Source organism: Antechinus flavipes, chromosome 2, assembly GCF_016432865.1.
Source record: "Antechinus flavipes isolate AdamAnt ecotype Samford, QLD, Australia chromosome 2, AdamAnt_v2, whole genome shotgun sequence".
NCBI lineage: Eukaryota > Metazoa > Chordata > Mammalia > Dasyuromorphia > Dasyuridae > Antechinus > Antechinus flavipes.
The window spans coordinates 147,295,524-147,367,329 of NC_067399.1; the positions used below are offsets into that span (position 1 = coordinate 147,295,524).

General features: G+C 40.4%; 3 protein-coding genes across 3 annotated transcripts; all 3 read left to right on the top strand.

Moving 5' to 3' along the window:
- The first annotated feature begins 28,391 nt into the window (after positions 1–28,391).
- On the top strand, positions 28,392–35,488 carry ASTL (astacin like metalloendopeptidase). Its single transcript, XM_051982944.1, has 5 exons — positions 28,392–28,676; positions 30,969–31,086; positions 32,089–32,270; positions 34,716–34,797; positions 35,007–35,488. Exons 1-5 carry the CDS (start codon positions 28,523–28,525, stop codon positions 35,170–35,172), a joined length of 702 nt encoding a protein of 233 aa, XP_051838904.1. The 5' UTR covers positions 28,392–28,522; the 3' UTR covers positions 35,173–35,488.
- A 6,471-nt stretch (positions 35,489–41,959) lies between these two features.
- LOC127552408 (apical endosomal glycoprotein-like) lies at positions 41,960–46,365 on the top strand. Its single transcript, XM_051982945.1, has 4 exons — positions 41,960–42,846; positions 43,813–43,938; positions 45,081–45,208; positions 45,717–46,365. Exons 1-4 carry the CDS (start codon positions 42,546–42,548, stop codon positions 45,837–45,839), a joined length of 678 nt encoding a protein of 225 aa, XP_051838905.1. The 5' UTR covers positions 41,960–42,545; the 3' UTR covers positions 45,840–46,365.
- Positions 46,366–49,074: 2,709 nt separating this feature from the next.
- ADRA2B (adrenoceptor alpha 2B) lies at positions 49,075–53,623 on the top strand. The gene has a single exon (XM_051975766.1). It carries the CDS (start codon positions 50,167–50,169, stop codon positions 51,478–51,480), a length of 1,314 nt encoding a protein of 437 aa, XP_051831726.1. The 5' UTR covers positions 49,075–50,166; the 3' UTR covers positions 51,481–53,623.
- Positions 53,624–71,806: the final 18,183 nt, after the last annotated feature.

Below are 71,806 nucleotides of genomic sequence, written 5' to 3' on the forward strand. Positions count from 1 at the left end.
TTGAGGAAGAAATGGTGGTATGGTATTGATGGAGTGCAGCTAGGGAAGATGTAACAATAACCCTAAGGCCTTAACCATAAGGCCACCTGGCCTTGGGAGTGCTGCTGTTCCACAAACAATGCTGGCTGTCCGGTAACAATCTGTTGGTCAGTAATAGCAAAGTTTGAGACAATCTAAGTCATAGAATTCAACAATAGGATGCAATTCCACCCCTACACGCAATACTCCTCAACTCCACCTCCAAGACCATTGTACATCTCAGCCATAAAACGAATATCTCAGTGACACGAAGCACCCAGTCTTCCTATCTTTTTCCTATAAATTTATCTTCTTGCTCCTGGTTCTTTGCTAAATTCTTTTGGAATTGAGCCTCCTTTAATTGGCCTTACAATAGAATAAACTTTGTCCCTTAACTTGAGCTTTCCCCCCAACCAGATTGATTTATTTTGATTAGGTAAAATGCCATCTTTTGCCTCATTTCTTTCTTACCTAACCTTAACCACTGAATGGGTGGCTGCCTCAGTAGAACAGACTGTTAAAGATCTTAGCTTCAAAAGGCCAAGGTCTCCACTGCATCCAGGGCCATGTCCAGTTGTCCTGACCTACACCTGACCACTAGACCCAAATGGTTCAGGAGGAGAAAGTGAGGCTGGTGACCTCACATAGCTCTCCCTCACTTAAATCCAATTCATTTGCATGCCATGGCATCGCCTAGTGAAAATATATATAAAAATAAAATACTATTGAGAAAAATTGTGTGAAATAAACAAAGCACTTTTTTTCTCCTGGTGTTATTTTATACTCTAATTTAATTTTTCTATCTACAAAACATGACCCTGAGGTTTCATGGCTGGGAGCTCACTGGATTTTTTTTGTATGAAGCCTGTGCCAGGGTACTATGAACTCTTACAGGAAGATTTCAAATATGGTTCCAGCAAAAGACTGGACCAGAGACACTTAGTGCCAGAATCTTGACCACAAGGCAGCAAATTCTTCAATAAACTTTGAAATGAAGAAAATTGTAAAATGGACCAAATTCCTAGGAATTCCTCTACAATAACCAGGTATTAAAAATTATATAGATCAAGACCAGCTATGAATATGGTGGTGCTCCAAGTATGAGCTCCTTGTCCAAAGGCAACTTGAGCAAATGAACTATATCAAGATTTATTCTTGCTATAAGTGAAACCAGGAAACACAAAGAAATCAGGTTTAGGGTTAGGTGGATTTTCAGGTACTTTAAATCCTGGAATCCTATCCATATTTTAATGTCTTGAATCCTTTTGAGTAGATTGTCTTAGTATGCTATAGAAGACTGAATTTGGAATTAAATGGAGCTAAATTCTAATACTGGCTACTCAGGTGAGGGAAGTTGCTTACCTTCTCTGGGCCTCAGTTTCTTAGCTATGAAATGAGGGATTTGGGCTAAAGGACCTCTACAATAACTTCTAGTTCTAAATTATTGATTTTATGATCTTTTCTTTTTTAAATTTTGATAATAACTTTTTATTTTCAAAATACATGCAAAGATAGTTTTCAACATTCACCTTTGCAAAACCTTGTGTTCCAAAATTTTTTCCCCTTCCTCCCTCCCATCCCTCTCTTTGATAGCAGGTAATTCAATATAGGTTAAACATGTACATTTCTCCTATACATATTTCCACATTTATCATGCTACACAAGAAAAATCAGATCAAAAAGGGGAAAAATGAGAAAGAGGAAAAAAAAGAAAGCAATCACAAAGATGCTATCTTATGTTTCCCATTCAGTCCCCATATGGATGCATATGGCTCTCCATCACAAGCCTATTGGAATTGGCTTGAATCACCTCATTGTTGAAAAGAGACAAGTCCAACCCAGTTGATCATTACATAATCTTATTGTTGCTTTGTATAATGTTCTTTTGGTTCTATTCACTTCACTTAGCATCAATTGATGTAAGTCTCTCCAGGCCTTTCTGATTGTTTCTTACAGAACAATAATATTCCATAACATTCATATACCACAACTTATTCAGCCATTCTCCCACTGATGAGCATCCACTCAGTTTCCAGTTTTTTGCCACTACCAAAAAGGCTGCCACAAATATTTTTGCACATGTGGGTCCTTTTCCCTTTTTTATAATCTTTTCTTTTTAATTAAAAATATTTCATTAAATATTTCCGATTTACATATAAACTTTTTTTAAGATTCATTTTTTTAAAAATGTGAGTTCCAAATTCTCTCTCTCCTGCCTGTCCCTCTCCCACCCATTGAGAAGACAAGCAATATGATACTGCAATCTTTTCTTAATCTTCTTCTTGTTCTGGATTCCTTGAAATTTGATGCCTTCCTTACATCCCTGACATTGTAGGTGAGTCTTTGTTTTCTGAGCTCCTGGACAAGGACATTTACTCCCTCAGATGAATCGGATAGATGTCTGCAGCACTTAGTCATCACCCACTTCCCACTCAGCTGTAACCTTTCACACTTGGTACAGATACTCCCCCTCCCCAAGCAGGAAGCCTCAAATCCACTTCCTCACCCTTCAGCCCTAAATATCTCCACCTCCACACTCACTCCCAGACTGCTTGCCTCAAGGGATTCACCAAACCCAGCCCAAGACGTCTTAACTGATACTCCTAGGCTCTCTGGACAACCCCTCTCGTCTGACCTTTGTTCTTCCTTCCCCTGATGCCCTTGATATAGTTATAGTCTTTCCTCCCTCTCTTTTGGGGCTTCCAGTCTTCAGTCTTTCACTTACTAATTGTGTGACTTAAGACAAGAAAAGGAAAGGGACAGTTGTTTAAAGAGACTGATATGGAAAACTTACCTTCCAATTAAGATTTTTTAAAAATTTAAAATTACAGAAGACATAAGCAAGATCAGGGAATAGAGGCTAATAAGAAAGCATAGCAAAATCCTGTAAGATTATTGACAAAAATGTTAACTCTCAGGACAGGCTGACTAATTCTAGTATAGAAAAGACAAGAAATAAGTTTTGTGGGAGGTTTTTCCTTCCCTAAAGCAATACTGGCAAATGGAGGCAGATCACAGAGATGATTGGAGGCATTCTCCTATCACTGAGCCATAAATGAAAATTCTAGCACCTGGGGAAGGGGGTAAGGAAGAGGATATAAGATAAAGACCTCAGGAAGATCTCTGAAGAAGACAATTGTTGTTGTAACTGCTAATACCCAGTATAATTTTTATGAGCTACAATTTCTTTTAATGATTTTTAAAATATTTTTAAAAAATTAACAAAATTTATTTTCTCTCCTTTCCACCTTTTACCCTCACATGGAAAAAAATCAAAACTCTTGTAATAAATATGTGAAGTCAAGTAAAACAATCCTGATAATATTTGAGAAGTGTTTAGTACAGCGTTGGTACATAGTAGAAGTTTAAATACTCATTTCCCTTTCTCTTTCTGTAGGGGCCAACTCTAAAAATTTTTGTCTTCTGCTCTGAGTCCATCATCTTTCTGTCAAAAGATAGGTAGTATTTTTTCATTATCAGTCTTCTGGAATTATAGTTAGTTGTTCCATTGATCAGAGTTCTTAAGTCTTTCACCATAATTCCAGATGTCCTTCATAACTTGAGTTCCTAAATTAGATGGCCTTTGGGCAATCTGCCCTAGTGTGACCCTGGATACTCATATGTAGTGAAGTAGGGATAGCATCCTTACTCTCTGTGGTGGTTTTCTACCACTTATGGTTTAACTGCTTTAGGGAGGAAGTACATTTTCCTCCTACCTCTCCTCCTCACTCTCACCTTTTCCCTTCCTTGTGCTGGTTTTCTGTTGTCAGTGCCCCAATGGCCCTTGGCTAACTAAGGCTAAAGACAAATGGGAAGATGATATAAAGTAGCACTTATGATGGAGAGAGGGTAAAACTATTCCAGACCGAAAAAGATGGGATTAAAAATGATATAAATGCAAGATAAGTAGGGAGAAAGAAGAAAGAATCTAGCTATCCTCCACAATCCAGGTTATCTGGCTCAGATGAGTAATGTCCCTAAGTTCTGAAGAAAACTGACTATTATGATAGTCAGTGATCACTGAAAGACTACTGAGAACAGGAAACTGGATGCCTATAATAGTTGTATTTATTTGCTCATATTTGCATTTATTTCTTTGATAGGATTACTAAATTGGTAGGTCACAAAAAGGTAAATGATTCAATGACTAGAGTACAGGTTCTGGAGTCGGGAGAACCTGAGTTCAAATGTGGCCTCAGATACTTACTAGTTGTGTAAACCTGGCTAAATTATTTTACCCTATGTGCCTCAGTTTTCTCATCTGTAAAATGAGCTCAAGAAGGAAATGACAAACCACTTCAGTATCTTTGTCAAGAAAACCCCAAATGGGCTCACAGAGTCTCACATTTCAGATATGACTGAAATCACTGGACAATAAAAAGGTCAGGGGAATGATGAAGCCCTTGACAGTCTCCCATGGCATTCAAGCATGAGATGGAGAAATGTGGCTAGATCATGGTACAATTAGGTGGCTTTATAACTGGTCAAATGATCAAGTTAAAAGAATAGTCATGCACAGTTGGAGGTCAGCTTGGAAGGAAGTCTGTAATTGAGTGCCCAAAGGACTGATGCTTAGCTCAGAGCTATTTAATATTTTTATCAGTGACTTGAATGAAAGCATGGATGACCTACTTTTCACATCTGCATAGGACACAAAGCTAGGAGCACAACTTATCTGGATGATAGGATCTAAACAACTCTTGACAAGTGAAGGCACTGGCTCGAATCAAAAAAGAGGGAATTTAATAGGAATAAATCTAGATTCTCACACTTGGTTCCCAAATATCACTTCTTAAGGACAAAATAGGGAAGACAGATCCAGACAGCAATGTTTCTGATGGGAAATTTTACTGAATTGACTCAATAAGACTCCATAGTATGCTATTGCACCCAAAAAGAACCAGTGCAATTTTTTTTTCTGCATTGAAAGGAATAGCATGCGGGATATGGAAGTGATCTTCTCATTGTTCTTTGAAATGTTGGGGTCAGTTCTGGATACCACATTTAAGAAGGACATTGATGGGGGCATTGATGGGGGTACAGTAGATAGAACATTACCATGGACTCAGGAGGACCTGAGTTCAACTATGGCTTTATGGGCAAACCAAAAACAAAACAAAAACTAAAACCCCAACAATAATAAGGACATTGATAAGGTAGAAAGCATCCAGAGGAGAGAGAGACATTGAGACAATGTCATATGAAGATTATATAAAGGAAATGGAAAAAAATAAACTTTAAGTTAGGACATGAAAGGTATTTTAAAGTATTTGAAGAGCTATCTCATAGAAGTGGGATCAGATTTGTCCAGCCTGGCCAAAGAGAGCAAAATGAAAAACAAAGTACAGAGGCAGATTTAACCTTTATTTAAAGAAAAAAAAACACTTTGGACTCCACGAGCACTTTGTACAGTGGAATGGCCTGTCTCAGCAGGCAGTGTTTCCTCCCTTACTAGCGGTCTTCAAGCAAAGATTGATGATGGCTTCTTGGGCGAGTTGCTGAGAGTATTCCTATTCAGATATGGGTTGGAGTAAGTGGCCTCTAAGGCATCATCAACGCCGAGATGCTGTGATATTTCTGTGATATCTCCCCTGGCCCTGCTTTCCTCACTTTTAAAATGAGAGTTTGATGAAATGACCTCCCAGGTTTCCTCCGGCTCTAAATGTATATTCCCTATGATTTTATGATCACAGCTCCTCCAAAGGTTCTTGGGCAGGCGAGAGGCTTTGGCAACCAGCCTGTCTCTGGAGGGTTCCCTTGAAATTCAAAAATGACTCAGCCAGACTGTCCCCCCTCAGCCCAACCACTTGCCAGGCATTGGGGGTTAGTGGTTGCTGTGCTTTCTTTCTGAGGTTAGGTCTTGCTTTTATACTTGGTCTGATTCCACTCTTTAATCAAAAGAGCTATGTGAGTCTAGCTACTTCACCTCCTACTCAGTTTTCTCTTCTGTAAAATGAAACAGATGGACAAGATGGCCTCTTAGAGCCCTCTCAGTCTTAATGGTCTACTCCTCTAAGTCTTTATTGAAGGTCCCTGTTCTCAGGGCTGAGCTAAGAGAACTATGACAGTACAGTGGTGTCAAGAGTGCCCCTGGATTTTAAACTTAGCTCTGATACTCATTATATTATCATGATTATCATTGAGCAAATTCGTCAGCTCTCTCTGAACCTCGGTTTTCCTTATTTGAAAAATGGACATGATATTTTTCTTCTATCAGTGTTGTTAGGAGAAAAGTATTTTGTAAACTTTAAGGTTTTAGAAAATTTGGGTCATAAGTCTCTGGGTTATATAGAAGTACTCTGAAGATCATTTTGAGGACATAAACATAACACACTGAGCAGAACAAACAAAAATAGTGGCAAACAAAAGGCACAGTGTAATCAAGGCCTGACTTTAGCCTCTACAAAAGGGGAATCGTGGAAAAATAAGACGGAGATAGACTATGGAGGAGTCTCAAAAGCCAAGCAGAAGAGTTTGGGTGAATGGGAGTGGGTAAAGCTAAAAAGAATTTTTCATTATATTAAGAGTTTATACTTTCATAACCCATTATGGAATCATTTTTCTCACAGCCCTCCTGTAAAATAGATAATCTCGATATTATTATTTCCATTTTACAGATGAAGGAACTGAGAAGTATTGAATGTCAGACAATGTTAGAAATGAAAAAGGACCTGGAGGGGAGTGGGAGGGAAAGGGGGAATCATGCCTACTTTCTCCACTTTAAAGATAGAAAACAGACTCAGAAGGGAGGCAAACCTTTGGGTTAGGATTGAATCCAGATGTTCTGACTAACACTCTTTTCACTACAGAGCACTGCCTTTCTTTTAGGTAGAGGAGGGATGTCAGATAGATTGAATGGGAAATGGTGAGGAGGTAAAGTAAAGTTAGAGAGAGAAGGACAAGTTGGATTGCTAATTTTGTCACCATTATAGAAATCCCTATCAAAAGTATTGGTTCCTTATTTATTTGGTCTCTGGTTTGGGAAGACAGGAAAGAATTCCCTGCTTATTGGGAAGGAAAGAAAGACCAGGTATTTATTAAATATTTACTAAGTGCCTGACATTGTGCTAGGCAATTTACAAATATTATCTCATTTGATTTTACAAAAACCCAGCAAGTATCATTTTTACAATTGAGGAAACTAAGGCAGACAGAGGCCCATGGTAAGTGTCCACATCTGGATTTGCACTCAGATTTTCCTTACTCCAGGTCCAGTGCTCTAACTCTTCACCACCACCTAGTTGCTTTTAGAAGCAAGGAGGATGAGGGGTTTGGAGCTAGCATACTATGGTGGGAAAAATACTGGATTTGGACTGAAAAGATTTGGATTCACTCTATTTCTTCAGTGAAGAGGTTGGACCAAATGCTTTAACAGGTTCCTTCTAGCTTTAAAGCTGTCTTTCAATAGAATGAAAGAGGTACCTTTCCCATAGCTTTTGGGCATCTTTCCTCCCAGACAAGCTTAAATTGCCTCGTGATCAAGCCTCCTTTCTTGTGATGTTTCCCTGCCCCCTGGTGGCTTGATGGGAATTTCTTTGCTGCTTTTGGGGTACCAAGAAGGGGAGAGAATATTTCCAGAGAACTCTATTGTGCCTCTGTTGCCCTTCTCACTCTCATGTCCATAGAAGGAAACTGAGGCACATGGCAAGGCATATGATGATATCTTCCAAGTTGCCTGGCAAATAGAAATAGTTATATTAGTTATAATAGGTATAAATAGTTATACTAGAAATAACTATAGAAAACAGAGTGGGATCTCTGGGTTCCTCTGTGCTAAAAACATCAATACAGAATCTGGTATGGAAAGGGTACTGTGGGGTTAAGGGACCCACTGGGAATGGATTTTAGGATTTCTTAGGAGGAGGAATGTTAGGGTTTCTTCGATCCAGAAGTTCTTAATCCTTCTTGTATCATGAACTCCTTGAACAATAAGTATGGTGAAATCTATGTCCTTTAACAAGATAATATTTTTAAATGCATTAAATAAAATAAAAATAATTAAAAAGGGAACCAATTATACTGGAATATAGTTACCAAAATATTTTAAAAATATATTTACAATATAGTAATGTGTCTAGCAGCAAGTATTTTAACTAGAGAAATTTCAAAGTAGTGATGAACATAAATGATATTTCTATATCTTCAACAATTGTAATGTGATGTAAAAATATCCGTAATATCTTTTAGTAATAAAATCATATGTGCTGCTAATGTTACTGTGCATTGTTGCCTATATTTATATTGAACACAATGCTAAATTTCAGTTAGAGGTTAGTGAAATGAAGGATGTGATTTTCCCCCTAATTAGAGGTTAAGAACCTTGCTCTAGCAAGGTTTAACCTATATTGGATTACTTGCTGTTTAGGGGAGGGGAGTGAGGGGAAGGTAAAGAGAAAAATTTGGGACACAAGGGGATATATATTTTGTATATATTTTGAAAATAAAAAGCTATTATTAAAAATAAATAAATAAAATATAAAAAGTCAGCATAAAAGGTAAAAAAAATAAAAAAAAAAGAACTCTCTCTAGTTCAACCAATTGCCTCATTTGATGAGGAATTGGGACCCAGAGAGGGGAAGCTTTGTCATTATATAGTCATTTCAGTTTTGTTTGACTCCTTGTGACCCCTTTTGGGGTTTTCTTGGGAAAGATAATAGAGTGGTTTGCCATTTCCTTCAGCTTATTTTCAGGAAACAGTTAAATGACTTATCCAGGGACACAGAGCTAGTGACTGTCTGAGGTTGATTAGAATTCAGGTTTTCCTGATTTTAGGCCTAGCCCTCTGTCTGCTCTTGAGAAGAAGCTTACAAGAGTGAGTTTAAAAGCTGGGGGGTGGCAGAGGGTAGATTCAAATCCAGGTTTTCTGATTTAAAGACTTGAAATAGAATGTGTTTCTGTGAAGGGTTCTGTGGTCTGTACTCTCAATATGCTCCCTTAGGCATAGACAGAATAGGTCCCAGAGAGCTAATTCAAAAGTACAGCTAATCTTAGTGGCCAGAGAGGCTTCCAAGGGGCTAACCAGCTAAATTGGAGAGGGGATTCAGGTGAGGAGCCCCAAGCATTCTGGGATTTAAGGTAGAGTAACTGGTTGGTTGGTGTTTAAATTGGGTGGGTCTTTCTGGTCTTGGGCCTGTGGGCTGCTGAAAGAGGGAGCCAACAACCCCTGACACAGTCAGTGGCCCCAGGGGTCTGGCCATGAAGAGAGCCTTGGACTTCTGGCCCTTGGTGCTGGGTCTACTCACGCTTGTAGGAGGTAAAAGGGCTGAGCAACCGGGAAGCTGACTGATTCCTTCCAGGCTTCACTTCTTATTTTCTGGTTCCTGGAACTGGGACTGTGGGTGTTGGGAAGGGGACTGGGAGGAATCATAATTGATGTTAATGGTATCTGGAGTAAGTTCTTCCCCAGCTGGGGGCCATTCCGGGAAATCTGGGCTTAGCTCCTCAAGCCCCAAGAGAAAGGAGGGAGAGAGAGACAGAGGGGGGGAATTCATGGGGTTATAGGATACAGATCTACAGGATTTTAGAAACATCTAATTGCACTTCCCACCCCCAACCCATTTTACAGGAGGAAGCTGAGGTCAGGAGAAGTTATGATACTTATTAGGTTATACAGATAGCTAATGATTTCAGATCTTTTAACGTGGGGCAGTGGAAAGCATACTGGATTTAGATTCAGAGAACCCGAGTTCAAATTCTGCCTCTGACACTAATAACCTGGGTAACTTTGGGCAAGTCACAGTCTCTCTGGGCCTCATTTTCCTCCTCTGTAATACAGCAAGGGTTTGATTAGATGACCTGTAATTCCTTTCCACTGCTCAACTGTGACCCCAAATGCAGTAGTCTTTGTCCTTAATATTGGTTAGTCACTTTTCAGCATGTTTGACTTTTCATGATCCTACTTGAGATTTTCTTGGCAAAGGTACTGGAAGAATTTGCTATTCCTTTCTCCATTTTATAGATGAGGAAACTTAGGCAAATAGGGATAAGTGACTTGTCCAGGGTCACACAGCTAGGAAGTGTCTGAAGCTGGATTTGAATTCAGAAAGAGGAGTCTTTCTTACTTCAGTTCCAGTGCTCTACACTCTATGGCACTACCTTGCTATTCTCCATAGAGATATGTTTGAGTAGCATATATCCAGAAGGCTTCTTTCCTTCTTCTCTTCTTCCTATCAAATGAGCCCAGTCTGAAGAGACATTTTATCTTTTCTATTCACAATTATTCATATATCTTTTTCCTTACCCTGACTTTACCTTGTGCCAGTTACTGTGTACCCGTGTGGCTTCTTCCTTGGAATACCTTGAAAGGAATGGTGATAAAATCTGAGAATGAATCCTGGCACTGGTTTTGAGAGGAACAGTGGGGTTTGACAGCCTTATTTGTTCTTCATGTATTGGCTTAATGTTTTTAAGAGAAATCTTTGACCTTTTCCAGTGTTTGTTTCTAAACAACAGTGAGGAGCCATGCCATCTTATGAGGCAATAGTGAGTGAGTGGCTTTTGAGAGAGAAGACTGGGATTTGATTTGCTTCTTAGTGCTCCTCTTGTCAATTAGTGCCAGTGTGACCTTGGAGAATCAACCTCTTTGAGCCTCTGGGTATCAATCAATACATATTTATTAAGTGTGTACTAAGGATAAGGCACTATGTTAGATTCTAGAGGTACAAAGTTAAGCAAATCCCCTACTCCTAAAACCAAAATCATTCCTGCCTTCAGAGGTCTGTATCCATCTTTTCCAGCTCTAAATATAGATATATAATAACACCATTCTGTGATCATCTATTGTGCCTTAAGATTTAGAGGATCATCTTGGCCATCTCAACCTTCTTAGTTTATAGATGAGGAAACTGAGACAGAGAGTTGAAGGAACTTGTCCTAGAAGCTAAGTGATTAGATCAAAGTCATATAATAGTAAGAAGTAGTCAGGAGTCAAATCTATATTCTTTGACTACAAATGTCCTCTTTCCATTACACCATGCTATCTTGATGTCTTGATTTAGTGTTTATATAGCACCATGTATTAGGCTATGTGGGTAATGATGTTGAGTTTGGTAATATTACCTTATTTTCCCCTACTGCCTATGAGGGGAAACAGAGCTGCTTATGGCACTGGTAGACCAAGCCACAAAGTGAAATGAACTAAGGTTTGCTAGTTTTTTTGGAGGCATCTTCTTGTACTTTGATCTGGGCTCTTGTCCTGTTTTCCCTGTCTGGATTTAGGGGAAGCCTCTATTGGATTAGAGTCATGGCTAAGGGGCTGTTTGGTCTGACAGGTTGAACAACCTTCCTGGAAGCTTTGCAGTTGAGGTGTGAGACAGCATCTGAAAAAAAGAATTTCTCCTAGGAAAAGTGACTTTGCAGAGTGTGATTTATGGAAAAAGGGAAAAAAAAAGGTCAGACATGCTAGAATTTGATGTCCCTCTGGTCTGCCATACTGAGGGAAGTACCTGGATGAACTAGAATGAATATGCTGAGGTCAAATTGGGGAAAACAATGCTGCGTTTGCTGCCTGAAGGCCTGAAATCCAGCTTTTCTATTTATTGGCTGTGTGAACAAGGGCAAATCATGTAACTGCCTTGTGCCTCAGTGTACTCATCTATAAATTTGAGATGAAACTTATAATTTACTTTACAAAGTGATAGTGAGAAAAGAACTTAAAGAGTTATTGAAATATTAACTGTCATTGTTACATCTCTTTCACCTAGCTTTGGGTCCTACAAAGCCCCCAGATGATAATGCTACCAGTTTCATGACCCATGTCACCCCTGAAGAGACCCAGTCTACTTGGGATGGGGATATTCCTGCTATTAATCAAGGTGAGGACACTTTACCTTATTGTGTTTGACCTGCAGAAAATATTTATAATCTTTGAGATGCCTCAAATGGATGATTTAGCAACTGATGGAATACCTGTTATCGTCTATGTGAGAATGGGCAGAAGGGAGAGAGAAGGGAAGCAGTGGTAATAACAGCTTATACATATACACAGAGGCTAATACATATATGTATATATATGTATATATGTATATACATATATATTATGTCATACAACTGTTATATGTTATAAATAGCTCTTGTAGATATATCATATATTATACATAGCTGTTACATATTTTGTATGTGATTGCTATATTACTTTTTAAAGAAATATACAAAAATGATCTCATCTGATTAATCTTTACTAATGGTGAAGTGTGTAGTATAAGTGGGTAACATTATTTCCCCCATTTTATAAATGAAGAAACTTAGGTCCAGAGAGGTGGAATAGCTTTCCCAAGGTTGAACAATTACTATTAGAGTTTGTACTTGAGGCTCCTGAATTCAAGAAACCACACTACATTTAGATTTATAAGATGGGGGCCTGAATCTCAAGGAGGAAAGTCCCTTCTTGTTAAGGAAATAAGACACTGATATGTGGTAAGATAATGAATAACATGGCAGTATGTGATTAGTGCCAAATGAGTGGCAGAAACTTTATACTGGGAGAGTTTCTCTGCATACCCACAAACGACCTCAGGAACCTCAAGTGGAGGTATTGAAGGCAGAATTTATGGTCACCAGGAGGCAGTCTGGGTAAATGTGCTCAGGCCCCTCTCTGAGACCAGCCTAGACTCATGATTAGGAGTCACAACTCTTAAGGCAAAATGTGGTCTCTTCTCTCTCTGCCTGCAGCCCACTCTTTTCCAACCTCCCCCTTAGGAATCTTTTAAAAAAATTTGTTTTCAGATGCAGGAAATCATCTAATTTCTATATTTCTGAATTGATTTCTTAGATCTAAGGCAAATAGTTGACTTCTCAATTAGGTGTCTATCACAGCAACCCAAGTATTAGGTGTTGAGGATTGAACCAGGGCATTAGTGCACGTACAAAGAAGTATTCACTCTCCCCTGCTACCCTCCCCTTCCTCTAGCCAAGAGAAATAAAGGTAAGTCCCAGAACCTCCTCTCCAAGAGAAATCCTTATTCTCTACCAGACTCCTCTGAGCTGGTAGCTCTCTGACTTCCCTGACCTCTGGCATACCTAGGCTCCCTTAGGAGTTAGCCTAAGTAAGCAGAGAAAGTCTGTACTTCTTTAAATCACACTAATTGCTGACATTTACACCATATTTTTATGGTTGTCAAAGTTTTATAGATTTTATCTCATTAAGGACTTGTGACATGATACAAATAAAACTCTTAGAAAACTTTATTGCCTGAACACTCTGTCCTTACATGGACAGTTGGTGATGCAGGGGACAGAGTGCTGGAAATGGAGAGTTCAAATCTGACCTTAGACTTTTTTGGTAAGGTGCTTGAAATACTATGTAAATATAATATGGCCTCATGTTTATTAGCTATGAGACCCGGTTACTTCTGTGAGGTCGGTTGTATAAATGTTATTATCTCCGTTTTATGGAGGAGGAAACCACAGCTTGGAAAGCCTAAGTAATTTGTGATCCTAAGTTACTAAGTATAAGATTTAACCCATCTCACAGAAGCGTTTCTAGCTCTCTATTATGCCTACGGCCTATTTTCCAGTTATTTATACCAGTCCAGGGGATCACTTTCTTGCCTCTCTTTTACATTGTGGTGCGTATACATTGTGTATGGAAATACATTGTATACATTGTGTATGAAACTGACAGGTAGGTACTTTTGGAGAAAAGCACAAGAGAAACAGGAGGAAGCCTCTGGCAATGGGAGAGGGAGAACAGGGGAGGAAAGATACTTCTAGCCTAAGCAGAGCAAGGTAGACTGATTCTCACCCCTCTCTCCCCCCAATATCTTAGGAGGGCAGGGCTGCCGGAATGGCTTCTGGATCTGGTAGCTGCTCATCCTATCTGTTGTGGAAAGGATTGAAGAGATAGTGTATTATAGAACTTTTCTGCCCCTTGGTACTTCGTGTTGTGGCAGGAAGAATATGAATCAGGAGGAAGGTGATCATAGTTTGAATTGGAACCTTAGAGCTCAGTGTCAATACTGTGCTGGAACCAGATAAAAAGGAATAGTCGAGAAAAGCTCTTGCCTTGGGGCTCTGGAGAGAATCCAAGGTACACAGACCTTGGTTGGGATCTAATTCAGGGAAAGGGCGAAGAGGGGATACTAGGGCAGATGTCTGAGGCCCCTAGATGACACAAATCTGTACCTGAGTCAGGTCTCTGTGAGGACTTCCAGAAGCATTGAAGGATGACTAAAAACAAATAGCCTAGTTTAATTTCTTCCCAGGTTCCTGTAGAGCAGTACTCCTTAAACTTTTTCCACTCAAGACTCCTTTTCACCCAAGAAATTTTTACGTGACTCTGAATGTATATGTATACAAATCAAACATTTACTGATGTCATAATTTCACAACCCCCATATTTAGTTACAAGACCCAATACAGGGTCACGAACCATAGTTTAAGATGAATCCTGTAAGTCTGCATCAAACCTTTTCCTTTCTTTCTCAATTTAGTTGTGGAAATAGTAGGAAAAATTCTACTCTCCCCATCTGCTCCTAGTGTATGGGAAGAAGGTTAGGTGTTTATTTTAAATTATTCTGGCACATGAAACTAAGACCTGAAACTCTTTTTGGTCCTGTTCTTATTCAGGGGAGCAGCAGGACTTCTTGAATGGGTAATTTTTATCTCAAATCTCTTTCTTTATAGGACTCATCCCTGAAGAATCCCCAGAGAGTAGCTTCCTTGTCGAAGGTGACATTATTAAGGTAGTAAGCAAAAGAGAAATAACTGATTCTTTTTCTTTTTAAAAAATCTATCTCATTTAATCATTGTACACACACACTTCTGTAAATATTAAAATACATATATAAAGATTTGAGTCCCAAATTAGAAATTCTAAATTTTAATTAATTATGTAATATGATTACTGGCAACCATTGCATGCATTTAAAAACATACTTACCAAATTAGCACTCTGTAATACTAATGATTCTCATTTCTATAGCACTTTGACATACCAAGTGTTTTCCCCATTAAAATCTGGGGAGGTAGTTCAAACAAGAAGAAATACCCCCATTTTACAGATGAGGTAACTGAGTCTCACAGATTATGACTTGCTCTAGTGCTAAATAAATGTCACAGGTGACACAGCTATACTGAGGACCAGAGACAGAAGGTGATGCTGCCTTAGAGTTGAAGGAAGGACATTTTTTGCTAATAGAACCAGGGTCTCTGAGTGAGAGATTGTTCTTTCTTTGGAGAGAAGAATTCTAAAGGTAAACATATTTTCTGATCCCTCCTATGTATTTTAAAAGTTTTCTACTGAAAAGTAAGAATATAAGAAATACTATAGGGGCCTTCTCTGTGTAGAGATGATTAGCTTCCTTAAGGCTTCTATCCAAGATTAGATGTTTCTAAACACCCCAAATTTCATTTAAATTTTTTTATTGATAGTCATTATATAAGTCAAATATGCTTATTATTTTCTTGGTTCTAATTACTTCACTCTTCATTGCTTCATGCAGATCTTTCTATGCTTTTCTCTATTCATCACATGCATCATTTCTTTCTTTTTTTTTTTTTAGCGTTTAAAGTTATTTTTATTTCATTAAATATTTCCTGATTACATATGAAAAATTAACAATCATTTAAACAGATTTTGAGCTCCAAATTATCTTCCTTCCTTCCACTCCTTAACATTTTCTCACAACTAACTTCATAAACTTTAAGGTAGTTGCGGCAAATATTATTCTCATTTTGCCAGTAAAGAAATTGTGGCTCAGAGAGGTGGTTTGTCTAGGTGATATTTACAAAGTTTGTATATGCCAGTTTGGTATTTGGACCCAGGTTTTCTGCATCCATTTTCCATTGTACTAACCCTCTCAGGCTGATTCACCAATTCTAATTGTGTCATTTTAAGATTCTTCTTTCATATTTTGGTGACAGTGAGAGACTTGAGGTGTTGTCTCTAAAGCCAAACTAGATTCCAAACTCTGACCTTATCTCTGGTTTATAAAGTTTTCCAAGCTCTTGATCTCACCATAATCCTCTCTAATCTAATCTTTGATTTGTATCAAGCAACAACAAGCATCATTTCTTAAAAAAAAAATTTACATTCATGTACCACAATTTATTTAGCCATTCCTCGGATTGATGGGCATTTATTTTGCTTCCAATTCTTGACTATTACAAAAAGTGCTGCTATAAATATTTTGGTGGATATAGAAACTTTCTTCTTATTAATGATTTTCTTGGGATGTAAGTCCAGTAATAGAGTCTCTAGTTCAAAGGGTATAGATATTTTAGTCACTTTTTTGCATAATTCCAAATTTCTTTCCAAAGCAATTGTACCATAAATATATTAGTGCTTTTTATTCTACAAGTCTTCCAACATTGACTATTGTCATTTTTTTATATTTTTGTCAACTTTCAGAATATGAAGTAAAACTTGAGGAGTCATTTGATGTGCATTTCTCTTATTAGTGATTTGGAATATTCTTTCCTGTGGTTTTGAATATTTGACAATTCTTCTTTTGAGAACTATTTGTTCATATCCTTTGACTACATATATTGGTCATGACTTGTTGTTATTTAGTCATTTTCCAGGCATGTCTAACTCTTTGTGACCTTATAAGGGGTTTTCTTGGCAAAGATTTTGAAGTGGTTTGCCATTTCCTTCTCCAGCTCATTTTACTGATGAAATAACTGAGCAAACAGTTAAGTGACTTGCCCAGAGTCACATAGCTAATAAGTATCTGAAGTCAAAGTTGGACTCAAGAAGTTAAGTCTTCTTGATTCTAGGCATATCATTCTATCCACTATTCCATCTAGCTGCCCCAATGGTTAAAGACAAATTTATTTTGTATAAATTTTTTCTTTATATATCTCAAATACTAAATCCTCATTAGAGAAATTTGATGTGAAGACACTTTTTTCCTATTCATCTACTTTCTTTCTTATCCTAAGTGCATTAATTTTGACTGTGCAGAAGTTTTTTAGTTTCAAATATCAAAATTATCTATTTTGTCTTTTATAATTGCCTTTATTTCATGTTTGGTCTCTCTCTCTATATATGTACATACATACATATGTATGTGTGTGTGTGTGTGTGTGTATGTATATATATATATATATATATGCATCTTCTATTCATAGTTGTGAGAGGCATATATTTCTCTTCTAACTTTTAAAATATAATATAGCCTTTATTAATGTCACATAATCACTTAAAATTTATTGTGGAATGTGGAATAAACTTTTGGTATAAACTTAATTTCTCTGACTGATTTATAGTTTTTCCAGCAGTTTTTTTATCAAATAAGGAATTTTCATTTAGGTTGTGGTATTTTCTTCTTTTGTATAATATAATGGTTCTCTGTGAGCAGGTTTTTTGGGGAGGTTTCCTGGAGGCAGCTTTAGTTTCTTTTTTTTTTTTTTTTGTTAATTTAAATTTTATTTTATTTAATAATAACTTTGTATTGACAGAATCCATGCCAGGGTAATTTTTTACAACATTATCCCTTGCACTCGCTTATATTTCGTTTTTTCCCCTCCCTCCCTCCACCCCCCCCCCCAAGATGGCAAGCAGTCCTATATGTTAAGTATGTTGTAGTATATCCTAGATATAATACATATTTGCAGAACCGAACAGTTCTCCTGTTGCACAGGGAGAATTGGATTCAGAAGGTAAAAATAACTCGGGAAGAAAATCAAAAATGCAAATAGTTCACATTCGTTTCCCAGTGTTCTTTCTCTGGGTGTAGCTGTCTCTGTCAATCATTTATCCATTGAAACTCAGTTAGGTCTCTTTGTCAAAGAAATCCACTTCCATCAGAATACATCCTCATACAATATTGTTGTCAAAGTGTATAATGATCTCCTGGTTCTGCTCATCTCACTTAGCATCAGTCCATGTAGGTCTCTCCAAGCCTCTCTGTATTCATCCTGCTGGTCATTCCTTACAGAGCAATAATATTCCATAACATTCATATACCACAATTTACCCAGCCATTCTCCAATTGATGGGCATCCATTCATTTTCCAGTTTCTAGCCACTACAAACAGGGGCAGCCTTAGTTTCAGTTCAAAGTAATAATCACTTCAAATGTAGCCAGCTGATAAAATTCAAACATTTATTTTCTTCTTCCAAGTCTTATCTCTTTCCTTGGGCCCAGTTAGCTTTCTTAGAGGCCTCTCTCCCTGCTTGGTTCCAAGAACTCTTGCAGCTTGTCTTTTTGCTCTTTCATCTTCGCCTGTAGCTCAACTCCGACTCCTGGCAATCTTCTATAATGACTAACTTCACTAACTCAGCTCCTTTTTATGCTCTTTTAGAGGTATGAACTCAAAGGTTGACTCCTCCAAGAGTGGGATTATGGGAGATGTGAATTCACAAAGTTACAAAGTTAACTGTGTATCTCCCATACTTGTGAACTCCAATGTGTGAGCCAATGTGTGAATTCTCAAAGGTGTAAACTCAAGCATTGTTTCTACCATTCCAGTGAGTTATCACTAGGATTCTAACATTAGGTCATTTATATTTTCCACTTTATTAAATAGTGGATTATTAAGTTCATTTGTTTTTGATTCTCTTTTATTAAGTATGTTCCATTGAACTATTTTCAATAATATTTTTCCAATTACATGTAAAAATAGTTTTCAATGTTCATTTTTATAAGATTATGAGTTCAAATTTTTTTCTCCCTCTCTCACCTATCCTTTCCCCAATACAGCAAGCAATCTGATATAGATTATCCAAGTACAGTCCTTTTAAATATATTTCCATATTTATCATATACAAGAAAAATCAAACCATGAGGAGGCAAAAAAACAACAACAAAAAGTACAAATAGTATGCTTTGATCCTCATTAAGTTTCTGTAATTTTTTCCCCAGAAAAAACTAAAGGGGATGCTCTGTTCCCCTTTAACTCAAGTAAGGCAGACATTTCTTGAAAATGCTACACAGATGGCATTTTCCACTTCTTGTCTATTAGAATTATCTTGGATCACTGCATTGCTGAGAAGAGCCAAGCCTATCATAGTTGGTTATGATGTAATGTTGCTGTTACTATGTACACTTCACTCAGCATCAGTTTACTTAATTCTTTCTAGGCTTTTCTGAAATCAGACTGGTCATCATTTCTTATAGAATAATAATATTCCATTACATTCATATATCACAACTTATTTAGCCAATTCCCAATTGATGAGCATCTGCTCAATTTCCAATTCCTTGCTACTATCAAAAGAGCTACTACAAATATATATATATATATATATATTATATATATATATATATATTATATATATATATATATATATATATTATATATATATATATATATTTTTGCCATGTGGGTTCTTTCCCCTCTTTTATGCTCTCTTTGGGATATAGTATCTGTCTATTTATTAACCAGTGGTTTTGATGATTGCTGTTTTATGGTATAGTTTGAGGTCTGGAAGTGCTATTCCCCCTTCTTTTCATCATTTCCCATGATGTTCTATTTTTTTTTTCCTCTAATTTCTCTTAAATGCTATCAGAGTACCTAACTCAGTGCCCTCCTACTTTGAGAAGTGGATTGCTTAATAGAGGCTTAACTAGGGCAGAGCGACTTGGGCTTTGCTCCAGGGCACAATATAGAGGTAATTGACAGAAGTTATTTAATTGCCCAGTTATCTACTTAGTATAATAATTAATTAATATAAGAAGTTACTAGATGGGGACTTCCATAAACTCCTCTCCTCATACCTTCAGCTGAAGCCTGTTTTATGCCACTTGCCCCAAGTGCAAAAATTCCTAGCTTTGTTTCTAGTGCCTAATAAACTTTCGGAAAAATATATATCTAAGTTATTTTGAATCTATGAATAATTTAAAATTTTTAGACCCTCATCTGATTGGTCATCAAATAAATTTTTTTGGAGATGGATGAGGCAAATTGTAACAACTCACAAAGCTAGTTATTGTGTGGAGGGTTTGTAATATGTTGTTCTCCCACACTCATGAAAATTCTTTTATCTGGGGAATAATTCAAATTATCTCTATTGGATCTAATTTCTATGTCAACTATTCTTCAAAAAAGATATTTTAAATTTTCTTCTATTTTTTTTCTTTCTTTTGGTTTTGTTTAGTTAATTCTTGATATTTCAGAGTTATTAGCTTCCACTTGCCTGATACTAATTTTAAGGAATTATTTTCTTCAATTACTTTTTGTACCTCTTTTTTGATTTGGTTAATTCTACTTTTTTTAAAAGTGCTATTTTCTTGTCAGTTTTTGTGCTTCCTTTTCAAATATGTTGACTCTTTTTTCATAATTCTTTTGTATAACATTTCTTTTCCAATTTTTCTTCGATTTGATTTTTAAAAATTCTTTTGAGCTCTTTAAGAGGACTTTGTAGGCTTGAGACTAATTTATATTCTTCTTTGAGGTTTCACATATAGGCATTTTGACATTGTTGTCCCCTTATGAGTTTGTGTTTTGGTCTTCATTGTTATCATGGTAGCTTTCTATGATCAGGGCTCTTTTTTTGTTTTTTTGCTCATTTTCACAAGTTGAGCTCTGCTTCTAGGATAAAGGGAATACTTTTCCAAGCTTTTTGCTCTGGAGGTCAGGAGTCTAGTCACTGGCTTTCTGTGTTGGGACCTCTGGAGCTGGCAGCTTGCCCATTGTTCTAGGGGTGACCCAGCATAGTTGTATGTGTCATACCTTGGGTTTTGTGGCTGGCTGTTTGCCTATAATGGTGAGGCTTAAGGCCTTACAGCTGGCTTGTTGTATCACTGGTGTGTTAATACAGGATTGTGGGGTTTTGGGTGCTGATCTGTGCTGTGACTAAGAGCCTTCCACTGGCTTTTCTGGAGACTGCTTGTGCTGGGCTCTGTTCCCCTTTAACTCAAGGGGATTTAACTCAAGTGAGACAGACATTTCTTGAAATCCTTCTAAATTATCCATCTTTTCATGGATTGTGTCATCCCAGAATTCTTTTACAGGCTTGATTTAACTTTGTTTTCAAGAGAAACTAAGGACAGCTTGGGCAACTTCCTGACTTATCTCTTCCATCTCAGCTCTACCTTTCTGGGCAATAATTCAACATTTTCAAAATGTAAAATAATATTTATACTTGGACCTTCATTTGTCCTCACAGAATCTGTGTTGAAAGAAACATCAGAGACTATGTAATCTCACTCATACTTGAACAGGAATCTTCTTTATGACATAGGTGACAAGTCATCTATTATCTGTTATCCAGACTCAAGTCACTTGTGAAGATGAATCCACTCTTACTGAGAAAGTACATTTCACATTTGTGGATTTCTAATTATTAGGAAGTTTTTTTTTCTTCCTGATATCAAGTTAAATTTTTCTCTTTACAACTTCTCTTTTCTTCTAGTTTTGTCTTCTGGGACTATATGGAAAAATCTTGATCCCTTCTTCCATATGGCAACCTTTCATTTACTTGAAGGTCATTGTCATGTCCCTTCAATTATAAAGTCCTTAATGCTGTTCTTGGTCAATAGCAAAGGCTATATAAATGTTACTATATGTGCGTGTATACATATACATATATGTGTGTATATGTATATATGTAAATATATACAGGTATTACCATTTGCTAAGATATGCTAACAGATTATATGTATGTATACACTATATTAACAAATGTTAGCATATACCCATATTTGTATATGTCTACCTTTACATTTATCCCTATTATTATTAGATTAAGTTTAGCAGTCCAAGTTGCTGTTCTTTTTGGGTACTGACTCTGTCATTCAAAGTCTTTAGTATCATTTCAGCTAAAAATATGCTTAGAATATCTTCTTTGTCACTGATAAATGTTGAGTGGCAGTAAAGCCAAGGAGAGATCCTTGGAGAACTCTAGCAATTTCCTTCTAGGTTGTCATTGGACTGTTGATTACTACTATTAGGATCTGGGCATTTAGACATTTTTGAATCTCTAAAACTTTATAAGAATCTAGCCTATCACATCTTTGCTTTGTCTACAAGGATAGCATGAATGATTTTGTCAAATGTTTTTCTGATAAATCTAGGAAAATGCTATCTATAGTTTTTTTTCCAGACCTATTAGTCTTATAATTTTGTTTAAAAAGAAATTGAGAATAGTTTGGCATGATTTTAATAAAGTCATGCTACCTGTTAGTGGTCAGGGTTTTCTTTTCTAAATAAAAGCTTCTTAAACTGTAGATTGTGACTCCATAGGAGGTCAAGTAATATGTGAGTTGCAAAAAAAAATTAGCAACAATAAAATATCATATATTCTGCCAAGATTTAATTCCTTATATAAAAATAAGCACATCAATATTATTAGTATGCAAATCTGCTTTTGTCTTTAATAAATGGTAAATTTCTTTATGATTTATCATAGGAACATATTTTATTTATATATTTATTTTATATACTTATAAATCTGAGGTTGTGTAAAATTTTCTCAAGCAAAAAGGAGTTGTAACTGGAAAAAGTTTAAGAAGCTCCGTTCTAAATGCTTATAAAGCTATTCATTTTTTTTTCTTTGTCCTAGTATTTTGCTAGGAGTAGAAGTTAAGTGCATTAGTCTATAGATTTTCAACTTCTTGTGGTAACAAAAGATAAAATGGTTAATTTTTTAATCTGTTCTTTCTCTTTTGGTTATTAAGTCTCTCCCCCACCCCAGCCATAAGAAGAAAGATGCTTGATTTGATTCTTTTCTAATTTTTTTAATGGTATGAGTTTTAATTTCTATATCATGCATCCAAGTTCAGCTTATTATGGTTGGTCTAAACTTAACATCTATCAAACTGCTTTTCACTTTTGCCAACAGTACTTGTATAGTAGAGAGTAATTATTTATGTTCTTGGGTTTGTTTAACACTGAATTAATTAGTTCAATTATTTCTGATTTTTCTTTGTTTGATCCATTAACCTGCTTTTTTTTTTCTCTCTTTTTAAAATCTAGAACCAAATAGTTTTGATCATTACTGCTTTATACTATAATTTAGATCTGGAAGTGCTATTTTCCCTTTATTCCTTCCATTTACATTTTTTTTTCTCTTGACATTATAGACCTTTTGTTCCTCCAAATGAATTTTTATTATTATTTTGTCTAGCTCCATAAAATATCCCCATGGCAGCTTAATTGGCATTTAGCTTGGGTTTTTAACTTCCTCTTAATTATTGTCTTTTATTCTTCTCATTCAAAGATCATTCCCTTGTCAGAGAAGCCAGAAGCAAAATGAGTCTGGTAGTTCTGTACTCTGTCATTTGTTGTCCTTCCATCTACCCTGAGGAAGGGTCTTGTCTCTTTTTTATTTTTCCTCTTATCTTCAACATTGCGTGTGTGTGTGTGTGTGTGTGTGTGTGTGTGTGTGTGTGTATGTGTTTTAAAAGCTTTTTCTTCTCCCATGTCTTTAGTATTCTTTGCCAGTCTTAGCTGAGTCTGAGCTTTAGAATTCCTGACAGGAGTCCTCCAGGGCCATTTTTTTTTTTTTTTGTGTTCATCCTCTAATACCTGCCCTTGCTTCTGTCTTCTATGCAGGCCTTAAAATAAAATCTAAGGTGGCTGAGGTTGGTTCCTATCCAAATTGATTCCCTTTTCATTTTCATTGAAATTGTTTGCCTCTTCAAAATTTCATTTTTGAGACTGACTTCTCATTCCTCTTGGGTGTGTTTTGCTTGTGTTCTTGCCTACTTTTATGCTTTCAAAGCCTTTTTTGTTTTGTTTTCATATCAATCATTTTATCTTAATCTCTTGTATGTCCTCTCCCCCCACTACTGTTACCTTCCTGTAACAGTGCACAACATTTAAGTAAAGTTAATCGACACAGCGACCCTGCCTTACAGTGTATAATGTATTCCACAATTGTAGTTTCCCTAAATTCCCTAAAGAAACTAAGGCCCATATACAAGTTCGTTCTTTGACACTCTGGACATCTGTTCTCTCCAATTTGATGTTAGATTTACACAGTTTCTTCTCTTTTTCTGTCACGTTTTAAAGTAGATGGTTGCTTCCCTTTAAAACTCTTATACTTCTGGTTCAGCAAACTCCTGGGTGGAGAGGTAAATTTAAGCCTGCTAGAAAGAAAACACTTTTCACTTTTAGCAGAGGTATAAAGGTTAAGGTGCTGCCTCGGGAGGTGGAATGTTCTTCCTTATTGGAAGACCAGAGGTCTTCGAGAGGTCTTGTTGATTATTTTGTAGTAGAGGTTCTTTCAGGTTAATGTTGGACTAGTTGTTTTGGGGGCTACCTTCTAATTCTGTGATCTTGAGAAGTTAGGATGACGTTCTGGGTCTCATTTAGTTAAGGACAATGGATCCCATTTGCTTGCATCTCCTTAATGGATCTTAAATGTGGTAACTAGACAAGGGATTTCACTCGGCCACCCAGCGGATAAGAATCTGTTTTTCAAGAACAAATCTCTTCTGGGATATAAGGAATAGTGTTGTAGAGAAAGAAAATCGGCTTTGTGGGCTTTGTAGAATGTTTCATCCAATGCACTGAATGCCTATTATGTATAAGGTACTGAGCTTGATCCTAAGAACCTACTGGTTCCTAATGAGTTCCTAATGAAATGATCCTTGACGTGATCAATCTAAGCAAAAATGGGAAGTTTGAGGAGGTTTTTTTTTTTTTTTTTGGTCACCTTTGTTTTTCTTTTCTGCATTTCTTTATCCTCTACCCCCACCTCCCTCCTTCTCCAAAGGATCTCATATTTATTGCTTAAAACACTTAAACTTTAAATTGAGGACTTACCTCTCAGATCCTTTGCATTTTAAACCCTTTCTAATTGTAAAACACATTATTAGCATACATATGTGCACGAACATACATGTATATACATATATGTATGCAGATTTAGAAGCACACATAGTTACACACACATATACATATGTGTGTGTGGATATATATATATATATATATAGATAGATAGATAGAGAGAGAGAGATAGTACCTGCAGCACTTCCTTATATATAAAGGTTCCTTTAGATCTATGTTACTTTGTAGATTCCCATCTATTCAAAAATTAATAAGTCCCTACCTTACTTTTACTAGTAAGTCAGAGACATAAGTTCAAAACAAAGACATTTAATGAAATAGCATTGTAAGAAAAATAGCAGTAGAACATTTTTCCTTGTATATCTAGGACATACTTTCCCACACACATAATGTTGATGGAAGAATGGGACATGCTCCTAAGGAACATGAAGCCAACTTATGTCTCTGCCAGTACAGAATCCTCAATATCTTCTGGAGATATTATCAAATTTCTGTTTCTGAACTTGCTTCTTGCTGGGCTTTCTTCCTGCTGATCTCCCTTTCCCAGCTTTAGTGCTGCATCTGTGAAACTTTTGACATTAATTCAAGAAGGTGTACAAGGGCCTAATATTTTTAAGAGAAAGATTTTGTTTCTTGATGTCTCCTGGGTTTTTCTGTTGCTGCTGGAGGTGTCATCCTGCTGTTTCCTTTGGCTTTTCTGGGTAATTTACCTTTCTATCAGCTTCAAAGTTTTATCTCTTCAGAGTTCCTTACCTGCCAACTAGTTACCCAACACGAGCAGACTAGAACTGAGAAGGCTCTCCCTGACCAAGGAACTCTTTAGTCACAGCCCAATCACTCCCAGCTTACAAAAAGTAGACACAGAATGCCCCCAGAAATGATACTTGATGATTTCTTGTTCACTTTATATTTGGAGCAGTCCTTAGTCGCTGACAACTCTGACTTTGAAATTCCCAAGAGCCTCTTGGCTTAATGTACAAATGAATAAATTTGAGTCAGCACAGGAGGTAAACAAAGATAGCAAGAGCACTGTTAGCTACTCACTTCAGCTGAATCCCAGTCTTTATTGTATATATTATTATTATGTATGTCAGCAGCAAAACTGTCTAGCCTTAGGTCTGTGGGGGTGGGGCAAGTAGGGGAAAAACTTATTGCCTCCTTCTACATACATGCAAGCAAACTTTAAGCCTCAGTTGGCAGGTGAGGGAGGCCCATGCAAAGGAAAGCTTCTACTTATTAGGAGCTACTGCAATTTCCCCTGAAAGTTATCAGTCGTATAAAGCAAGATAGGATTGGATTTTGTTTATATTATATTGTCACAAATTAGCTTTTATCCTCTATCCAAAATTTCCGGATGTGTGAGTAGTGAATATCCAAGTACAGAAGTGCCCAGAGCTATTACAATGGCTCCACTAATCCACATGTGTACCAATGTCTCCATTGTTTGGAAATGTTGAGGGATGAAATGCCTTGCCTAAGATCACATGGTCGAAAGAGATCAGCAGAATTTGAACCCAGGACTTCTTGACTCGGGCTAGCTTCATATCAACTATGCTACACTACCTTTCTGTCAAGCATTTTTTTCCTCTATCAGCAGATATTAATTGTCTACTTTCAAGTAAGAATTTGAAATATTTATTTTTAATTTATTATTACTATTAAAAGGGTCTCCATAACAAAAAAGTTTGGAAACCATTGATTTACTTGTTTTGTTACTTATTTCCCCAACCAATTTTTGTTCTAATTGCTCTATATAGCCCTTACATGCGACTAATTACCCAGTTATATAGGTGTTCCATCCCACACCTCCAACAAGCCCCCTACATTGGTAACCCTCTCCTTAGTCTCCTGGTAAGACTAATTATGCTCTTCCTTCAAGAGCAGTGAGAGGATGTTTAAATATGGGGTAAGATGGATGGCTATAGGGGAGATAAAAGCTGTAAAACTGGCTACTGACCATTCAGGACACAAGCTCATTAAATAGATAATATTTGTTGGGTATCTATTATGTACCTGACTCTGTATAAGGTGCTATGGGAACTATAAATGAATCACTTCCATAAAGGAATTTATGATCTGATTGATGAAGACAAAGTAGTACAACCATGCCATAAACATAGATTCAAGAAAGAACCATCTCATCTCTACAATGGATTTTTAAAAAATTGCACAGAAATTCTAATATTTAGTGTGCTAAGAGTTCTCAAGACAATTTTATTGATGTCTTTTGTTTTGTCAGCCATTTTCAGATATTCCTCCTCCCTTATCCCCCACTGAATTACCCCTTCTAATAAAGAAAAATGATCAAACCAAACCAACTAAAACCCCATGTCAAGCAACAAATGAAGCATTCTTCATCATAGTCTTTCATTTCTAACAAGTGCTGAGATGTGCACTTCATTATCTGTTTCCTGGGACCCAGATTGGTCATGATAATGAATTTGGATCTAGCTATCATTTTTTTTTGTTGTTGTTTATATTCTTATAGTTATAGAGTATACCATTCCAGTTCTACTTTCTTTGTTCTACATCAATTCATATAAGTCTTCTTGTTTTTCTCCCAGTTTCTTATATTCATTGGTTGAGGGGGTTCAATAAAATCAACATTTTAAAAATATAAATGACTATATCCTAATTTTCTAAGATTGAAATTTCATAAAATGGAGTATAAATGTGCAAAAGGAATTCCAGGTCAGAGTACTATCGTACTCTGGAAATGAAGGACTGATGGAAGTTCCCATTTATATCACATCTTATAGTTCAATAAAGGACTTTCTTTCACAACTGTTTTATGATGTGCTACTTTTCTCCTGGACAATTGAATATATTCTTAAATAGATTCCCTACCTCAAACTTCTTTTTTCTTTATTCCATCCTTCATGCAACTACCAAAGTGATTTTCCCTAAGTGCGGGTCTTCTCATATACTCCATTGGTTCTAGATTTCCTCTTTGAGAAAATATAAACTGATATGTTTGATAAATTCCTTCATAACTTGGCTCTAGCCTATATTTCCAGAGTCATTATACTTTATACTTTTTTTTTTACTTTCTTACTTTCTGTGACACCACATCTCCCATCTCCCTTATTTCCCCCATTTCTACTAGCCATATCCTATATACCTGCAATACATTCTCTTTTTACTTCCACTTCAAAAGATTCCTTGTTTCTTTCAAGACAGTGCAAACAAAAATATAACTTTCCTTTATTTCTTTCTCCATGAATCCTCAATAATTAGTGCTGTCCTAAACTTCCTAAACTTTATTCAGTCATTTCACTCATGTCTGATTCTTTGTGACCCCATTTGGGATTTTTGTTTGTTTTGGGTTTTTTTTTTTGACAAAAAGAATGGTTTGCCATTTCCTTTTCCAGCTCATTTTACATATGAGGAAACTGAAGCAAACAGGTAACTAGTTGGCATAGTGGACAGAATGCCAGGTTTGGAGTCAGAAAGACTTCTTCCTGAGTTGAAATCTGGCCTCAGACACCTACCAACTGTATGACCTGGGAAAGTCACATCTGCCTCAGTAAATGCCCCAAACAGAGTTATAAAGAGTAGAGTATGACTGAAAAATGACTAAATTAAAAAAAAAACCACAACAAATTAGAAGGAAAGACTCTAATGGAAGTGATAATGACCAACTCTTCCTTCTCTTTGTCATATACACTCAAAGGCAGTTTGGTGGGAGTATATTATCCTTGAATACCTGGATTTTCTTCAAAAACTGGTCCTGTGTGTGACTATATACCTTCCTAGACTTTTTGGGTTATTAGGGATAAAGTGCATTTGGCTTGCTATTGGTAGACTAGAACAGGAGGTAAAAGACATGAACATTTTGAGGCTTGGGTGGGTCCTTATCTTTTTTTTTTTTTTTTTTTTAAATCCTCAGCGTCCCTTCCAGCTGTTTTCTGCTGCCAGTTTCAAATGGCCCAAGAAGGATGGAATAGTAAAGATCCCATATCTTTTCTCCAGCAAATATGGTGAGCAGAGACCTTGGGAGAAAATTATCAGGCTTCTTTCTAGATGTTGGGAGCCTGGAAGAGTGGTGTGGGCAGCAAGCTGGGTAGATAATTAAAAAATTGTGGTTATTTTACTTATTCTGTTTGGGTCATTCTTGGATCTCCCTTATTTTGTGTCCTATACCTTGTGTTTCTTTGTCTTTTCTTTCAGCTTTCTGTTTATAAAAGTTCCACAGATCTTTTCTTTTAAGATCTCAGGACTCCTCCCCAAACATCCATAATGATAGGTGACCCTCTGGACCTTGATGAGCATTTAAAAAGTTATTGTTGTTGTAGATCAGTTGTTTCAACCATGTCTAACTCTTTGTGACCCCATTTGGATTTTCTTGGCAAAGATACTAGAATTGTTATTTCCTTCTCCAGCTCATCTTACAAAAGAGAAAACCAAAGCAAAAGGGTTTATGTGTTGTGTCTTAGGGTCATATAGCTAGTATGTGTCAGAAGCCAGAGTTGAACTCTTAAGATGAGTCTTCTTGGAAAAATAGAATTGGAAGGGAGTTGAGATAGAATCTAGTTTGGCTCTCTTATTTTACAGCTAATATGTTGAATGACAGAATCAGGTTCCAAAAATATCTCAGTAGGCTAGAATACAAGAAAATGAAAATTAACAGGAATAAATGTAAAGTCCTACAATAAAGTTAGGAAAAAATCAATATTACAAATACAGTATATCCAAGGATATACTGGAATCAGCTTGAACTGGCTTTTGAGAGCCCCATATTAAATTTTCAACATGAGCATTCATACTTTGAAAATTAGCAAATGATTCAAATCATGAGTCAATTTGTTACTTTGTTGGTTATCCAGACTTAAGAAAGTGATGAGGGAAATATTAATAATACAGATTAAACTTAAAAGTTTGTACTTTTTTTGGAGAGCTGATTATTAAACATTTACCATATCTCTGAGTATAGCTTAGTTTGGCTTAATGGAACTTCCTATAAAAGACTGAGTTATTGGCTGATATCAAGTTAATATAAACTAACAGTAAGATTTATTAGTATAATTATAATGTATATTATTCTCCTTATTCTATTTTTTTGTTCTGTATCTATTCACATTTTCTCAGGCTTTTCTAAGTTTCTTGTATTTATTGGTTGAAGAACCAGATTATTTTTAAAATTTCTTACCAATATTTATATTTTTCTAATTATATGTAAAGATAGTTTTTATAAGATTTTAAGTCCCAAATTTCTTTCCTTTTCTCTCTTCCCTCCCCTCTCCCCAAGATGGCAAGCAATCTAATATAGGTTATACATATATAATCATGTTAAACATATTTCCATAGTAGTCCATAAACCTATTTCTACAAGTAGTCTTATTAAAGAAAGATAAAAAACAAAAGCAAAAATCATGAGTAAGACAAAACATAAAAAAAATGAAAATAGAATGATTCCATCTACATTCAGTTTTCATGGTTATTTCTCTGGATGTGAGTGTCTTTTTACCATCACAAGGACTAGATATTTTAAGTGAAGCCCTAAAAGTCTTAGATTGTATTATTAGCATAACAGTATTAGAACAAGGAGGATAATAGTCTCACTCTAGTAGTCTGACCCCATTTGGGTGCAAAGCTGAAATATTCAGTAGCCATTTGCTAGAATGGAGAATGGTCTGGATACCATGCTATAGAGAGATCTGAAAAAGAGAAGCGAGAGTCATGATACTTGTCTTCAGAACACGAAGGACTTTTGAGAGAAAGAGGATTCTGGTTAACTCCAGAGAATGAGACTAGTAATAATGGATAGAAGTCATAGTGAGGTAGATTCCAGTTTGGTATTAGGAAGAGCAAACTAAAAAGAGCTGTCCAAAATTAGAATGACTTGCCTCAGAAGTAGTACATTCTTCACCATTGGCAGTGTTCTAGCAGAATTTGGATAAACATCTGCCATAGCCATTGGAAAAAAAAAGATTTCAATAACCAAAGGTTATTGACTTCTGGGGCCATCTTTAATTTTGGGACTTTGAGACCAAGACCTAAAGGATTCCAACTTGCTTGGGGCTGTGGAGTTACTTAACCCACGTAATCTGACTCCTAGGCCAGTGTTCTTTTCCCCATTCCACACGGCCTTTCTCTGAGATTTTGTTTTGGGAGATTTTTTTCCTTCTTACAAATGAGGGTTACCTCCCCTGAAAATGTGAAATAGGCAAGTATTTGAGTACCAGAAGTGAAGGCAACAGCCAGATGCTGTGTCTCCATCTATCTGGTAGGAATGCTAAAGACAATTACTATGTGTGTCGTCTCCCTTCCAGATCAGCCCAGCCGAGAAGTCATTCTGGAGGCTTTTGCTGACTTTGAGCACTTCACTTGTGTTAAGTTTGTTCCTCGGACAAACCAGAAGGACTTTGTTTCCATCATTCCCATGTCTGGGTAAGAGCCTCTGTATTGGTGAGAAGGGATGAGACAGACAACTTTTTACAGCATCTATTGTTTTTCCTTCTGGTCCTATTTCCCAAATAACTTTCTACTGAGTCACATATATAGGGTATTTGAGCAATAATCTAACGACTAGGTCTATAGTTTTTCCTACTATCCCTAAAGGATGAGTTCCCAGGCTTGTGCTTGTTGGGTGGGGAGTTTCAAAAGGGCATCTAGGGAGCACAATGAATAAAGTAGCCATGTATGAATTCCGGAAGACCCGAGTTCAAATGTGACCTCAGACAAGTTAGCTAATCTCGTTTGCCTTAGTTTCCTTATCTACAAAATGAGCTGGAGAAATAAATGACAAACCACCATAATATCTTTGCCAAGGAAATCTTAATTGGGGTCATAAAGAATCAAACATGAATGAAAGCTTATCTCCTTTTAGACAGAGGATCTTAATCTGTGATTAAACCTGCTTAAAAATATTTTTTTTATCAGTATTTCCATATAATTACTTTCTTTTGTCATATTTTGAAATTTCTTTTATGCAAATAAAAAATCCTTAAAGGCAGCTAGGTGGTACAGTGGCTAGAGCACCAGTTCTTGAGTCAGGAGAATCTGTGTTCAAATCTGGCCTCAGACACTCTAGCTGTGTGACCTCAGGCAAATCACTTAACCCCAATTGCCTCCCTCTAAATAAATGAAAATCATTCTTCTGAGAAGTGGTCCATGGACCTTACCAGACTCAAAAAGGGTTTATAACAAAAAATGGCTAAGAACCCCTGCTTTAAATGATTGAAAAGTTTTCTTCCAGCCCTGAATCTTAATGATTCTACTTCATGGCATTCCCCAACCCTGGCTCCTCTTCTGGACAACTCTAATGAAGAAATTCTTGATATTGTGTCTCTCTCACTTAAGCAAGTTTTCCCTCCTCTGCCTGGGATAAAGTAATTTTTTGGTACTCGGGCAGCTAGAGGGGATGGCCACTTGGCTCCTTCGTGGCTCTAGGTGCTTCTCCAGCGTGGGACACAGTGGCGGGATGCAGGTGGCCTCTCTGGCCCCCTTCTGCCTCCAGAAGGGTAAAGGTATCGTGCTGCATGAGCTCATGCATGTGCTGGGATTCTGGCATGAGCATTCCCGCGCCGATCGGGACCGTTACATCCACATCTCCTGGAAAGAGATCCGGCCAGGTGAGTACCATGGCCAGCTGCCAGCAATCACCGCACATGGATACTTAGCCAGGTGGGAGGGAGAACTTGAAGTTCAGCTTGGAAGGACCAGCTAATGAAAAGGAGGGGGAAGTAACAGTGGAATGTACCCCAGAAACTCTGCTTGGGAACCTGGGATTAGGGAGTTTGTCTGGCCTGCTTCTGTGGGCTTTCTGCTTCAGGCAGTAAGACTTTCTGCCTCTTTTCTAGCACACAGCTAAGGAGGTTTAATGGCTGTCCCTAGCTATCTCCCCAAGGGCTCCTAGAGTCAGGATGATCCCTCCTTTTCTCTGGTGTATGTGCATGTGTTTGTACATGTGTATGCATACATATATACATATGAATATGCTTGTATGTGTGGGGAAAAAAATCCCAAAGTGGAAAAACTATGTTTTGGTCCATATCCGGTCTCCTAAGCTGTTTCTCTGGATGCGGATGGCATTTTCCAACTCATGTCTATTGGAATTCAATAAATATCTAAGTACCTACTCTATGTAAGATGCTGTGCTGAGCATCAGGTACAAAGACTAAAATGAAATCATCCCTGTCCTCAAAAAGCTTATGTTCAAATTAGGAGTAACACAGACAAGTTCTTATAACAGAATTCAGATAAGGAACAGACTCGGAAACAGCCATGATCACCCAGGTACTGTAAATAAGAATATAGAGATAAGTAATTACATAATTTTAACATGAAAAGAACACTCCCAAGGTGGAGAGGGGATGGGGAGAATTCTTCAAATAAGTAGTAGGAACTGCACTGAGCTGTGAAGAAAGATAAGGGGTGGGAAGTGAGGAGGAGGAAGATGCTGGACATGGAGAACAGACTGTACAAAGCTCAAACATAGAAGATTCTGTGTGGGGACCAAAGAGCTAGAGGGCAGTTTGAGAAGACTGGAGGTTGTGTGAAGGGAAATAATATGAAATAAGACTGGAAAAGTAGGTGGGGGGTACAACAGGGTAGAGAGGTTTCAATACTAGATTCCTGGGCACTAAGGAGGATATGAAAATGCAAACAGTCCTGTCCTTAAAGAGCTCCTCTCTAAGACATGATCCTTGACCTTGTACATGGTACTAGTACAAAGCAGTGCCAAAGGAATTCTAGGCAATAAAGTGGGGGAAGAGATTGGTGTAGGGCGGGATGGTCAGAAAGCTTCCTAGGAAAAATGGGATTTGGGCTGAGGTCAAAAGAATCCTCAGAGCATAGAAAGGTAGGTAAAGGAAAATGTTTCTTCTTTGGGGAAGAGTAGATGTAAATGAAGAGTGGAAAATGAGACCTGTCTGGGAGATGATGAATAGACTAACTTGACTAATGAGTTCTCTCCTAGGGGAGTTCTAGGAGATGGAGACCATAGCTCAAGGAGTTTGGATTTTATCTTCTAGACCAGAAGTGGAAAACCTTTTTTCTGCCAAGAGCCATTTGGATATTTATAACATCATTCATGGGATGTACAAAATTATCAACTCATAGAACTCGAGCAGTGGGAGATGGTTGTATCTAGCTTTTAGCTTATTACCTGTCATTGCCTTGGCAGGGACAGAACAAATGGTTTTGAGGGTTTTATATGGCCTGTGGGCCTAATGTTCCCCACCCCTATTCTAGACAGCGGGGAGCTATTGAAGGTTTGTGAATAAGGAAATGATAGGATGAAAGCCTGTTTTCCATGTCTTTCCATGTCTTCTGAATTTGAAGTTAAAGGAACTGGTTATGAATTTCTCTTGTCCTGAGATTCAATCACTTTTTTTATTTGGATTTCTCCTGGTCATCTCTAAAATGGTGGGTTAGACTAGATGATCTAAAAGACTCCTTCTAGTCATGATGCTATGAAAACAGTGAATTAATTTGATACAGCATATAGTGTAGGAATCTGCCTAGAATTGGAGAGATACTGGAGGGAAACCAACTAGACAACTACTAGTAGTCTGGTGCTGGTGCTGGTCTTCTTCCTGCTCCTGTTGCTCTTCCTCCTCTTTTTCCTCCTCCTTCTGTTCTTGTTGCTCTTCCTCCTCTTCCTCTTGTTCTTGTTGCTCTTCCTCCTCTTCCTCTTCTTCCTCCTCCTCCTGCTGCTCTTCTTCCTCCTGCTGCTGCTCTTCTTCTTCCTCCTCCTCCTCCTGTTGTTCTTCCTCCTCCTCCTGTTACTACTACTACTACATACTAGAATAGTGGTACTACTGCTAATTGCTATTAGTACTACTAAGTATTAACAGTAATAAACCACTCAGATAGGTGGATGAAGTTGTGGGATTCAGTCTGGCTGGGGAGTAACTAGAGGAATCTATAATCTGTGTTGCTATTTTCTGTTTTCTTTCCCACTAAGACACTTATCTAAGTCTCCAGGAAGAAGTGGTACTTTAAGAAGTGCTCACTCCTGAGCATATAGGAAGGGGAGGGTCTGGTCTACGTTTGTTTTGCTTTCTGACTTTCAGGCTTCGAAATCAACTTCATCAAATCCCAGAACAGCAACATGCTTGTGCCTTATGACTACACATCAGTGATGCACTATGGGCGGTGAGGATGCCTTGGTTTTAAGAATTTGCCCTTGATTTTGAGAATCCCAGGTAGTTTTTATCCTGTCCGGACCTCCTCCCTAGTAGGTATTGGGCTGTGAGTTAGGAAACTCTGTGGAATCCGCCTTATTGCATTCCTTATTTGCTGGCCACTGATTTTAACTACCTTGTCTTGTCTTCTGGCCTCATTTACCCTCGTGGGACTCTCAGATATGCTTTTAGCAAGAGCGGTAACACTACCATCCTGCCACTGGCTGGACCGGACATTCCCATTGGTCAGCGGTGGAACCTAAGCACTTCAGACATCGTTCGGATCAATAGGCTTTATGAATGCAGCCAGACCGTGAAAGATTCAGGTAAGAAAGAGGAACCATAGGGAGAGAGGCAACATAAATAGGTGGCTGGCCCCTAAGCTTACAAAGAAAAGATGAGTCACTCATCACTCTATAAGAAAAAGGAAAAGTCAGGAGAAATGGGTTGGAGGATGGAGCCAGAATGAGAAGGGGTATCCTTTAGGAAGCCATCTAGACCAATAGATCTAATACAGGGATCCCTTCTCCAGATCCTGGGAAGGTAGTTTCTGGTTGAATACTTAGGGTGATGAGATGTTCCCTTCCTGAGAAGACAGCCCATTTTATTGTTAATGTAGGTAATATTTAAAAATTTCTTCTAAATTCTACCTCCCTTCAACATCTACCCTATCATATTCAATGGATTTTCTTTTCTCCCTTTCCCTTTCCCTTTCCCTTTCCCTTTCCCTTTCCCTTTCCCTTTCCCTTTCCCTTTCCCTTTCCTTTCCCTTTCCCTTCCTTTCCCTTTCCCTTTCCTTTCCCTTTCCCTTTCCCTTCCCTTTCCCTTCCCTTTCCCTTTCCCTTTCCCTTTCCCTTTCCCTTTCCCTTTCCCTTTCCCTTTCCCTTTCCCTTTCCCTTTCCCTTTCCCTTTCCCTTTCCCTTTCCCTTTCCCTTTCCCTTTCCCTTTCCCTTTCCCTTCCCTTTCTTTCTAAGAAGCAATTGGGTTTAAAAGAATTGCCCAAAGTCACATAGCTAGTAAATATCTGAGGCTAGATGTCTAGTGGATTTTCATAATTATATGTATAATTGTACTTTTTAACATATCCCTTGTCATTTTGCCCCATTATTAAAACTATTTCCCTTGCCTAAAACAGTCTAAACTTTTCCCACTCCACTCCTTTTTGCCTGATAAATTTTTATATGACCCCTAGTTATATAGATATATAAAATAGGTATACAAATCAAACATTTACTGATAATAAATCAAAATTTCATGATCCTCACGTTGTTACATGACCCCTACATGAGATGTGACTTTCAATTTAAGAAGCTTAGGTCATGACTTTTTTTGCTTTATTGTAGGATCATTTCCATCCCTATGTTAAAATCCCAAGTAAATTTCACTTTAAAAATAATGTATTTAGGGGCAGCCAGGTGGCGCAGTGGATAGAGCACCAGACCTGAAGTCAGGAGGACCCGAGTTCAAATTTGGCTTCAGACACTTAACACTTCCTAGCTATGTCATCCTGGGCAAGTCACTTAACCCCAATTGCCTCAGGAAAAAAAAATAATAATGCATCTTACATTGAGTGGTAAATATTTTATTTGAGGTCTTACATTATTCTTGATGTACTTTCCTCTTTTCTCTTTGGAGTTAAGGGATATCCCATCACTATAGTTCTTTCAGTCATACGTGTCTTTCAGAGGTTCCAATTTTATAGTTTTATTTGGATTTTTTTTGTCCCCCTTAAATTTCATTTTAAAATTGTCCAGGTTGGTGAGTTTCCTGCCAAATACATTTTCCACCATCTTTGTGAGAGTCTCTTCATCCTTTGCCAAGGGCTTATCATTCTGGTATCATGATTCAGCATATAATACCATTTCTTTCATGCATCAGTTCATAGCCATTTGGGAACAGGTAGGGAAATTAATTGCAAAAATTTGAAGAGAACCCCAAAGCTATCCTTGTTTCCTTTTTTCTGTCAAAAGCTTGGATTTTGAGGAACAGAACAAACTGAAGCTCTGTGCCCTTCCTTTGTCTGGGCCAATCCATATTTAGATGCCAGCCTTTTTGTATTTAGGTGCACCAATAAAGTGGGAGGATGGGGCATATGGTTGGGCAGATTTGACCTCATACATCGTCCAGCTATGGATTTTTGTCTGGCATGGAGCATATTGTTCACTATGTTTCTTCCAGCTTAAACTTGCAGGGGGAGCTCTCTGCTTGAGAGCTGAGAACTGGTAACCAGAGATTCAATATCCACTGTTGTACAGTGACTGCTTTATCATAGTATGAGACTCAGAGGCTATATCATTCCTCTATTTAAAAATCTTAAGTGGCTCATTTTGATATTATAAGAAATCTTTTGGTTTGGTAGAGAAAAAATGCTTTTTTTTCCCCATACACATGTCAAAATCATACAAAATTCCTTGAAAGGAGACTAGATCAGAGGAGAGTTTGTTCAATAATTCTGGTGATTAATACCAAAATGAGATGTAAAACAGGGAGACATATGCTTGCCAAAGATGTTTACCATTTTAATGAAAGTTAAACAGTGGGAAATGGAAAAAGGGTACTCTCTACTAGTATTATTCAGACATGTCTGTTTGTAGATGACATTCTGCTGACTGCATCAATCCCTGGAGAATTTTAGAATCTCCTAAGTAAGCTCCAGTCACCCAAGAATTTGGAAGGAAAAGTTATGTGGAACATCTCTACAATACAATATACAGTTGAATGGGCAACTTAGAGAACTGGCATACCTCCCTCCCTCCCCCTCTCTCTCCCCTCTCCTTCTCCTCCTTCTTTTCCCTCTCTTCCCTTTCCCCCCTTTTCTCCCTCTTCCCCCTCCCTCTCTCTTCCTTTCTCTCCTTCTTCCCCCTTTTCCCTTTCCCCTCCCTCTTTCTCTCCTCTTCTACCCCTCTCTAGAGTCAAATTTTGAAACTGTGTCTTCATGTCTTTCAGGCTAGTTTTCGTTCTTCTGTTTATCAGACTCTATGAAAAAAAAGAGTTGAGAAATAATTTAAACACATCCAATTGAGTTAGAAGGAGGAAACAGTTGCTGAAAAAGGAGTGGCTTATGTATATACCTTTATATTTTATATATATGTATATAATTTAAATTTTGACACCCTGGACAGGGGGGGAAGGGGAGGAAGCCCTGTTCCTCACTCCGGTTAGAGCTGTTCTTTAGTCCTGCTTGACTCCCACCCTCAGGTTATGATTCCCTTGCAAAATCTCTTCTGTGTGTCTTTCTCTTTGTTCTGTTTCAGGGCTCCACGGTGAGAATGATGGCAGTCACAGAAAGTTGGGGGTTGTGGAATTAATTGACCAAAAAGAAAAGAAGCTCCGTCCCACAGAGGCCCCTTTCAAGGCTCTCCCTTCCCTGCAAGCTGTGAGCCAGGCTGGGGAAGGAGACAGAGCATCTCCTGGCTGGCCTGATTCTGCCCCTAGTGAACATCCTTGGGGGAGAGAGATGACAAACACTACCTTGTCCATCTCAGCATCTTCTCCTGGGACAGCCCGGACACCAGAGGTAGTTTCCCCCTCTGAGGGAGTCCCTTTAGAGACCGTGAAGAACAGGCCCATTAGTTTACACAACACAGAAACGACTCTGGTTGTGAGTGAGCCAAGTACCTCTGCCCCTCTCCTCACACTGCTTTCCAGGGGGACAATGGCCAGTTTTCCAGAACCCACGTCTGTGCCCGAGACCCACAACAGCATTCTAGCAGTGGGACAAAGAGGTGGATCGCCGGGCGCTCCCCTCCCTAGCAGGGGAGGCTGGTCTGAGGACACAGCTCCCTTGCTTTCTTTTTCTTCTGGGTTACAGAGCCCCAGCCCAGACTGGCGAGCCAGACTCAAGAGCACCACGGCAAGTATTCGGACCTCCCACCCCAGCCTTGGCAGTGGCCCAGGACCCCACAGATGCCAGCTGTGTCCCCAGGAGCAGACGGACTCGGCTCCCACTGCTGGAGGAGGGGCCCTGGCAAGTGGGGGCAGGGGATTTCTCTGGCGCCTTCTGAAGGCCTTGACCATGGCATCGGCCTCCAGGAACCTGCCAACCCTCAGAGGGGCCGGAGCACGGGGTCTAGGGGCTGGAGACCAACTCTTTTCTGCAGAACCAAGAGGAGATACCACTTTGCCTGAGCCCCCAGGCGTGGTATTCCCTGCCCATGGGACACACAACCCTCAGGCTGCTGAAGAGCCAGCCCAGACCCTCATGGAGGGAGAAAGAAGAGAAGCAGATTTTGGGGAGGGAGAAAAACTAAAACAAATAGCCTTTGGAGAAGCGACTGGTGTCCCAGATGGAGCAGCCAGGTGGACGCTCTCCCTAAGAGCAGGACAGGACAGTACCTGGCCCAGGTGGGGACCCAGGCATGGGAGTTCAGAGAACGATGTTCTAGGACAGCTCAGGAGGGACAATTCCTCCAGGAATCATGTGGGAGCGCATCTCTCCCAAGAAAAGTCTCTATCCAGCAGCCACAATTTAAGTGGGGCATCAAGCATGGCTCTAACTCCAAGAGAAGGAATTCCTGTTCTGGGGAGGGGAAATGGAGATTTCATGGTCCCCGGGGCCATCTCAGGAAACCCAGTTATCCCAAGCCTGAGAGCAGCCAGCAGTAGCACTAGGGAGGAATTTGGAAGCGGCCCTTCTACTCTTTTCCCAGAGAAAAGGCACCGACCATCTCTCAAGAAGGGGAGCTTCATTCTCTGCAGTTCCAGGGATCCCAAAGTGAGGTGGGACTTCCGAACACCCTCCCAGCAGCCAACCGTCAGACTCCTTCCTCGACCCCCGTGGCACCTGCCCTTTTCTCGAAGCCTCTGACTAACAAGATTCCAGCTCAGATGGAGTCGCCTGTGCTGGCTGCTTTCACCCAGACCCCTCACCTGAGCCATCTGATGGAGAATGTGACAAGAAATCACTTTATTTTCCCTGTTTCTCCGAGAAACCCCCCCTACCTGGGAATGGAGACTCCAGATGAGGTTTTTCAGAGGTCTGGAGGAGCTCACTCTGAGGTCAGGACCACCGCAGTTGATGGAAAGGAAGAAAGACAAATTGGTTCCCTTTTCACTGTGGGGTCAGCATTTCCTGAAGGGGAAGTGGCCAGCCCTGCTGTCTCTGTAAATTCAGTCCTGTCCCTGGAGGATTCTGGGAACCAAAAGCCACATCCTTTTGGAAGAATAATACAGGGGAGCCTGGGAGTAACTGAAAAGAACCAGATTCTTTCCTCTGCCCCTCTCAGGAGATGTCCCCCTGGAGGGATCCAACTTTTCCTAGGGGGATCCATGATCCCCCTGCTTCCTATGGAGCCTGAGAGAATTTCAAGGGCATATAAATCCAAGGAAACTTTGAAACTCCCATCCTTAGGGGTGGAGAGAAAGATAGCAACCTTTCTTTCCTGGATCTCCAACTCTAGCAGCGTCACACTGGGGCATCCTGTGCCTCTACCCCAGTCTCTAGAGCATCCTCGGAGCCAAACTTTTCTTCTTGCTGAGACCAAACCAGGAATGCTAAGACTAGAGAGGGCTGCTGATCCCAAGTTGGCTGGGCCAAGAATTGTACTTTTAAAAAGCCCATCAGGCCTCTTGAGCCTCATCCCTCTTTGGGAATGCTGGGACCCAAATGGAGTCAGAGTTTTGGTCTATTTTCCAGAGCCTGAGGCTTTGGAGAAGAAATATTCCCCTGCTTCTGGTGAGAGCACCTCTTCAGCTACAGAGGCCATGGTCCTACCCTTACAGACCTTTAAGACTCAAATCCCTTCCCTGAATGGACCACAAGAGAAAAAAGGGAGGGACCAAGTTGGAATTACACCTGGTCCTTTGATCCAGACCACAGTAAAAATGGCCCATTTGGTGAGGGATAAAGTAATACAGATCCTAAGGGAAGAACATGGAACCTCAAAGGAACAGGGAGGCAGAGACCCCAAATTCCTCCCCTTTAGGTCCAGCTTTGGTGAAGCTCTGCCCTTGAGAAATCCTTCTTTGGGGTTGAATGCCTCCTTTCAGAGAAGTCCCCTGCCAGCTCTGGGGACTCAAACTAGTAACTGGGCTGGAGGGACACTTCCTCCCTTGGCTTCCTCAGCAGTGGGGCCAGAACCGTGGCCACAAGAAGGGGGAGCTGCTTGGACAAGAGTCCTCCCTGGGGAGCCCATGGTGAAGGAGGGCAGACTCAAATTTCAAGCCCACCCCAAACTGCTTTCCCTGACTGGGCCTGGGATGGAGGCCCAGGTTACTGGTGTCCCCTCTGCATTGTGGGAGGCTCACAATGAGAAAGCCAGAGAAGAGGGAAAGATGCCTTCCCCAAGTCCTTCAAGGGTTGGACGCGGCAATAAGCCCTCGACGGACTACTTCAACCCCAGAGAGCCACTTAGTGCGAGTCTGCTCCACCATAAGGCTTGGATGGCACAACAGGGGGTCCAAAGTAGGCCTACTGATGATGAACACATCAGCCAGATCCTGCCATATGGAAGTCTCCCATCTGTGAGGAGGGAAACCGTCTCCAAGTTCTTCACCACTTTTAGAACAGAGAGGGAGGCTGAGGAACTCAGAAATGTAGTAGGGAAAAGTAAGAGCCTGGTTGAGTCCTCTACTGTCCATTCTGAAAGAGCCAAGTCTTCCTCAAGCCAGTTACATTTGGTCAACCTATCTTCTCCACTGGACCAACCTATTAAGTCCACAAAGATTAGGTCAAAAGTCCATGGCTCCCAGGGAAGAAAGGAGGGACTGGCTTCTTTTTCCTCAGTGGATATCACTCTACCTTTGGACAAAACTTCTTATTTCAGTATGACCTTTCCCCTTTCCTTTTCTTCCTCCCCTTCCACCTCTCCTTCCCTTTCCCCCCTCACCTCCCCTTCCCTTTCCCCCCTCACCTCCCCCTCCCTTTCCCCCCTCACCTCCCCCTCCCTTTCCCCCCTCACCTCCCCCTCCCTTTCCCCCCTCACCTCCCCCTCCCTTTCCCCCCTCACCTCCCCCTCCCTTCCCCTTTCCCCCCTCACCTCCCCCTCCCTTTCTCCCCTCACCTCCCCCTCCCTTTCTCCCCTCACTTCCCCCTCCCTTTCCCCCATCACCTCCCCCTCCCTTTCCCCCCTCACCTCCCCTTCCCTTTCCCCCCTTACCTCCCCTTCCCTTTCCCCCCTCACCTCCCCCTCCCTTTCCCCCATCACCTCCCCTTCCCTTTCCCCCCTCACCTCCCATTCTTTTTCTTCATCTCTTCACCAGAATCTGGCCATCACTAAATTATCCACAGTTGCTTCAGTCATAAGGAAAGTAACCACCCTACAGAGACACCAACAGAGCCTTCCCCTCCAGAAAAGTGGCTTTTTGCAGGGTCCACACAAGGCTAACAATGGTAATCCAGTTTCACGGACTCCTCAGACCTGTGACCAGGCAGAGCAGGGAGGGGGCTGTGCCCAGAGCCCAGAGGACCCTGCTTCGGGGGACTCACTGGGGAACATCAACTCTCAAGGTCCAGTGCTGGGCTCTTTGCCCCATCCGAGGTGGTTGGAGCCCATCTCTTTAGTGAGACTTGGAGCACAAAGACAAAGCTCTGAGCTAGAAGCTACATCTGGGCATTCTTGGCTCTGCCTCGATGGAGACTGCTGGGAGGTCATTTTGCAAAGCCTTGAGTCTTCCCAAGACCTTGAGACTACTAATGTAAAAATCCTACGGGCCAAAAGCCCTAGGCCAAAGCCTCTCCAGAGGAAGGGGGCGGGCACTGGCCCCCCCAGAGATGTCCAGATGCCAGAGGAGGGACTTGGGTCCATGCAGCCATCACCCCCACCAGAGTCGGATCATCCAGACTGGTCTGCACAGTCTCCGAGCTCAGGGCCCCATTCTATGGGCAGTCTTTCCTTGAGACCTGCCCTTTCTGGGAGAAGGACAGAACCTTGGTTCTTTGACTGGTTCTGTGGCTTTGAGACAGACTTGTGTGGTTGGCAGCAGAATGGGACCGGTGCTGTTTGGGTGCTCACTCGAGAGCAGAACAGTGATCCCTGGATGAGCAGCCACCCCATGGAGAGCTCTTGTACTTTCCCTGGAGGTAAGTGGGCTCAAGGAGTAGAATGAAGCTGTTACCTTCTTATAGGGGTGATTATATATCCTGAGCCTGAGAATGAGAGAACAGGGGCCTGGAGGAAATCGGATAATGAGTGCTAAAAACACAATTTGTCCACCTCGGTTCTTCCTCTTAGCATATGTTGTATAAGTGGAAAGGGTGACATTCTGAGTGCAGGCAGATAGAAGTCTATTAGTAGAAGGAGTTTATCCAAATTTTAAATCTCAAAACTAGGGAAGTTATAACTTACCCTCAATTTACTTACCTATAAAATGGGAATAACATTGAGCTTTTCTCACAGGATTGTTAGATCAAATGAATTGTTGACATAGATATAAAAAGTGCTTTGTAAACCTTAAAGTGCTATATAAATTTTAAGTTTTCTTTCCCTGTTGAGAAGAGATGTATCTGGCAAGGTCACTAAGAATCGCATGAGCCTCTTAATGTTTCAGAACATTTCCTTCAAATGAGACCCCCAATTTCCTACCATCTAAAACCATTTGTTAAACCTACAAAGTACAAAGGCCTAAGCTTGATGCCAGTGATGATAGCTAGAAAATGACACACCAATCTAACCAAAACACTAGGTGGCTTTTATTTTTCTTCTTATGTGTATAAAGCAGTTAGGCTTGGAGAAAATGACCATTTTACAGATGTGGAAAATGGAAATTCAGAAAAACTTTCTTGTTCAAGTTGACTTAGTTGACTCTGGTGCCTGAGCTCCTACTTAAGTGATTTTAAAAAAACTTCATTTGTCTGGGTCTATTTTTTACTTGTAAAATGAGATTAAGAACAAAAGATTTCCAAAATCATCTTTAATATTGATGTGTTGGGATTTTGTTGGGCCTGCTTGGTAGTTAGTAAGAATCCTAAAAATTTTAGTACTGAAGATGCTAGGTCTTTTATAGTTGGATTTCTCTGTTTTTTTCCTTGCCTTTTTCCACACCCCAGGAAGCCATCTGTCTCTGAAGAGCCAGACTTCTCCACAAACAATCCCCAAAGCTGTTCTGATTAGCCCAATTTTGCATGGAGCCAGATGGGTGCGATTTTGGTATGGTCCCCTGCAGCCAGCCATGGGTAGGTGTCAAATTATCTGGGAGGGGGCCTTGATTACAAGGTTCTGAGAGCCCACATGGCTGGACCCTTTTAAGGATACTTCTGGATTACATTCTCCCATCTTTCTGGATTGGATGGGAGCATTAAGTACAGATCTGTTTGGGTGTGCTGATTGCTACCTGAACCTCCAGCCCTTCGAGATGAATTGATTGTTACCTGGATTTTGTTTGGAATGTAGCAGCCAATTGAAAGCTGAGGATCTCTCCACCCTCCTCCTGGGTCACAGTATCAAGGCCCCTCTTTCATCCATCACCACTGCCTCTATATCAGAGGGACTTCAGCCTTTGGGTCCCTCTGCTTATCGAGTTCTACTGGGAAGCATCCTCTGGGGATGATGTCTAGAAATGAGATATAGCATAAATAAAGTACTGTGTAAACCTTAATTATTACTATTACTATTAGAAGTAGTAAAAAATTGTATGTGCCTCAAAGTATAATATAAATGCCATCTCCTAACAATAGAACATGTACACAACATATTACTTATTTTGTGTTTATGACTGTCATAATATTATATGTGTCTGTCACACATTGACATTTATAATACACAAGTGTATGTATATGTAGTGTTTCTACCTAATGTCCATCCTACTCCAAGGAATAAGGGAGCAGGGAGTGGTATGTTTATAAGAGAGCAAGAGGCATAGGGTGTATACATATACATGTATACATGAATGTTTTATGATTACAATTCATATAACTTATATATAATATATAACTATAAATTTATACAAAGAATACAAACTTATAGATACATATTTTATACATAATATATTTAATATCTCTATAAATATGACTAAATGCACATATTAAGTATATATAATCTATAAACATAGATAATATATACTCTGTAAACATATATAAATAGATAATATATACATAATAAACATATGTATGTATATATACTCTATAACTTCTTGCTATCTTATATAATGGAGGTACATCGGAGACCCTCCTTCTCTCATTCCCTGAAGCAGAATGGATAGAAGACAGACACTAGTGTTTTAAGTCTATACATTCCAAACTAGGTTTCTCCTGAGGTGTGTGATTTCTAAGAGTCCCTGATTCTGATCTCCTTCCAAGGAGGTGGGTTTCTTTGACAGGAACCATTAGTGTCTATGTCTACTCTCGGGCTCAATTTGGGTGGCATCTAATCTGGTCCAGCGTGGGGCACCGGAGCTTATCCTGGAGCTGGGTAGAAATGAAACTATGGGCATCCCGGAAGATACAGGTGAGTATTTCACTCTTTATTATGGGTGGGAAGCTGGGGACATGGGCTCTGAGACTTTAGTCTCCAAAGTTTTGGGACCTTTGGGATACTAAAAAAAAATTCACCGTTTTTAAGAGGTTGGAAATGGAAATTTCTAAGAATAACAGAGTCAGAAAAAAATTGATAATTGAGCATGTTGTCTAAAGAAATGTCCCCTGAGAGGAAAAAACCAAGAGGGTGTGTGTCTTGAATTTATTATCTACTTTTTTTCAGTCTAGTTTGATTTTAGAGTTTAATGGTAAAGTACAGAGAATATAGATCCCTTTGGCCACAAAGTAATCACAAAGTAACTGATGATCTCAAGGGTATTTTTGATTTCCTAAGGATGTTTGGTACCATATAGGAGAGAAGAGAACTAAAGTGATAGGGGAGGAAGAAAGGTTTAAATTATAGATCTACATAGTTGATTTTGAGATTTCTTATCCAGTTTTAAATGACCTTGAATATCTTTCTTTGAACCTTTCTACAGGTGATGGTGGAGGGGATTCAAGGCCCAGAAGATGGTGCTCATGTGAGCATTGATAATCTTTCTGTCTCTAGTCACCAATGGCCAAAGGGAGAAACCAAGCTTCCTTGTCAGAGGAAGCTTTAAATAAAGATTGAATTAAAAAAATAAGTTCTGAGCTGTCATATTTGAGTTTTAATATTAAGGGGAACTTGCACATAAAAATTCAATATACTTATTAAATACCTAATGTGAACCCAAAATACAGTGTTAGATATCAGATAGCTTTTTCCCTTTGTGGAATTTACATTTTATGGGGATTTTCAAGTAAAATTGAGATAATTTGAGAAGGATAAGGTGGAGTTGGACAGACTGGAATAGGGAAGATAGTAAATTAGAGGTGAGGTGTTGAGGGCCTGAACAAGGGTAGGGAAAGTCAGAGGTAAATTAGAAGAAATTATAGAGGTAGAATCCACAAACTTTGAAGCATAATTTGAAGTTTGAGGGAGAATAAATTCGTGGATAATCCTGAGGTGATTGAGATGTGGGTGGTGCCCTCTAGAGAAGTAGAAGTAGGTGGGTCAGCAGACTGCCTTCCCTGCAGTATAGATTGGAACAGTAAGGTATCCTATTACCTATTACTTCTGCTATTAACTTGAACAGTTTAGCGGACACTGCCTGTTCAGTTAGTATAAGATGCTAATTACTTTGTTCTACTTGCAGCTTCAGCTGTAGAAAAAGTCTTGAGCCTTGTCCTCCAGGGCAAAGTACTTACCAATATATTTTGAGAAGAGATCTTGTATAGGGTCCTGCAGAACCATGGCCTGTCTCAGGAGCTTCCTCAAGATAAAGGTGAGAGTATTTGCAAATGTGACAATTTATAAATGATCAAGAGCCAGCAACTTCTTTTTTCCCCCCATGTATTAACAGGGAACTATTCTCCCACTACTTATCTCATGGAAGTAATTGTAAGCAAAATTTTATGTAAACTAGGATGGAATCTGTAATTTTATTAGTTAAAGGGAACTCCCATGTGAGGATAATCCCTCCATCAATGCAGGTCAGCACATTCTCTGCAATTTACTGACAATGGTTAGAAGGCAGATAGATGGCACAATGGATAGAGTGCCCAGCCTGGAATCAAGAAGGCTCATCTTCATGAGTTCAAATCCAGTCTCAGACACTTACAAGCTATATGATCTTGGGCAAATCACTTCACTCTGTGTATCTCACTTTCCTCATCTGTAAAATGAGGTGGAGAAGGAAGTGGCAAACCACTCTAGCATCTTTGCCAAGAAAGCTTCAAAAAGAATCAGACACAACTAAAGTTGTGACTTGTCCTGGGGCATGTAGTATGTGGCAGAAGTGATATTTGAACCCAGCTCTTTCTGCCTGGGAGATCAGCTCTTTACCTCCTCTACCAGCTTGCTCCTCATTTAGTAAACTTGAAAGCCATATAGAAATATAAGCTAGGAACTGTTCTTTCACAGGAATTTCAAGTTTGGACATTCGTTTGCAGCCTAGAAGGGGCTCTAGAGGAAGTCTGGTACTTGGCCAGGTCCTGCTGTGAAGTGTTCTTTCTTCTTGGTGGATTAATGCCTATTTCTACAAGGAGTGTCATGTTCTTGTCTCAGACAGACCATTACTGGGCTTCAGGAAATAGCATGAAGCACTGAATAGGCTGGTCCAGGCTCAAGCCCAGTATTTAGGATTAAAAGGGTGATGTCTCAGCAGTAGAAATTTGGGGGTTTGGAGCAAGCGACACAGAAAGGGTTCCCCAAATCAGCTTAAGATAAAACGTCATTGTTGGGGGTGGGAGAGATCCCAGGTGTGTATGTGCATGCTTGAATAAAGAGACTGGGAAATCTTAAAGCTTTTGATGGTGGTGGGTGAAGGTGGACAGGAAGAAAGTCATCTGCTAGCTTCCCTTATTCTGCAAAATAGGTGTTAAACTGAATCGTTTCTAGTTGCTAGAGCGTGGCTTTAGGGCAAAATACAGTCTACCACCTCCCCTCAGTCCCCACAGCCAAAGCTACAGCTTTTAGTGCTAGGAACTCACACCATTAGTGATCCTGGGACTCAATCTGAGCTGTGGAAAGGACAGGCAGTGTAAAGCTGAATATAGTGATGAGTTAGGGTGGGCTGAGGAATGGATGGAATAGGGAAGGCTGCTAGGGATGTGTGTGTGTGTGTGTGTGTGTGTGTGTGTGTGTGTGTGTGTGATGGGGCTGGAGGTATCAAGTTAGACATTCTTTTAACTCCTCCCCTCCAGTCCATTAGTCTCCAGCACTGAGACGAAGCATGTCCCAGAGCTGTTTAAAGTGTTTTGCAGAGATTGCAGGGGACATCTGCAGGGTGTTTCTTTCCCTCACCTATAGGTGGTATGGGGAGGGAGGAGGAGTTACTGAGTGAGAGTGATATAGACCCTGCTTCCAGAAAGAGAGAAGGATAAAGAATGAACTCGCCCTATTAATTTTTCTCCACATTACTTTCCATTTGCAGACTATTGTCCAAGGGACCCAGGATGGTCAGGATCATAGGTCAGCCTTCTCTTCACCTATTCATGCTATTAATTATTAGGTCTGTTTCTTTGGACCAGATCAGCACACATTTTATCTTATTTGTCCTCAAGCTGGGAATAGAGAGTGTATTTCTCAGGTTCTTGGGGGAGAAAAAAGAAGGGACTGAATAAGAAGGGGAATTGAGGAAAGAGCTAAGGAAGAGGAAGAAAGGTCACCCAGGGAAAATAAATGAGAACTGCCTTCCCCCAGTCCTAAAATCTCATCTAAGGGAGGGAGAGAAAACTTGCAGCTGCGACTTCGCTGCAGATTCGGAAATCTGGGCTTCTCTCCTGTTGCTTTTTTAGGCTGAGGTAGCGTTTAGATGCCCAAGAAGAGATGAAATCTTGCCCCTTTTCCTTTGGTAGGGTATTTGGAGGGAGCCCTAGTATAGGTGGGGGTCCTGGACGCTCCGAAGGCAGCAGGGGGCGCTCTCCAACCGGTGATCAAAGGGGGGGCTTGGGCTCAGCCTGCTCTCCAGGAGGAGGTGCCTGGCCGGGGGTGGGGGGGCGGACAGTGGTGGTCTCCGTGCCAAAATTCGGGTGGTCACTGGGGGCCGTGTGCCCACTAAATCTCCTGGATTTTCATGCTGGGGCAACGCAGCTTGGGGGTGGTTGCTTCTCCTCTGCTCCCTCCCCAGGGCTTGGAGATGCTAGATGGGGTTTCGCCTGCAGGCGCAAATCACCCCCTAGTCCCACCACACCCCATGCCTCAAGCAGTTCCTCCCCCCCCACCCACCCCGATCCTGCCCCAACCTCCCCTTACAGTCCGCCCAGTCCGCAAAGATGGTCCAGCCCTGGCTCCTAGCTCCCAGCCCCTCTCCCCAATCCAGCCAACCCCACACATCCTCCCGCCCCACCTCAACTGACTGACCTCCGCAGCCACACGTCCTGAGCCCCTTTCTTATGTAATGCACGCTTCCAGCACTCTTGACATCCCCTCTCCCCTCGAATAGTCTTCCCTTCCCCACAGCTGCAGGCAAGCTCGCCACACCCAGCCCCGCCCCCCAGGATCCCTGGGCTGTGGCCCTCCCTCCAAAAATAAGGGTGAGGGAAAAGCACAAGAGGCAGCGGAGCTCCCCAAGAGAAGGCTGCGCTACCGCGGGCTCCCCAGCTGTCCGCCCTTTGCCTGTGCTCACCCTCTCCCCACCTCTTCCATCCCTGCTTTCCTCCCTCTCTTCCTGCCCTCTTCTCTTCTCCCCCCCCCCCCTTACTCCTTTCCTTCCCTCCCCTCCACGTCTTCTCCCTACTCGGTCTCCTCCCTTCCACTCCCCCTGCCCGGGGCTGCCTGCTCGCTGCCTGCCTGCCAAGCCTGCCTGCTCGCCTGACATCACGGTTCCAGCTCCGCTCAGGGTTGGAAAGGAGAGAGCCTGCACCTCTTACAGCGCTTTTGTGAAGGAGCAGGAGATGCTCGGAGCTTCCCTCTCACCGCCCTCCTACCCCTAGCCCACCAAATCCGGGCTTGGGACAGCCTCGCGTCCGGAGCGAGGTCACAACTTTCCGCAGGAGTAGAGCGCACCGCTGGGGCACCTCAAAAGGAAAGGGGCAGAAGCCCCCAGGAACTTCACAAACTTCTTTGGGGCACACCAGAGGGAAGGCAGCAGCCTAAGCCCAGAGGACGATGTAGAGCCGCCAGCTACTGAACAAAACTCTGCTCTCACTTCTCTCCACCCCACCTCGGACCTCTAACCGGGCATGGGGGCTGAATGCTGCGCTTCATCCCGGGACAGAATGAACTGGTGCTCCAGGTCTTTGGCTTAGCCCGTGGGGTGCGAACCCCAAGGGACCGCCCCCTTCTCCAGCCCCCGCTGCAGGAGGTTCTGCTTTTAACTCCAGATTGTCCCACAGAAAGGCAGCGGGGCTGGCACTCGAAGCCCCTCCCTGGCAATCGCCTTTGGACTACTCCAGTCCTCTGCTATGGATAGCCCAGAGCCCTACTCGGTGCAGGCCACCGCAGCCATCGCAGCTGTCATCACCTTTCTCATCCTTTTCACCATCTTTGGCAATGCCCTAGTCATCCTGGCCGTGTTGACTAGCCGCTCTCTTCGAGCCCCACAGAACTTGTTCCTGGTTTCCCTGGCTGCAGCAGACATCTTGGTGGCTACCCTCATCATACCCTTCTCCCTGGCCAATGAACTGCTGGGATACTGGTACTTCCGGCACACCTGGTGTGAGGTCTACCTGGCCTTGGATGTCCTTTTCTGTACCTCCTCCATCGTGCACCTGTGTGCTATCAGTCTGGACCGCTACTGGTCAGTGAGCCGGGCCCTGGAGTACAACTCCAAGAGGACCCCACGCCGGATTAAGGGCATCATTCTCACTGTCTGGCTCATTGCCGCCTTTATCTCACTGCCCCCCCTCATCTACAAGGGTGACAAGGGCAAGAAACCTGGAGGTCGGCCCCAGTGTAAGCTTAACGAGGAGGCTTGGTACATCCTGTCTTCCAGCATTGGTTCCTTCTTTGCACCCTGCCTCATCATGATCCTGGTCTACTTGCGGATCTACCTGATTGCCAAGCGCCGTAACCGCCAGGGGCCCCATGGGAAACAGGCCCCTGGGGATGGGGACACCGGGCCCTCTGGTCCTGGCGGGGCATCTGCAATAGCCAAGCTGCCACCCTCTGTTCTCCCAGCTGTGGGTGAAGCCAATGGGCATTCCAAGCCTCCCGGGGAGAGAGAGGGAGGGGAACCGATCGGAGATCCAACGCCACCTTCTACGCCTCCCAACCAGAGCTCGGTGGGGCCGGAGGATGGCAGTCACAGGCCAGAGGAGGAGGAGGAGGAAGAGGAAGAAGAAGAAGAAGAGTGTGAGCCGCCAGCCCTTCCAACTTCCTCCTCTCCCCAAGGAACCTCAAACTTTCAGCCTCCCCAGGGCTCCCAGATACTGGCTACACTCCGGGGCCAGGTACTCTTGGCCCGCCAACCTGCCTCCCTGGGGCTGCAGCCATGGAGACGAAGGACCCAGATGAACCGAGAAAAACGCTTCACCTTCGTGCTGGCCGTAGTGATCGGAGTCTTCGTCCTCTGCTGGTTTCCTTTCTTCTTCAGTTATAGCCTAGGAGCCATCTGCCCCCAGCATTGCAAGGTCCCTCATGGCCTTTTTCAGTTCTTCTTCTGGATTGGTTATTGCAACAGTTCCCTAAACCCTGTCATCTACACAATTTTCAACCAGGATTTCCGCAGGGCCTTCCGCAGGATCCTTTGCCGCCAATGGACTCAGACAGCTTGGTGAATTGGGGGATCCAGTTAGGGTCCTTGAGCCTGCCCTGTTTTATAGAGTGGAGCCATCAGGCTGGGTAGCTCCCAGTGGCCTTTTCTCTCTACCTGGTACTGATTGTAGCTCTAAGCTCTTTAAATCCCCCTCTTCTTGATCAGTTGGGGAGCCCGCTGAGGAGAGTATTTCGTGTGAATGAGTGTGTGTTTGTGAGTGTGTGTGTGTATGTGTATGTGTCCTGGAGCATAATTTTATTTTTCCAGAACTTGGTGGGTTGGAGCATTTGCCTTCCATCCTTTGCAGAGGGTGAGGCAAAGTGAGAGCAGGATCAGAGGCCAAATCCTGGAGAAGACCTCACAGTGACAGAGAGATGGCATTTTTTTCCTCAGCCCTGCAGTCCCCAATCAAACTGGGTACCTTTCCCTTCTCAGGAAACCTGGCTTCCTCAATCTGCCTTGCCTGAGTTCCCAGGGAGGGCACTTATCTGGGAATGTTTCCAAAGAGCAAAGGAAGGCCAGATTTGAACATTTCCAGGGAAGGCAAGTATCTGAGGTGGCAGTGGAGTCATATCCTCCCTCCCCAACGGTACCCACTGCCTTGCAGGGCTCTGAGAATTATTGGCAGTTTTGTATCCGGGCGCTTCCCTTTTTTCCACCCTTCCTTTGGGTTGGGGCTCCTTTTCAGAACGAGCCTCTGCTTTGTTCCCTCTACTAGCTCCCATGTGGGAGTCAGCATGCCCTGCCTCTGCTTCACTCGGTGAGCCTGGATCACAGGCATTTCCCTGCTCGGTGCCTCAGTCTCCCCCCTCTGCAAAAACCAGGGCAACAATAGCTTGCCGCCTACTCGCAGCAAGAAGATGAAAGGGTTTGCAAAAAGCTTTGAGCTCCGTGGGGGAACACGCTAGAGAAATAGAGAAAGGTACCCGGTTTGATTGGGGACTGCAAGGCTGAGGAAATGTGATTATCCAGTAATATAAAAAAATCTCCTTTTCTCTGTGTTTACCACCACCTGTCTTCCTTTGGAATTTAGTTCTGTGCCTGTGTTGTATGAATTTCTACCCAAACCCGGAAGCCAAGAGAAAGAGAAGAGTGTGGCTCCTTCTTTTAAAGGGTTTCATTGAAAATATGCTCCTCCTGCCTCCAAAGGTTTGAGTTATTATTTTGCATGACAACTTCTTGACATTTCACCTGAACACTAGGAGTTTCTTGTGCTGCCTTCTGTCCCCCGACACTGGATAAGTCTTTTGTCATGAGCCAGGAAAATTATTTCCCCCAAGATGGCTAAAAATACCCTGTCTGTGGGAACAAGCTAAGAGGGATGGATGATAGATGGGTGTCAGAGATTTCAGGGGAATGGGGGTTGCGCATCGGACGGGGCTGCTGTTGTAGGAGCAGGTGAGGGGAGCTCTGCATTTCTTGTGGAAGGGCTAGGGAAGTGGGGATGCCCTGGCTTGGGAACCTCACCATTTTGACCTCAGGGTGTTCGTGAGGATCAGCGCCATTAGAGACTGAATTTCCTGATTCCACACCTTAGAGCAGCTTATCATCTGCTCCTTCCCAGTCTCTGAATGTGGTGTCTGGTACAACTGAGAATATATGAATGATATTCCCAGTACCCTCCCAGGGGAGTGTCTGGTCATATGCCTATGATACAGTAGTAATGGACAACTGGAGCCCACTGGACTATTCAATTCCTAGACAGGTGTGGGCAGTGCTGTAGGCCTGATTGCCTTCTAGTGTGTCTGTGGTCCTGCCCTCAGACTGGTACCTCTGGGGAGCTTTGGTTTTGGCAAAAAAAAAAGAGAAAGTGGGGAGGGTCCCTGGTTTAGCCATCAGGGGATGGGGGGGGACTAGATAAATGGACATCACCAAGATCAGAGAATGTCCTCTTTGGGAAGAGGGGAGGACTGGCCTTGACTCTAGCAGTCAGCAGGAAAGTGAGGAACATTTCCAGAGTGTAGACATGAGCACCACTGTGGAGCCACAGACTGTGGGAGGGGACAGCCAGGCAACCTATGCTTTCTGGTCTTGTTATTTGTGCCCCATGGCATTCTCCTGTTTTGTCATGACCCAGCAACGCCGCATGCAGGTGTTTCTAAGAAGTCTGAGCTTTTTTTTTTTTTTTTTTTTTTTTATAAACAATAAAGGTTATTTTTTAATAAGGAAGTTGTGTGCTCAATGCCTGGGAAACTGCTAGGAGACTATTATTCCCATTCTTTCCCAGCTCCTAGCACTGAGATCTCAGGGCTTTGGGTGAAATGAAGCTGGGGCAACTCTATATTTCTTCCCTAGGACCTGAGCAGCTCTGGGAACTCCCAACCTTATAACCAGATTGGAAAGGGCACTTAAAAGCAGTGAGATGACAAAGACTGTGTATCTTTCTGTGCTTTTTGTGGGGGCTCTGGGATGGTGTCTCTGGGACTTCCTGTCTCACAGCCTTGGCCAAAAAGAATGGAGGGTGGGATAGGCAGAATTTCTCCCATGTGTGGATTGGCAGGGCTAAATGTGAGGATTGAGTGGGTTAAGGGTGTGCTCCCCTGTTGGGGACAACTGAAATGACAGTCCTGCTGCAACACAGAGAAGAAGGGAAAGTCGGAATAGCTACTACTTTTTTTCAGAGAAATATCTCTAGCATACTTTCAGTTTTAGAAAAGGACAAATGAAATGGTTTGGGGTTTTTGTGTCCAACAATGGAAGCCCCATAGTCTTGTGACTTCTTAGGCACATGGGGATTCTTACTTCTGGAGCATGAATAAAGCTTTAAAAAAGGAGGAGGGGGATCGAACATGTTCCAATTAGCAGAGTCATCTCCCCTTCTTTTTGCTCATTTATTATGGGTAATCTCCAGCCTAAGCTTTGCTGGGTAGTTGGGACCTTCATTGTTAGGAAAGGGGCAAGCAAGTTAAAAAGTTGTATTTTATTTAAGTTCCTCTTATAAGGTAGATGCAGCTGAACCTGAACAATAAGCTCTATGATCTTTTGACTTGGGCAAACACAGACTTTATCAGGGCTCAAACATAGAAGACAAACACCAAATTACTTGTAAAATTTTTTAAAAAGAGAGCATAAAACATCAGCCTTAGGCCTGACTTAATTTCCTGGATACTAGCTTCCCAGGGAACCTTGTATAAGGGTCCCAGGGTTTTGGTCTTCCATTACCTCCTAAGTTCTACTAATTATTGAACCCATAACTTGAGGCACTATGCTTTCTGACTTTCCTGACTCTTAAGGCAGTTTGACATCTTGAGTTCTCATGCTTAAACTGCAATGATCATTTCCCTTACAGCAGCACCATCCCAGCTTCCCTACCCCTCAATGTTCTTTCTCTCTTACCAGTCCCAGCTTCTTTCACTTGTTCCCATCCAGTTCCTCTCCAGCTCTCTCCATACATCCCAAGAGATTTTTCTAAGGCTTATTCACCAGGGAAAGAGAATATGTAAATTCAGGAATAATATATCAGAGGAAGGTAATTAGAAATGTCCAACGAATAAATCTACTCCAGCTCCAAATTAGTTTGCTTCTAAACTTACAAAGCTATTCAACCTAGTTATATTTCTCTAGTTCTAGCACAGATGGTCCACCATTCTTTAGATAGAAGACTCCAGTGTACAACCAAACTGTTCTGGGGATTGGAGTTGGTCATCGGGTTTGGGGTTAGAGTGATCCATTTCACTGTCTTAGGCTTAGTCTTAGCCAATCAAGAGCTCTCTTGATGTGCATTGTTGAGTTTTGTTCCATCCACAATGAATCTCTTAGCTAATTCATTTCTTCCCCAGACCAGAGAGATAAACAAGGAGATACAACAAGGTGAAGAAGCCAGCATTCTTTTCATCTCAAAAATCAGTTTAATGCAACTCAGCATACAAGTCATTCCCAAAGCTCACAGAGGATGGCTCTTTTCCTTCCAAGGGAGAATATACGTTGGGTTGTTCTGGGTCTTTTCCAACTCTTGTGCAGTTGTGAAAGTAAGGCAGGGAGGATGTATGAGGAAGGGCTGCTTCATCGAGAGGAAAAGTAAGCTTTGCCAGGGGACAAAGCAGATAGAGTCCTCAACTTTGGAGTCAGCCCTGAATTCAAAAGCAGCTGAAAACACTTTCTAGTTGTGTGATCCTGCTTGGGACAAGTCTCAATCTCAGTTTGCCTCAGTTTTTCATCAGTTAAAACAAGGATAATAATAGCATGTACCTCCTAGGGTTTTTGTGGGGATAAAGTGAGATATTTGTAAAGCTTTTTGCAAACTTTAAAAAGCACTACATGAGTGCTATTATTATAATTGCCTGGTTCCACACTATATCTCAATCCCACATCTCCCCAAGATGCCTTCCTCACCGGATTTGTCACAGACTCTGCCCAGCCCTCTCATTATCACATTACTAGCAATGAGGATAGGGCAGATTGGGATTCATTTGTTACATTGTCTGGCTCATCCTTGGAGAGAACTAAGCTTAGTCTATTCTAGTGCTTGTTACACAGTAGGCACTTAATAAATATTGGTTGACTGACTGACTGTCTCTGAGGGGATAGAACATAGGGCTGGTAATATTCAGTGGGAGTCAGTAAAAGTAAAGAAAACAGGATGAGGAAAGCCATTTTGAGCAATCAATCAATATCAATCAGAAAACATTCATTAATCACCTACCCTGTGCTAAGTATCCTGCTAAACTCTGGGGTTATGAAAAAGATACAATTTCAAACCAAAAAACCACTCCAAACCCAGTTTTTGCTATCAAAGAGCTTACATATGAATTTATAACCTTTTAATTGGGGACCAGAAACTTAATTTTTTTGATAATTCTATTTCAATATAATTGTTTTCCTTTGCTTTCCTACATATTTTATATTAGCCATTATTCTGAAAAGAACCCCATAGACTTCACCAGACTGCAAAAGGGATCCACGACACAAAAGAACCCCTATTCTGATGGTGGTATCAGCATGATAAGTACAGAGTAGATGAAAGGTAATCTCAGAAGAGAAGGAACTAGCAGTTAAAAGAAGGGGAGAGGCACTGAGATCTTTAGGAGATAATATTTTAACTAAGACTTGAAGGAAGCCAAGGAACCTCAGAGATGGAAGTGAGATGGGGGTATCTTATTTGAAGAACAGCAAATAAGCTAGTGTATTTGAATATTAGAATGGGAAGGGTATCAAAAGTCAGAAGGATAAAAAGGTAGGAAGGGACAATTTAAATATCAGAGAACTTGATATCCTTGAGTTAATAGGGATCTTCTTGAATTTATTGAGCTAGAAGGTGATGTGGTCAGACCTATGCTTGAGGATAGCTACTTTGGCAGCTGTGTTCTCTTTGGGATTATATTGGGGAAGATCTGGGTGAACAATATATATTTGTTGAGTTTAGTTGATGGTTTAGGGTTGAGGGATACTAAGCTTCCCCAAAGTATTTCTCAGTTTTATAGTGATATCTCTTAATGATCCCTGAGACAGAGCCACCAATCCAACATTATCTTTTAATATTGGCTTAGTGGATAGACTGTTAGAATAAGATTCAAATATACTTATACTCCAATTCTACATATGAACATGTACTAGTTGTGGGAAAATTGCTTAAATTCTCTGAACCTCATTTTGTCCCATTTCCAAAAAAGGGATTAACAATGCCTATAGAACCTACCTCATGGGGTCATTGTGAGTCTTAAATAAGAAAAGCACTTATGGCAAGGGCTCTGTATACCTTAAAATACATATAGAGGTTGTGCCAAAAGTCTGAGTGCAGGTTTAAGTCTTAATAGCTTAAAATTGCACAGACTTTTGGAACACCCTGTATAAATGCACATGCATTATTATTACTGAGAGGCACATCTCGTACTGGACAGAGAGCCGTCCTTAGAGCCCTAAAGAATGAGTTTCATATTCTGCCTTTGACACTCAATTATGTGATACTGGGCAAATCATGTAACCTCTCATTGCACTAGGGACAGCAACTCTCTAAAACAATGCAATGCAGAGAAGGTGCTGACCGGCATTGGTAGAAAGCCTTCTTAATCTGGGAGTTTTCAGTCAAGTCAAGACAATAAATATTTATTAAGTGCCTGCTCTACTGAGCCACTATTTCTAATGCTGGAGTTACAAAGAAAGGCAAAAACCAGTCTTTGCTCTCAAAATGTTCATGTACTGGGAGAGACAACAGGCAAACAATTATATATGAACAAAATATATACAGGATAAATTAGAGATACTGTCAGGGTGGAGGCACTAAAAAGAATTTTAAGGAATCAGGAAAAGCTTCTTACAGAAAGTGGAATTTTAGCTGAGATTTTAAAAAAATCAAGAGACAGAGATGTTTAGTGAGAGAATTCTCTCTAGTCATGGGAGGCATTCCACAACTGAATATAGCAAGGAAAAGTGAGTAAAGGCAAAAGATGCACAGGCTTGTGTGGGGAATAGCAAAGAAACTAGTATCACTGAATAGTAAAATATATTCAATGTGTCAATGACATCATAAGTCCAATATTTATCTCTATCTTCGGTTTCTATCTGATTAACACTGAGCTGGGCTCTAGAGGTAAAGACAGAGAATCATAAGCTTTCTTGCCTCACCAAATTTCTCTTGGTCCAGAGATATACTCAGAATGCTGAGCATCCTTGGTTTAGAGCAGGGAGTACAGGGATGGAAAGAAAGTGTGAATTGTCTGTATCAAATGTTGGATAGTGAAAGGTGAGAGTGGGGATATTCATTCACTTAATGAAGGACCTGGAAAGATGATGATTCTTGAGAGTTTTTTTGGCACCAAAGATGAAATATCATTCTAGGGATAAATAGCCTGTTTTTCCAAAATTGGATAGCAAATTTTCTGATTATCTGTTTTTTTTTAAACATGTGAAGTCAAGCAAAACATATTTTCATGTTACCCTTGTTGTAAAACACACGCATACATACATACACAAGAAAATAAAGTGAAACAAATTTGCTTCAATTTACACTAAAAATCCATCGGTTCTCTCTGGAGGTGGGCAGTATTTTTCATCATGAGCTCTTTGGAAATGTGAATCATTGTATTGATCAGAGTAGCTAAGTCTTTCACATTTGATCATTGTTACAATGTTGCTATTACTGGGCAATGTTCTCCTGATTCTGCTCACTCCACCCTGCATCAACTCATTGTCTTTCTATGATTTACTGAAATCATCCTCTTCATTATTTTTCACAGCACAACATGTTACAATATTCCATCATAATCATATACCACAACTTGTTTAGCCATTTCTCCAATTAATGAACATCCTCTCAATTCCTTTGCCACTATATATAAAAAAAGCTGCTATGAATATGTTTGTACCTATGGATCCTTTTCCATTTTCCTTGATTTCTTTGGGATACAGACTTAGTAGCAGTATTGCTGGGTCAAAGGGTATACACACTTTTATAGCCTTTTGGATATAGTTCCACATTGTTCTCTACAAGGGTTGGGCCTGTTCACAACAGTGCATTGATGTATCTATTTTTCCCACATCTCTTTTGGCATTTGTCATTTTCCATTTCTGTCATGTTAGCCAATCTGATGGATATAAGATGATATCTGAGAAATGTTTTAATTTGTATTTTTCTGATCAATAGTGATTTAGAACGTGTTTTCCCATGCCTATTAATAGCTTTGATTTCTTCTTTTGAAAACTTCATGTTCTAAATGAAGTTTTTATCCTTTGACCATTTATCAATTGGGGAATGGCTCTAATTTTTATGAATTTGTCTTAGTTCTCTAAATATTTGAGAAATGAGAACTTTATCAGAGAAATTTGCTGCAAAATTTTCCCATTTCCTGTTTTCCTTTTAATTTTGTCTACATTTCTTTTGTCTATACAGAAACTTTTAAATTTAATGTTGATTAACTGTCCTTTTGTGGAAGGCAGCACATTATAGTGGAAAGTTCCCTGATCTTAGAGTCAGGAGCCATAGATTTCAGTAACAAATTTGTCTCAGACTCATTACTTGATCTTTGGACAAGTCATTTTGCCTCTTTAGGGCACAGGTTAGTTATCCCCAGAGGTGAGTCAGTTCAGTCTGACAGACATTTATTAATCATCACGGCATTGTGGCTACATGCTAGAGATAGAAAGAACAAGGAATTTGCATTCCCCATAGATCATGGAGTGGCTACAGTATGCAGGCAGATAAGTTAATATAACACAATATCAGGAGGGAAAACACTGGAGAAGATCAGGGAAGGCTTCTAGAGGTGGTACCCAACCTGAGCCTGGAAAGAACATAAAGATTCTGAAAATCTGAGATGAGGAATAAGGATAGTTTAGCATACTAAAGCATAAGGGTAGGAGATGGAACATTGATTTCAGGGAGCAACTAGTAGCTAAGTTTGGTTAGAAAATAGATTTTGTAAAGGAAATATGTAATACTATAAAAGTAGGTTAGACCTGGTTTGTGGAGTATTTTAAATACCAAGATGAGGAGTAATATTATTGTAATTTAAAATAATAAGTAATATAGGAATAATATTAAAATATGAAGTAAAATTATTATTACACTATTTATTCTAGAGACAATAGGGAACTAGGAGGAGGAAAGCTTTCTTTTATTTGTTTTTTCAAGATGATATTCAGATCTTTGTTTTAGAAAGATAATTTGGTCAGCTGTGTGGAAATAGGATAGCCAAATAGCTATCTAGGGCTCAGAGAAGGTACAGGTATGAGAGATATTGTGGGGACAGAATCATCCTTGAGACTTGCTAGTGGAGGGAAAAGAATTAAAACACTGGAAAAAAAGATGGAGTGGTCTGGAGTTTAAATCCAGCTTTAGACACTTAACACTTACTAGCTATGTGAGCAAATCACTTAATCTCAATTGTTTCACTAAAAAAAAAAGGCTTGCCAGTGGATTAGTTTTTGTGAGGAAGAGAGGAGAAAAGTGGGAGTCAAGGAAAACTTCAGTGTTACAAACCTGAGGGACAGGAAAGGTGCCCTCAGTAGAACTAAGGAAGTTAGGAAGGCCAGTGGGTTTAGGAGGAAGAATGAGTTCCATTTTTAACATCGTATTGTAGATGCTAATTATATGTAAGAAAGATGTCAAGTAGGTAATTAGTGTTAGGGGTCATTAATTCAGGAGAGAATGAGACTAGATATATAAATTTGTGAGCTACCTAATGAAACCAAAGAGTGGCTGAAATCAGCAGAGGAGAGCAGACAAAGAAAGAAGAGATGACCGTGGTCTGAGCTTTAGGGAAATCTGCTCTTGATGGGGAAGAAGATGGACAATGATCTTACACAGGAGATTAAGAAAGCTGTCAGATAGGAAGAAAACTGGGAGTGAGGAATGTTATGGAAGCCTCAGGAGGAGTGGATATGTAGAAGGATGGGGGCAGACAACACTATCTAATACTACATACAGGTCAAGAAGGAGAGAGGATCAAGAGAAGGACACTAAGAGAAAATTGGTAACCTCAAAGAAAGCAATTTCAGTAGTGTGATGGAGTTGGAAGTCAGATTGCAAAAAGCTGAAAAGTAAATTGGTAGTAAGAAAGTGGAGGCAGCCTGTGTAGACAACTTTTTCTAGGAGTTTGTTCCCCTAGGAAGGGGAAGTTTGGGCAATAATTTGAGAAGATGGTGGGTTAAAATGAAGGCTTTTTTAAGGATGAGAATATATGGTATGTATAGTGATATCTTTATCACCCAATAGAGAAAGATAGATCTTGGGGAAGGAACCAAGAGGTAGAGAGAAATTGAAGATTATAGAGGAGTGATTGCTGGAGAAAGTTAATAGGAAGGAATGAAAGGGCACAAGTAGAGGGATTAACTTTGGCAAAGAGAAGGGCTTCCTTTTATTTAGAAACTTGATTGAGAAGCAGAGTTTTTAGGTGTAGTAGGAGTTTTTAGGGTATATAATCAAGCTTGTATTGATGGCTTCTCTTGCCTCTCCCTTAAAGTAGAGGTAAGGTTCTCTGTTAAAAGGGAGGAATGGATTGGTGTTGGGGTTTTGAAAAAAGAAGAGAAAGAGACCGATTAATTGGACTGGCTTTCTGGTGTTTCAGGATTCATGAAAAGTAGTAGAGTCACATTAAAGAGGGAGACTAGAGATGAATTTTCTTTCAAAGAAAATCAGGTTTCTATGAGTACAAAAAGATGAATAGAGTATGAGAAGAGATCTAAGATGAAAGGGGATTTGGTAATAATGGAACTAAAGTGCTGAAGGGCATAATGAAAGGGGAGGGAAAAGGATAGGAAGTGGATAGGCCTGGGGTCCTGAGCTGGACAGGGATGAAAATTCAGGGAGAGGTAGCAGCAGATGGAGACTTTGAACCACACGGATTAGGGGAGCTTTTGCTGGCTTAAGAACTGGGGCCATTCCTATTGATCAGGGCACTTAGTTGAATAGAATCCATTTAATTCAACAAACATTTATGAGATACTTACTATGAGGCAGGCTCTGGGGTTTGGTAAACAGGCAAAATAAAAATAGTCCTTACCCTTAATGTGTGTGTAGGCTACTGGAATTACCACACACTTGTATAACATCTTTAAGTTTTCAAAGCAATCGCATATTATTATATATCCTTTAATCCTCATAATAAACCAACCAAAACAGATATTATGCCCATTGTACAGATGCAGAAAGAAGCACACAGAGGTTAGGTTGTTTGTCTATGATCTCAGGACACCTTACTATTCTGTCTCTCTACCACATTGCTTCAGGGGGCCCAATGCCAGAGAAGGATGTCTCCCTCCTGGATTTTGACTTTATTTCCCCTCCCCACCACAATCCTGGTGATGAGAGGATAACTGGGATGGGGATCCAGGCTGTGCATCTGGATCGTTAAATACCCAATAATCATGTTCCTAAGGACTGAACCCAATTCATATGTCAGTAGAGTAGAGGCCCTGGGCCAGACTTCTCCACCCAGGCAGACAGCAGGCAGCATCAGAGATTAGCTCTGCTCTGTAGGTAATTAAAGGATTGGATAATTGTTAAATTCCCTTTGAAGCTCTAACATTTGATGCTTTTCTATTGGTAAGATAAATTGTCTACTTCAGCAAACTTTATTTTAGACTGGATTTCAATTGCTTTCCAACAAGGTTTGTCTTGCCTCCAGGAGCAGGGTTGTGATCACGGAAAAACGAGATGTTACAAGAGTAATCTGACCTAGTCTAGCAGAGACTTGTACACAGATCTGAATGTACTGCTCCAAATCTCAAGGAGACTAGAGTACCATCTTTATGAGGAGCACGAGAATTATTGGGCTTGGAATTCTATCTATTACAATCAGATATTTGTACTCTAAGGATACAATTCTCTTTGGGAGGGTCAAAATAAAAATCATTTCCCTTGGTTGGTTGGGGAAGGGGGATGGGTGCAACAGATCTAGAAAGTGTTAGTTTAATCTTGTAACTTAGTTTCCTCTCCTCACCATACATTTATTAAACAAAGGACAATCACGGATAGCAAGAAAACATACTTATCAAAGAAAGAAAGTAAAACAATAATTAGGAAAACTGTGCAGATTTGTTTGGGTGATAGATTACACAAGAATAAAGATCTGGAAGCGAGAGAACGTTTCAGTTTAAGCAGGTACAAAACTATCTCATCTAATGATATATTCTTAGCAGTTTCTGGGGGTGCAGATTTTGGGAATCAAAGGCAATATTGAGGTATGGACTCCTCCCCAAATCCCTTTTGACAGTCAGAGTTTGCTGCTCTTCTCTCAGAAGTCTCTCAACCAATCAGGAGACATGTCTCTAAACATCACACGTTGTCTTTCAGACAACCACTAATTGGGTGGAGTTATAGAGATTCAGCCTTGTCCCATCTCAATTGTCAGCAAGTGAGTTCTGTTTATCTCTAAAATAAGCACTTAATTAAAATTCTTGCTTCTCTTCTCTTCCCCATTGGTGTCTCTTCCAGACCTTGTTCCTAATCTGACTTCTTCATGGTTGCACCAAGGCTAATCCTTGAGACTCTAGTCCTTAATAAATGAACATTTATTAAGCACTTGCTGTATACGAGACACTGTGTCGAGTGCTGGCAACATACAAAGAAAGGGAAAAGACAATTCCTTCTCAAGAGGAGCTCACACTCTAATGAGGGAGGCAGCATGCAAACAATTATGTACAAATAAGTCCTACATAGGACAAATGGGGAATAATTATCAGAAGGAAAAGGAAAGGCTTGTGGTAGAATGCAAGATTTTAACTGAGACTTGAAGGAAGCCAGGAGGCAGAGAGGAGAAGAAAGAACCTTCTATAGGAGTTTCACTTTAGTTCAACCAACATGTTTTAAGCACCCACTAGATGTAAGGGAGCGTGCTAGGTGTCAAGAATATAAAGACAAATAAAGTAGACCTGGCTCTCAAAGGAGAGGATTAAGGGAGGGAATAGAATATAATCTGTACACAGAGAAGGAGATCACAAGATTATCTGAGGCAAATACTAGCATGGGACAGACACATAGAATATGTTTCTCCCTCTCTTACCCAAGTATACAAACATACCCCTCTCCATTTACTCTCACAAGAAGTTTCATCTTCTCTCAACAAACTCCCTCCTATTCTCTCCCCTTCCATTTATCATATAATGGTGATACTCTTCATTTTTTCATGGCTGTCATCCAAAAATGTTCATTTGTGGCCTCTTTCCAAAATCAATCCTTTCTTTTACACATTCTCTTCCTAGATGTTCCAGGAATTAGAGGTGAAATACTCCTTCCAAAAGCAGAAAGACAAAGTTATGATTACTTTGACAATTCTAGGTCAGAAATTCTTATTTTCATGAAAAAAGGGAGCTTTTCTTTCCCTCTGTGAGCATTCTAGCGGACAAAGAGTTTGGGTAATGAAGGTGATTCCATATGCTAACTCTAAAGTCCTGAAGAGGGTCAATGTCCAGAGGACAGCAACCAGAAAGGAGAAGAGCACCAAGATTATGACATCTGAAGATCCAACAAAGGAACTGAACATGGTTATCTGAGAGAAATTCAGATTTGGTTTTTGTGGGAGAAAGTAGAAACACTCACAAACGTTAAAGACCTGTTACGTGGAAGAAGAATTATGTTCATTTTGCTTGCTTATAGAAGGTAGGGGAGTGGATATAGGAGTGATGAGTGGAAATTATAAAGAAGCAAATTTTGACTTGATGTCAAGAAAAACTTCCTGATGACTAAAGCTCTCTAAGAATAAAATAGGTTGTTCTGGGAAGCAATGATTTCCCCCACTCCCTAGTGGTCTTTAGTCAAAGTGACTACTTGTTTATCATAGGGGGGATTCTTGGTCATTCATGAGGCGTCCTTTTAGAACTATTCCAATGTCGAGATTCTTTGACCCTGCCCTAATTCTAGAAGAAATTTGGGCTTAGGGAGAATGATGGAAGCAACCAGCTTGGAGAGCTTCCGGGCAAGGCTTTGAGATCTCTTGAGACACTTATATTTAGTGGTTAGAAATTTGTGATCTAAAGCTTTCTTATTTAGGAGTTGGGTGGGTAGAAAGGGCAATTCTAGTTGTGGAGAACAACACTGGAATATTGACCATTAAGTAATACTCTCATAGAGGCAGCTAAGAAACAGAGTTTCTCAGGGACTTTTAGAAATTTAGGAAGATGGGTTGAGAGGACCTGTTGTCCAGCATTGTCCCTCAAAGTAATTCTCCCTCAGTTCCAATCACATTGATATATATATATATATATAACTTAAGGTTTGCAGTTTCAAAGCTAAGCTGAGAACTAGTCCTTTAAAAAAAAACCATCCCTTTGAAAATATCATCTCTTTCAGAGAGAGAACTATGAAGAATGACTATGGATCGAAGCATAGTGTTTTCAATTTTTGTTGTTGTTTGTTTACTTGTTTTTTTCCTTTCTCATGTTTTTTTCCCTTTTGATCTGATTCTTCTAGTACAGCATGACAATATAGAAATATGTTTAAAAGAATTGCATGTATTTAACCTATATCAGGTTACTTGCTGTCTTGGGGAGGGAAAAAGTTTGGAACATGAAATGAATATTGAAAACTATCTTTACATGTATTTGGAAAAATAAAATATTATTAGGGAAAAAAAATCATCCTTAAGAAGGAAATTCCATTCCCCACCATCTTTCTTCAGAGGCTCCAGTTAGTTTAATAACAAAGCTCTTTTCAAGTCTCTGGTATTACAGGGTGAGGATACAGTCTGTGGATTATCTAGATCCCTTACCATGCCTCATCTTCTGGTGGGCAACATACTCCTTGAATGCCATTCTCATCATTGTAGAGGTAGCTGATGTATAGTGGAACTATTGTTTATTCTTCCTTTTCGAGGAGGATCAATGATGTCATCAATGATGTCTTGATTTGTGTGTGAACTGGATTTAAGGGAGGCAGAGTTGCACTAAATTGTCAGTCTCACTTTTTCTTCCAGCATTATTGAAGTCTAAGGGAAAGATGACTGATGATGGTCTGAGATGCATTGACGTCTTTGATTTGTGACCATGCTCTAGGTACTCTTTAGAGCCTATTTCAGCTGTCTTCATGGCCATTGGGACAAATTGTTCTCATCCATCTATTCCACTGGGGGAAGTCTTCACATGCTTGGGGAAGACATCCCCCTAACCCACCAATGAGTGTAAGGATTGCTAGTTACTTTCAACCTGGTTTAGCCTATCTACTGAGATCATTTGTCTTGCCAGGTGTGGCCACACTTGTCTTGTAGAGACAGGTGAGATTTGAATGCCAGGTAGAGACCAAAGGTGGAAGAATAGCCCTGAAAAGGGCGTGGTAAGCCCTCACACAAGAGGTTCTAGTTTTCCTTGAATACGCCACAGTGGTACCAGAAGTGCCAAGATGTGAGGCCATCTCCAGAACTATTGATTTGCAGAATTCTTCTACCATCTAGGCTGATTTCAAGGTCTTAGTCTATTAAAAGGGGAAGATATATGTGAATAAAGAGTAAGAGAAGATTCCACTAACTACAAATGTCAAACAAGATAACCTATATGAAAACAGGTTGATTGAAAAATATAAAGTGATATATTTGTTTCCATGTTGTTCCCCCCATTAGACTGAGGGCTTGCTGAGATCAGGAACTGTTTTTTGCCTCCTTTTGTATCCTCAGAATTTATCATACTCTGGCACATAGTAGGCACTTAATAAATATCTATTGAATTGAAATATGGAAGCACATTGAAAAGGGTTTACTTGCATGTTGATTCCCCCTTTAGACTGTAAGCTCCTTGAAGGCAGGGATTATCTTTTGCTTCCTTTTGTATCTCCAGTGCTTAACATAATGTCTGGCACATAGTAAGCACTTAATAAATATTTATTGATTGATTGGCAATGATTAGCATTTTTACAGAACTGTGTAAGATTTGTATGGTGCTTTATGACTATCTCATTTTGTCCTCACAACAACTCTGGCATGTAGATGCTATTACTACATTTAATGGAGAAACAGAGTGGGGAGCATTTAGTGACTTACCTAACAAGTAACCACTGTTAAGTGTCTGAGGCTGAATTTGAACTCCTGTCCAGGTACAGTGTTCTCTTCACTGCATCACCTCATCTTCCTTGGAGAAAATGCATTGCCATTCGGTAATGGAAAAAGTCCTGTACATGGAATAAGTGAAAGAACTTAACTATTCAGGGCCTCAGTTTCCTTATTTGTAAAACTGGAAGGTTAGATTGCCTGGAGCTCTATTATTCTATGATTAGAATGTCCTGATAGGGAACTTAAAACTTCCTCCAGTGCTTAGCACAGTTCCTGGCACATAACAAGCATCTATTAAAATTTTTTGAATGAATCTTTGAAAGAATTATATGGTTTTTCCCAAGGCCAGCTCTCTCTATCACTGATGGTTAGCATCTCTATCAAAGGGGAAAGCAAAGTGACTCCAGATCCTTTAATTTCACTTTTTTTTATTAGCAGTTCTGGTAAAAGGTTATGTGGGGAGGAGGTTGGATCTCTTGGATAAAATTAGACTTTTGGATTCTTCGTGCTTTCTGTATGTGTCCCCCATTTGGAAGGATAATTGACAGTGGGCCAGAGTTTAAAGAAATTAGAATTATGGTTCTTTCTCCCATCTTGTATTCCTTTAACACCTACACCCAGGGGTGCATTTCTAAATCCTGAGACCTGGAATAGAAAGTCTCCTTATTATCTATTAATAAGAGATTTCCTTGAAGAAAGTTCCTCCTTATTTCATATCCATTTCCTCCACAACTTTCCCTCCCTCTCATTGTCTTTCCCTTCTCTTTTTCCTGCTCTTTTTTGCCCACATTGCTGCTTTCTGTGACTCTTAGTTTTTTTAATGGTATTTTATTTTTCCTAATTATATATAAAGACAATTTTTAATATTCAGTTTTACAAAATTTTGAGTTTCAAATTTTTCTCTACCCTTCCCCTTTTCCTAAGATGGTAAACAATTTGATATAGATTGTATATGTACAATCATGTAAAATATATTTCCATATTAGCCATGTTGTGAAAGAAAATATAGACCAAGGAAAATACACACACACACACACACACACACACACACACACACACACACGAGAAAGTAATAATAGTATAATTCAATCTATTCAGAGTCCATCGGTTCTTTTTCTGGATATGGACAGTATTTTTCTTCATAGTGACTCTTTTTCTTGCTGGTTTCGTCCAATTCTTTCTTCATTGTCCCCTGATCAATCTAGTTCCCAGGATTGCCTGGGGATGACCAGGCCTTTCTTGGGCCTGTTGAAGAAACAACATCAGAACAAATTTTAGACCAAAAAAGTCTGGAAAAGCTTCATCACTGGAAGGTTAAAGCTATTTATGGTGCTGACGGATCCTTCTCTGGGGCCTTTTCTCTGACACGGGAAGGGAAACCATGTCTCAATGTCCCCAGGGAAGCCACAGGGTGCTAGGCTTTTAGGAAAATTTTACTATTCCTTTCCCAGTGTAATAGCATTATTTCTGAGTTGATGAGATGCCCCTGAATTGATAGGACACTTCTGAGCTCAAAACTGCTAAGATGATTAGCCCATTTCATGATAGAATCTTTCCTGATGTGAAAAGGGAACAATCCCAGGAATAATAATAATAATAAGCATGTGGATAGCATTTATTTTATTTTTGGAGGCAATCAGGGTCAAATGACCCAGAAGCACACAAGTCTAGTGCTGGATGTAAACTCAGGTTCTCCTGATTCTAGGACCAGGGCTCTATCCACTGTACCACCTGGCAGCCCTAGAATAGTGTTTAAAGAATTGCAAAGCACCTTACAAATATCATCTCATTTGATCCTTTCAACAACCTTGGAAGATAAATGCTATTGTTATCTTCATTTTTCAGATAAGGAAACTGGCAGGTGAGGTGACCTGGCGAGGGTCACATAATTTTATGAGTTAAGATTTCCTGATTCTAGAACATGTACAGTTGGAACCAGATTTGAAGCTCTGACAGTCACATGCCACATTTTTTAGACAATGAGCCCACTCTAGATATGAGGAAAGGAAGGTGAGGGCCTGTTGCTGTTAGAGAGAAGAGAAAATTAATCTCCCTTTTCTACCAACCCAGTAGAGTCTATATGTGCTAGTGAGGGTAAGTGAGGGTACTAGGGTGGGGTCAAGAGACCTGGGATTGGGTCTAGGCCCTGCCACTGACCAGCCCTATAGGCAAAAGCAATCATTTGGACTCTCTGAACCGCAAATTCCTAATGTGTGATACCTTCACCAAGAGAGCTACGAGTAAGGAATGTATGTGAGTACACCCTGGTTAACAGGAAGACAAGTACTAAAGGAACAGAGATCATCAGCAGGGTGAATTTTCTTCTATCTTGGCTAGGAAACTTCTGCGTGTGTTAAAAAAGGGTAGCATTGGAGGAAAAAGAAAGAAAATATATTTTACACTTGGAAGACCAGAGTACAAATCTTGACTCTTCTATTGCCTCTGTGGCCTTGAGGAAAATTACTCTATTCTCTGAATTTCAGTTCCCTTAACTATAAATTTGGGAAATTGAGCTAGATAATTTCTAAAGTCCCTTCCAACTCTAGATTCTAAGGTTTTATGATGCATTTTGAACTTAGGGTGGGTGGTGGGTGAAAATTCTCCTGTTTTCTCTATGTTGCTCATTCTTCAACATTCTCCTTGTTCCCCATACTCTTCTACCTCTCAAGATAACTCCCTCCTTCTCCTAATCCTCTCTTCCTTTCTCTCTCTCTCTCTCTCTCTCTCTCTCTCTCTCTCTCTCTCTCTCTCTCTCCCCCCTCCCTCTCTCTTTCTCTGTCTGTCTCTCTGTCTCTCTTTCATTTTCTCTCTTTTTTTCTTTCTGTGTGTATCAATGTATCTGTACCTCCGGGTCTCTGTCTCTATCTCTGTCTCTGTCTCTCTCTCTGCCTTTATTATTTACTTTAAAATAAAGTAAATTTATTTTATTTTATTATTAGCAAGAAAATTAAAGTTGGAAACTAGTAGATGATCAGATAGAGAGTAAAACATTTATTAAATGCTTACTATGTGTCAGGTACTATAGCAAGCAAGATGATCCTTTCTCTCAAGGAACTCTAATGTGGGAGGAAAACATGATGACGGGGAGCTGGAAAGGGATGATGGAGTGAAAGAACAAGACCATAGACAAAAATACCCAGAGAGTGGAGTTGGGAGAGAAGAGGGATTGATGGGCTCGGACGAGCCCTTCCCCGTGACTGACTGTGCTTCCCATGCCATACCTGCTCCTCCTTCCCCACTCCAGGAGCAGCCTCATGCTGGTATCCTCCTACTTTCTTCCATTCAGGACACACTTTGAGCCCCCAAGCCAGGGGTGCAACAATCCTATTGCATCCACAGCTCCCTAGAAGAGCTGAAGAAGAGGTGAAGTGAGAGCTAGAAAGGGAGAGAAGACACAGCCAGAGGCCTCCAGGATTCCTACACTGCTGCTTCTTGGGAGGCAACAGCTCTTCTAGGAGGGTCAGGGGTCAGGGGCCGGCAGGGTTCCAAGGATCCTGAGAAAATGTGCATCTGGAGGAAAGCAGCTGGAGGAAAACCGAGAGAGTGACAGAGAGGGGCAGCCAGGGAGTCAGGTTTAGCCCACAGCTGCGGATGGGGAGAGGGACAACAAGAAGATCAGGGCTTCTCGGACTGGAGCTTCTCACAACCAGCCTGAATGTGGGAGGGGAATGAGTGTGCAGATACCCAGGCAACCTGTACAGGAGCTCGAACATGGGAGATGCTGAGGGATAATGTAGCAATCCTCTTCAAAGTGCTTTGCCATCTGTTATCCATCTGAGCTTCACAATAGCCCTGTGACAAATGACATTTCTATAGCATGGTACATTTTTCTGAGCACTTTACATATATTATCTCATTGGAGTCTCATACCTACCTTGTGAAGTTACTGTTACCCTCATTCTATAGACAGAAAAACTGACAACCAGTATCAGATGAAGGATTTTAAAAAAAATTGGGTTTTTTTCAATGAACAAAAATCTGTTTCTCTCCTTTTTTTCTCTTCTCTCCAATCCTATTAAAAAAAAAAAAGATAAAAACAAAGTCCTTACTCCAAATACACATAGTCATTTAAAACAAATTCCTGCATTGTCCGTATCTAAAAATACGCTCCATTCTGCACCCTGAGTCCATCCCCATTCAATCAGGAATAACAAACTTTATCATCAGTTATTTGGAATAGTGGATGGTCAGAGTGCTTCAGTCTTTCAAAGCTGTTTGTTTTTTATAGTATCACTATTAATATATAAATTGTTCTCTTGGTTCTAATGCAGCTTCCCTTTGCATCCAATTCAGAATTTGAACTCAGATTTTCCTGACTCCAAGTTTAGCACTCTTACAACTGAATCATACTGCTTTCCTTCTGTGATTTACAAGAGGCAATTTGGTATGGGGAAGAAGTATGAGTCTTAGAGTCAAAAGGTCTGACTTTCTGAGTTATTATATTTTCAATAATTTTATACATATTATATATTTTATAATATAAATATATACATATATATTTATTATAAACCACTCAGAGTTATTATGATCTACATCTTACAGATGGGAAAACTGAGGCCCACAAGGCAACATAACTCCGCTGATATTCTGTATCCTGTGAGTAGCAATCAACATAGAAATTATTTTCCCTATCTGTGCCTCAGTTTTCTCCTCTATAAAAATGAGGGGGCAAACTAGAGAATTTCTGAAGTCTTTTATAAGTAAAATATAATTATTTAATGATGCTGATCTTGTTTCCCAAGTTTGGTATTCTTTCTACCATATTGTGTTTCCACAAATGGTCTGGCTCCGTTCATTTGGGGGGAGGAAAGGACAGTCTGGTGGGGAAATTGCAGGAAAGGTGTTGATGGCAGTGGCCATGTCTAAGCTATAAAAAGTGCTGGTTGTGCTTTTGGGGAAAGAGCCCTGGTGAGAGAGGATGATTCCAAGAAATTCAAC

Excerpts from the sequence above, each read along its gene's own strand:
- ASTL (XM_051982944.1), top strand. The coding sequence starts at position 28,523 with ATGAACATTTTGAGGCTTGGGTGGGTCCTTATCTTTTTTTTTTTTTTT. Across the intron at positions 28,677-30,968 it reads TCTTTTCTCCAGCAAATATG|ATCAGCCCAGCCGAGAAGTC; the intron begins GTGAGCAGAGAC and ends TCTCCCTTCCAG. Across the intron at positions 32,271-34,715 it reads CTGGAAAGAGATCCGGCCAG|GCTTCGAAATCAACTTCATC; the intron begins GTGAGTACCATG and ends TCTGACTTTCAG.
- ADRA2B (XM_051975766.1), top strand. The coding sequence starts at position 50,167 with ATGGATAGCCCAGAGCCCTACTCGGTGCAGGCCACCGCAGCCATCGCA.
- LOC127552408 (XM_051982945.1), top strand. The coding sequence starts at position 42,546 with ATGCCAGAGGAGGGACTTGGGTCCATGCAGCCATCACCCCCACCAGAG. Across the intron at positions 42,847-43,812 it reads CTCTTGTACTTTCCCTGGAG|GAAGCCATCTGTCTCTGAAG; the intron begins GTAAGTGGGCTC and ends TCCACACCCCAG. Across the intron at positions 43,939-45,080 it reads TCCCCTGCAGCCAGCCATGG|GAACCATTAGTGTCTATGTC; the intron begins GTAGGTGTCAAA and ends TTTCTTTGACAG.